Genomic DNA, 72089 nt, shown 5'->3' with positions numbered 1-72089 from the left:
CTTCTAGCTCATCGGAAACTTGATAATGTTCCTTATTAGAACAGTCTTCTTTTTGGGCATTAGAAGCTCTAAACCTGACAAAAACAAGATCTTGGGTGAAATAATTGATGGGGATTAAGGACCACACTTGTGATGAGCACTGGGTGATGTAAGGAAGTGTTGAATCACTAATATTGTACACCTGAAACTAATATTACCCTGTGTGTTAACTGTACTGGAATTTAAATAAAAACTTAAAAAATATGAAATGTAAAAAACCCCACCAAGATCTTAGGTAAAGGAAGCAATTTCTTCATGTGGATTATAAGGTGTAATAACGGGAGGGGGGCACGTTGCAGTTGAATCCTCACTCCATGTTTTGATTCACAGACCTGTACATTCTGTCTATGGCACCACCTGGTGTCACCAGTGTGCCTCCAGAAAGTCATTTCAGCACCCTGCCCAGCAGGTTGCTTATGGATAAATAAATTCTTCAGGCGTGAACTGATTACCAGACTTTCTTTTCTGCAAAATGTCAAATGCCAGGATGTGTAGAAAATCATGACAGCAAAGAAGACATTCTGTAACTTTGTGAATGGTGATGCTAGCAGAAGCATCGCAGGTAGAGAAGTCAAATCTACTCCTAAAATGTGTGATTATTCCTGTGAACACAAAGCACTATCCAGTGCATGATGGAAGATTCTTAAGTAATAAATCTGCCGTCAGGAGGTTGGCTGGTTTCCCTCTGAAATTGTGCTCTGCTTTGGTCTCTGCCTTTGACAGGTTGGGCATTTGGCAGAGGTTTTAGCAAAATCAGCCATGATGGGGGAGGACCTTATTATCTGAACTGATAACTTCCATCCTTACTATCCCTGATCATTTTACAGGTGCCCATTTAATAAGGTCCAGGATGTCTGAGGAAAGAGGCTGACTGACATCCACAGGATAGGTCACTTTGTCCACCCAGTTATTGATAAATACACCAAAAGTTGAAGACTCTTGGTGAAAAATGTGTAGCAGGAAAATAATAGGAATTTTTAGCCAAAATTGTGCTGTGCAAGTATCGAATGTAATTATCATTAAGTCACTACTAAACTCAAAAGGCTGATTTTTGCACCTCCAGCTCGGCTGTCCACCTTCTACAGCTCATTCTCTGCCCTGGAAGATTGGCCTGGGGAGACAAACTGGCCGCGTGGCTTCCACATACTGACTTAGGGGCAGGAAAGCAGAGGAATGAGATAGGAGTCAGGCTAAGGGGCCCCGGCCCCCTTCGTGAGAGCAGGACTGGTCATGTTCCAGGCAGGGGTGCCCGCTCTACTCAGCTCTTTCCTCAGTCTTCTGCCCCCTCACCAGTGAAGTCTTCTGGTGGAAAGCTTTCGGTTTCTGTTCTCCATTTGCTACAATGACCAAAGATTTGGGATTTAAGTGTCAAACTTTTAAACTTTATCTCAACTTATAAAATTAGTATTTCCGGAATTATATTACTCTTTTGAGACTGGCCTTGAGGGAACTTTTTAGTGTGATAAGAAAGTGCCAAAACTGGATTTGGGTGGTGGTTGCACACATCTGTATATTTGCTAAAAATCAGCTAATCACGTACTTACAATGAGTGAATTTTATGGTATATAAAGTAGACCTCAATTAAAGCTGAGGAAAAAATCGGAAATTTCTGGTCTGCCTCGTGAATATTGGGCATTCTCTTCAAATACCAGAAAAAGTAATTGAAAATATGGTTTCTTTCTCAAGTTCTCCCCACTCCCTGATTTTTTTTAAAGATGTCTTTAGAATGCCAAAAATTGCCACTGTTTATACTATTAAATTATTAGCATGACTTGTAATCAATGTTGTTGTAGGATCAGGAAATTTAACTGTTAGGTAATTACAAGTTATTATATTAAATCAAATATCACTATATTAAGAAGTGTAATTGAAAATTCACATATTTTGGCTAAACCAAAAACACCTATGTATCATGTAACTCAACTCTAAAAGGAGTACAATTTCCATTTCCCTGACTTTATGGGTTAATCAGGAAACATTTTTTAAAGAACCACATATGATATTAAATTCAATATGTCGTGGACAGTTGAGAAATCATGTGTTATCTAGGTCATGAGAAATAAACTTAAAAAAAAAAAGAAAACATTTCCTCTGAGGTTTTCACCAATAGATGAAACTCTGCACCCTTGTTTGTACCCTGAGCGGACAATTTGAGGACTAGTTCTGATTAACAGCAGACTTATTATTTTTCGTATTACGTATCATACTTAAAAAAACAAAACGTACATATATACACACATATATTCACCCACATTGAAGATGCAAGATGAAGAAAGATACATGACATTGAATTTACAATTGAAAAAAAGGAGTTCTAGCCAAACATCCCAACTTAAATTTAAAGGTATGGAATTCAGTTTTTTTTTTAATTGGCGTGGGTTAATAGGGGTATGGATTTAATATTAATATTAATACGAACATGAATGTGGACAGTAATTTCTAATATTCTGTTCTTTACTGTTCCTGGACTATTTTATTTGCTTTTCTCTCTCTGTCTCTGTCTCATCTTCCTGTCTCTCTGTTCGTCTGTCTCTCTATTATTTATCAAAGCGAGGGCTAACAATTATTTGCTTATTTTATTTTTTAAAGATTTTATTTATTTATTTGATGGAGAGAGAGAGAGCACAAGCAGGGGGAGTGGGAGAGGGAGAAGCAGGCTTCCCACTGAGCAAGGAGCCCGATGTGGGGCTTGATCCCATGACCCTGGGATCATGACCTGAGCCAAAGGCAGACGCCCAGCGACTGAGCCATCCAGGTGCCCCAAATTGTTTGCTTGTAAAGTAACATTTGGTGTCATATAATTTCCTAAGGACATTCTCAGGAAAAATACACAATCAGTTAAAATTAATAAAATTAAAATGCAGATTTAGTGCCAGTCATCAACCTCCTTATCATTCATAAAAATGGCATCTTTAGTACTAGTTTTTAATTCAGCATGTCAACAACGTTAAAATATGTTTCTCACTAGGTGGAAAATTTTGTTTTGGAAAGTAGAGATACTAACCTGAAAGACCACAAAATGTAATGGCTCTTCTGTGTAAACTTTTTTTCACACTCAGTTTGTAGATGCCACTCTGAAACCAAAATGTGTTTTGGTTCAGGAAAGGATCTCAGGAGGCTGCAAATAATAAATGTGCAACCCCAGCTATTTAAGTGGCATATTAATATTCATCCTTTACCAATGTATCCTCTGCTAATAGTAAAATTTGCTACTATTTAGTAAAGCTTGCGGTATGATACACATTCGAATCTAATTGACAATTTAAGCCCTGTCATTATACACAGGGCTTTTACTTAACTCTGTGATTATATATTTGTATATTTTTTCTCATGTCTTGGTGCTAATGAAAATAAGAAAGTACATTTTTTGCCACTATCTAAAGCTTCAGTATTCAGGTATAGTATTACTAATAATATAACTACTTAAAGCAGATTGAAATGTTTTTGCAGGGGTTTTTTGTCCTTAGTATATATTCCATCAGGCAAGCACAGTCAAATTATGCTTTAAAATTGCTTGGGGGTGCCTGGGTGGCTCAGTCAGTTAAGCATCTGCCTTCAGCTCAGGTCATTATCTCAGGGTCCTGGGATTGAGCCGCGCCACCCTCCTCATTAGGGGATCTGCTTCTCCCTCTCCCTTCGCCTCTCCCCACCTGCTTGTGCATGCACGCAAACTCTCTCTCTCACAAATAGATAAAATCTTTTAAAAAAATTAAAAATAAAAAAATAAAATTGCTTGAAAGACTTCCTCTCTATGGGTTAGGACCCTTTCTTTACTTCATATTCCATTTTATTTTTAGGGATCGCTTTTTTTTTTCATTTTGACTTACTTATTTTATAATTATGTATAAGTATACATCTTATGCAATCGTAACAATATACACAATGCCTATTATATATTAGAATCATTTTATAATTATTTAAAACATTTATATATTTTCAAAGTCAAACCTATATAGCAAGGTACTTCCAGAGATCTCCAGCTCCCAAAGATCCAGCTTCTGTCTTGTTTTCACCCTGCTCTCTCCTTCCCACACATTTTAATCCTGTATACAGTGTAATATTTCTCTATTAAGTGGATGTACCATAGTTCATTCAACTAGTTTCATTACTGGACACAAGATGTTTGCATTCTTTTTCTATTATATCCCTATTGTAAATAACATTGCAATGCTTGCACGTACGTCTTTTCCTATATTGCCAATATGTCACTGGGATGTATTCCTAGAAGAAAGATTGCTGGCTCCAATGTACATGCTTATATAATTTTGCTAGTTTTCCCCCAAATATCCCTCCACAGGATTGTACCATTCTATGCCACGATGAACATGAGCGCAAGCATCTTTTTGAAATACTGATTTCAATTATTTTGGATATACCCAGAAATGCAATTGCTGGATCATATGGTAGCTCTATTTTTTAATTCTTTGAGGGACTGCCATACTGTTTCCCATAGTGACTGCAACATCTTACATTTTCACCAACAGTATGCAAGGGTTGAATGTTCTCCGCACCCTCATCAAAACCAGTTATCTGTTTTTGATAGTAGCCATTCTGTCAGACGTGAAGTGATATCTCATTATGGTTTTGTTTGCATTTCCCCGATGATTAGTGCTGTGAAGTAACTTTTCAGATACTTGGCCATTTGTAGGTCTTCTTTGGAAAACTGTCTATTCAAATCCCCTGCCCATTTTAAAATAAGACTGCTTGTTTTTCTAATTGAGTTGTGTAAGTTGTAAGAGTTCTTTATATATTTTGGATGTTGACCCTTTAGCAGAGAGTTATATAATTTTCAAATATTTTCTCCCTCTAGTTTGCCCTTTTTTCTAGTTCCTTGAGGTTTAAATTTAGATGGTTTATTTGAGATCTTTCTTTTTTTTTAAATAAAGCTTTTTTTTAAGATTTTATTTATTTATTTGACAGAAAGAGAGAGAGAGCACAAGCAGGGGGAGTGGCAGGCAGAGGGAGAGGGAGAAGCAGGCTCCCCGCGGAGCAGGGAGCCAGATGCGGGGCTTGATCCCAGGACCCTGGGATCATGACCCGAGGTGAAGGCAGACACTTAACCGACTGAGCCACCCAGGCGCCCCTGAGATCTTTCTTTTAATGTAAATGTAGTTATTTATGGCTATAAAGTTCTCTCTTACAAGTGCTTTTGTTGCATACTTTAAGTTTTATGTTGTATTTTCGTGGTTGTTTCAAGATTTTTTTAAATTTCCATTTTGGTTTCTTCTTTGACTTGTTAGTTTTTCGGGACTCTGTTGCTTTATTTGACATATTTGTAAATTCTCCAGTTATCCTGCTGTCTTGATTTGTAGTGTCATACCCTTGTCATTGGAAAAAAAATCCTTGGCATGATCTCAGTCTTCTTAAATTTGCCATGACTTGTTTTGTAACTTATCATATGATCTATACTGGAGAATGTTCTGAGAAGGATGTGTATTCTGCCGTTGTTGGATGGAATGTTCTCTGTATATCTGGTAGGTCCGTTTGGTTTAAAGTAATAGTTCAAATCCCAGATTTTTGTAGTGATTTTTTGTTTGGATGATCTATCGTTACTGAATGTGAGGTATTGAAGTCCCCTGTTATTAGTGCATTGCTATTTCTCCCTTTCACATCTGTTAATATTTGTTTAATGTATTTAGCTACTTTGGTGTTGGGTGCATATATATTTATGATTATTATATCCTCTTGATAAATTGACCCCTTTATCATTATATAATAACCTTCTTTGTCTCTTGTTACAGTTTTTGACTTAAACTCTACATTGTCTTATGTAAGTATAGCCACCTCTGCTTTTTTTTAATTTCCATTTGCATGGAATATCTTTTTCTATGCCTTCTCTTTAAGCCTACCTGTATCCTTAAAGATGAAGTGGGTCTCTTGTATACAGCATGTAGTTGTGTCCTGTTTTGTTTTTTTAATCTCTCCAGCCACTCGGTGTCTTTTGATTAGAGTATTGAATCCATTTAGAATTAGAATAATTCTTCATACAAAAAAACTTACTAATGCCATCTTATTACCTGTTATTTGGCTGTTTTGTAATTCCCGTATTCCTTTCTCCTTCTCTTTCTGTTTTCCTTTGTGAATTGATTTTTCATAGTGGTATGCTTTGATTCCCTTTTCTTTTAATGTGTGCATCTGCTGTAGGTTTTTCTTTGTGGTTACCATGAGGCTTATATAAAACATCTTATAGAGATGAGTCTATTTTACACTGATAACAACTTAACTTCAATTGCATACAAAAACTCTACTTTTTTAATGCCTGCCTTCTATGTTTTTGATGTCACGATTTACCTCTTTTTATATTGTGTATTCATTAGCAAATTATTGTATCTATAGTTACTTTTAAGAATATTTTCTTTTAACCTTTATACTAGAGTTAATTAATTTTTTCCCAAACTTTTGTGGAAAACTTCCAGCATTTCTCAATTAACTTAATTAGACAAAAAAAAACTGTTGTGCATATTAAACAAGTACCCATCAATTCCTGCTTTATTTTCTAACATAAAGTTGTTGGATTTTATCAATTGCACTTTCTACATCTATTGGGATGATGATACATTTCTCTCTAGCTCTATTAATAAGATAAAATGAATTTCTTACTATTGAACAACCCGTATATTCCTAGAATAAACCCACCATGGTCAAGGTATGTTTTGGCTACTATTAGTATATTTAAGATTTTTGTATGGACATTTAGGAGCGACTGATTGTAGGGCTTTTTGTTTTTAAATTATTTTTATTTTTATTTTCTGATACTAAAAGATTGGTAAGTTAAATTCTGTACAGGAGAATTCTCTACAACTTCTCTACAGGAGAAAACACAGGGTAATGAAAATGTTATTTCCTCCAAAATTATAAGCCTTAATATGCCTCAAATTCATACTGTAAAGCTCAATTCATGATACCTGGGAGAAATAATTGAGTCTGAATTGAATCTGAAAAGGCTTCCACATCCTTTCTCCTAATGTTTTCTGATAATCATGTGTTTGATTTTTTTAAGTGAATAAATGGCATTTTTTACATGTGCTGAACACTTTGAATTTATTGATTATAAATTTAATATATTAAAATATTAGAAAATAATCTGGGAAATGCAGGGTATTCATTAATTGAATTATAATAAGTCATATTTTATGATCTTTGTCAATACTATAAGATAAAAACTGTGTACTAGTTCTCTGACATAGTGTTTTATATGATTTATTATGCTTTTTCTTGACAGAGTTTAGCATCTTCAAATGTGTTTTTTTTTTAATTCCTGCAGGTTTAAAGGGTATTTGGAACACAAATTTCAGTATTAATAACTCAATTTATTGACTGAACTCTAAGTTTAATCATAGTTATGGGGAGTGGCTCCATATTAATTATTGTGATGCATTTATAAAAATTATCTTTGATGACATAAACTATTATGCAAAATATAGATGTTCATTTACTCAGTATAAACTACTCATACAATTCCATAAGCTAAGTCCTTTTTATTTTTTATTTTTTTCTTTGTCCAATCTTTTTAATAACATGCACAACAAAAAATAAGTATCATTAGTGCCACTTAGCACTTGCATTAACAGTTATTTATCTTTAAGTTATAAAATCAATAGTTCATTCAAATTTAGTTTCCCTGTACTTTTTGCCCAATTCACATGAGAGCAATGTATTTTTTAAAAATCATAATGACATAAAATTTTATCCAAGGTTGCAGTCTTCCATGCCGTCTTCTTCACACATCACGTCTAGAAAATGAACTTCATATGCTTGATTCCATAAGTTTTGAAGAAAACCATTACAATGAGTGCCCACAATCCCAGAATAAAACCCCCAGGAGGATGTGAATCTTTCAGCTTTGGTTTCTGGTGAATTATCTGAGCTACAGGAAGTTGTTCAGCACATTTCAGTGGTTCCATGAGTTCCTCATCCATCCAGTCTTTCTTATATCTGCTTTCCATGATTTCTAAATCTGTTTGCAAACTAATAGTCTCTCTTATAATTTCCACTTTCTGTTTGCTTCCAAAAAAATCAGTTATCAGGACATTTTTAGGATCCTTCTGAAAAAGATCAATTCAATGTCCAGGGGTAGACACACAGAGACTTCTAGGACATACCTGAAAAAGGTCATTCATATTAGTTTGTCTAGCTGGATTAATTTCTTCCAAAAATTCCAAGACATAAAATGTGTATCTATCCATAAGGTGGACTCCAATTGCAGGATCAGGTTGATGCGAGAGTGAATCTTCTCCCACTTGGCTACTAGCTAAAGCCATTATGTTAGGAGAATAGAATCATTCATACATGGGTGCTCCTTGACACGTATCAATAATAAACAGTAACTCGTTGTAGCGTCTTTTTTGCCACATTTGCTCAAAAGCATCTGCAAGTTCTATGTTGGTAATTTCTTCAGAATCTTGAAATTTCAAGAAACCATTTCCACCATGTCCTGTCATATAAATAAGAATATCGCTTCTATCATCAGAAAGAAGACGTTTTGACTGAGGAGTACTAGGTGGGATCCTGCCAGTTAATATCCGTAAAAAATTCTCCACAGTTACCTCATAACTTCTATAACTCACTTCCACATCATCTCACACACATTTAGTTCCATATTCTTGTGACTAAACACCGTAGCTGGTTTGGGACTTCTAGGGTTGTATGCCATGTTGTCTGCAAGCATCATAACAATATGACTGTCAGGAACATCCCGCCTCTTGACACTTCTGTAAACGGAGAGAGTATTTGCAACATGCTGATAATTAAACCAGAACCGGGATGTACATACCAAAACAGCCCAGTTGTTTGTATGGCCAATTCTAAAGAACTGTTCTGCTTGATCTTCGATCTGACTAGCGGCCAGGGTGCCGAAGGACAAAAGCAACAACCCTGCCAAGGTAGTGAAACCCTTGTTGAGGAAGCAGGCGGCCACCATGTTTCCTGGCTTCAGCTTCCCTAAGCTAAGTTCTTTTTAATGAGGTTGAGAAAAATAGCAACATATATACTTGAAGCCTTGGGTGAGACTATTTACTTTCTCTATTATGATATCCATTTGTTCATTAATAGCCATCACTGAATGCACATTTTATCTCTAACATAGCAGTGTGGGCATATGAAAAATAAAACAGTCATCACTCTTAAAGAGTTCACCATCTAATGAGAAGCTGGAACATCATTATTGCATTGGTTAGAAAAGATTTTAGGATTTTTTTAGGTTAAAAGAACAAGTATCAGGAGTCATATTTAGTTCTGATTTGTATTACATCCTTAGTAAATGAAATAGGTTGAATGACTTGTGAATATTACCTTAAAGCAAATTATTAATTAGAAAGTATATAGTTATGTGAATATATACGTGTGTATCTGTAAGTGCACATGAGCATGTGTATGTGCATGCGCATGCATGCTTGGGGAATTATTAGGTGTGTACATTAAAATTCTTTATCCACTAGGTCAATTATGTCAAATATTAGCAATTTCCTAAGATTCAATATAACATGCATCATAACTGCTCTCCATCTGCAGTATTACCATTACCAAGTAAAATAGGTAATTTAGGTTTTATGCTTTTGATTGCCTACTACCCTTTAAATTTCAAAACCAATATTATATGCAATCTTATTATTACAGTTGCTTTTACTTCTTGGAAATGTACTTTTCTGAGCTAATTCATGTGATTAATCTCTCAGATTGTTCTGTGATGTTGCACTGGTATAAAATCTTATTGGGGATATCTGGAACAGTAAATGGTATTCTGGTTTTGACTTTGATCTCCCTGTCTTTACTGGGTAAGTTAAAAGATCTTAAATAAAAATATAGATAATGTTTACTATTTTCTTGTGACTCTTTTCATATTCATTCATTCATTTGTTCATTTTTTGTTAACAAAGCTTTAATAAGAAGCTACTATGTATAAAGCCGTATACTCTACTCCATAGCAATGTATTTAATATGTAGTCAAATCAGGTATCTTGTTCTCAAATGGCATACAGTCTGAAAGGAAGAAAATTGTGTGTGTGTGTGTGTGTGTGTGTGTGTGGTGTATTGGGAAACCATATTTTTGGATTTCTTGGAAACCTGTGAATAGAATTCCATGATTTTTCTTAAAAATGTTTACATGTTGTATCTAAGATTGTATTTAGTTTATACTTTATACTACTATACCCCAAGCATTACTACAAATTTCTGAAATCAAAAAAAGCCCTCAAAACCAAAAAAGCAAAAAAGGAATAATCATGGTGATAAATCTCTAGTGAAAGAAATAGATTTTAAATAAGTAATTATGGTAGAATGGGCTAAGCATAGTGTCGGTTTCAGCAAAATCATGACATGAAGAAGGCATGGAAAGAGCATGTATACTCCCTAGAGTAGAAATTTTGCTTCATTTACTACTGTATCACCAGTTCTTAGCATGATGCCTGGCACAGAATATGTGCCATATTCTGAGGCACATATATGTGCCTCAACAAATATGATTCTATAAGTGAATTAATTATGTAATATTTGAAATTATTTTTCATTAAATAAAATGAAAATAAGAAAGAAACTTTCTAGTTATCCCTTCAGTTGCTTCTTGTTCCCATCATCAGAATCATTCCAAATTATTTGTGTCTGGAGCACTGCACAGGGAGAAGATATTTACCCAATGTTAAAATAATTATGTTTTTAAGTTTCTCAGGGAATATTGCTAAAATGCCAAGAAGCAAAGAATTCAAATATCACCCAACATGATGATATTGGAAACCTGAAAATGAACAGTGGCACAAGAGGAAATATAACTAATAAGGACACAAGCCACTGTGGTTCAAAAGCTACAGACCATTCAGGTATCTCTCAAGACTTTGGCCTATAATGGTTTTCATTCTTTTGGCTTTCTAAGTTTGAAAAAGCCTATTTACCAGTTATGCAGATTACATTAACAAATAAAGATTTGATATCAACCTACTTTTCATTCAAAACTTCATATATACATATAATTTATGACTCTTTTTGTGGTAGGAGGATAGTATCAGTGAGAAGAACATAACAAAGAGGCTCGTCCCTTCAGGAATTTAAAGTCAAATTGAAACACACAAACACGGAAAGTTAATTGTGACTATAAGGCAGTATGTAACTAACTATTTTTTTTCTCTCATTTATTCAGCTTTGAAGTACAAAATGAATAAAAGTAATTATACATAATGAATGATTCATTATGATTTTATGCTTATAACTTCCAATTATGCAGAATTTTAGAAAACTGTCCCTTCTACTTCCAATTTTGTTTTAGTTTCACTTCAAAGTGCTTAACTTTTGGGGCCTTCAACAATTTGTTTTACAGTATATGGGAGAAATGTGCAGCTTAATTTATTTTATAATTATTTTTCAAAGGCTTTTCTCTAGGGGCACCTGGGTGGCTCGGTCGTTTAGGCATCGGACTCTTGCTTTCAGCTCAGGTCATGATGTTGGGATCCTGGGATAAAGCCCGAAGTAGGTTTCGGCGCTCAGTGGGGAGTCTGCTGGAGTTTCTCTCTCTCCCTCTCTCTTTGTTCTTCCCCCGACTCTAAATAAATAAACAAACAAGATCTTTTAAAAAAAGGATTTTCTCTAATACACTAGTTTATGTGGTTTTCTTTATCACATATAAAAATGTCATATATATTATCGTTTACTTACTGATACTCTTTTCTTTTGGATTATCTATCTGTTTTACAAGTCCCAAACTAATTGAAATACTGTAATTTTAACACATATTTTAGACTCAGACTAGCTAATTCATCATTATGTTGGGTATTATAATGGAACTTTTTCAGAGGTAAGAAAGCTTTGGTAGGTAAACATGGAATCATATAGACACCATTAAATTTTTATTAAAATGTCTAAATACTGTATATCAGGCTGTAAGATATTAATTTCCTATTACTTTTTTCTTCTTTTTTAATTGAGGAAATATCCACAAACATGAAGTTAACCGTTTAAAATAAAACAATTCAATGGCATTAGGACATATGAATGTGCAACGACGCTATCTATCTAGTTCCAAAACATTTTCATCACCGAAAAAGAAATCCTATTCCCAGTAAGCAATTCCCCATTCCCTCCCCCCCAGCCTTTAGCAACCACTAATCTGCTTTCTGTTTCTGTGGACTTACCTATTTTGTACGTTCATATAATGGAATCATACAGTATTTCACTTTTTGTGTCTTGCTTCTTTCACTTAGCATAATGTTTTCAAGGTTCATCCATGTTCTATCATATATCAGCATTTTATTTCCTTTTCTGACTGAAGAGCATTCCTCTGTTTGTATAGATCCACAATTCATTTAAGATGGCAATATTAATCAAAGTGCTCTGCAGATTCAAAGAAATTCCTATCAAAATTCCAATGGCCTTTTTTTGTGGAAAGGGACAAGGTGATCCTAAAATTCATGTGAAATTGAAAGAAATCCTGAATAGCAAAAACAATCTTGAAAAAGAATTAATTTGGAAGATTTACATTTTGCAATGTTAAAACCTAATGGGATGGGGAGAATGAATAATGGCTGCTTAATATTTACAGGGTTTCATTTTGGGGTGATGAAAATATTTTGGAATTAGATAGTAGTTATGTTTGCACATTGTGGATGTAATAAAATCCATGGCATTTGCACCTTAAAGTGATTAAAATGGTAAATTTATGTCACATGAATTTTACTCCAATAAAGAAGGGAGATTTTTCAGGGCGCCTGGGTGGCTCAATCATTAAATGTCTGCCTTCGGCTCAAGTCATGATCCCAGGGTCCTGAGATGGAGCCCTGCATCGGGCTCACTGCTCAGCTGGAAGCCTGCTTCTCCTTCTCCACTCCCCCTGCTTGTGTTCCCTCTCTTGTTGTGTCTCTCTCTGTCAAATAAATAAATAAAATCTTTAAAAAAAAAAGAAGGGAGATTTTAATGGCCATAAGTTTGAATAGTTATTCTGACTTGAACTCATATTTGTTCATACAATTCACTTTCTCTCGTTATGCCAAAGTCTCAGATATTTTCAATTGAAGACCTCAGTTTAATTTAATTTAAGAAAATCAAAGAACTTGAACTTGTAATTATATAGGGGCTGAAAAACTATTATTTTCAATATTATTTAATATCAAAAAGGAGTTATTAAGGAAAGATTTATGCACATAAAACAAGGAGAGAAATCTTAAAGCTTTATAGGATTAAATTCTAAGAGAATGGTATAAATATATTTAATCTCACAAGTAGCATTAATGCAATTTACAGCTTAAATGGTTCATGTTATTTTAGTAATTACATCAGAACTGGGCATGAAAAAGAAATCCCCTTTTGTCTAAGTTTTGCTTCATCTTATGAAATTAATTTCTTAATTCCCGTGAATTATCATTTGTAATTTGGACATCTTTTAAATCTGAACACTTTGTTAGAGTGATTTTATAGTACAGTTCCACTCTTATTTATGCAACACAGAAGTATTCAATTTTCTTTTCTTTTGTTTTTTCAAAGATTTTATTTATTTATTTGACAGAGATAGACACAGTGAGAGAGGGAACACAAGCAGGGGGAGAGGGAGAGGCAGAGGCAGAAGCAAGCCTCCCGCCGAATGGGGAGCCCGATGTGGGGCTTGATGCCAGGACCCTGGGATCATGACCTGGGCCGAAGGCAGACGCTTAACTGCTGAGCCACCCAGGCACCCCAGAAGTATTCAATTTTCACTGAATACACATGTAACTTAATTTTCTTTGTTTCCTCCATTTCCCTATAGGGTTGTGCCCATCTGAATGGCTCAAATATCAAAAAAAGTGTTATTGGTTCTCTAATGAGATGAAAAGTTGGAATGACAGTTACAGGTATTGTTTGGGAAGAAAATCTCATCTACCAATCATTCAGGACCAACTTGAAATGGTAAGTAGTTTAGTGTCAGGGTTATGACATTAATCTCTGTGCAGTTAGAAATGGTACTCCTCAAGACGATTATCATATGATCTCACTCATATGTGGAATTTAAGAAACAAAACAGAGGATCATGGCGAAGGGAGGGGAAAAATAAAACAAGACAAAATCAGAGAGGAAGACAAACCACAAGAGACTCTTAATCATAGGGAACAAACTGAGGGTTGCTGGAGGGGAAAGGGGTTGGGGGTCGAGTAGCTGGGTGATGTAGCTTAAGGGGGGCACGTGATGTAATGAGCACAGGGTGTTATATGCAACCAATGAATCACTAAACTCTACCTCTGAAACTAATAATACACTATATGTTAATTACTTGAATTAAAAAAAATTATGCTAAATGAATGAAAAAAAATGGCTTTCCTCAAGGGTGCCTGGGTGACTCAGGGAGTTAAGCATTTGACTCTTGATTTTAGCTCAAGTCATGATCTCAGGGTCATGAAATCAAGGTCCTGACACCAAGCCCCCCATCATCTCCACACTCAGCACAGAGTGTGCCTGGGATTCCCTTTTTCCTTCACCCTCTGCCCCTCCCCTCTCTCACACACACTCTCTCTTTCTCTCAAGCTCTCTAAAATCAATCAATCAATAAATGAAATCTTTTTTAAAAAATGGCTTTTCTCAAATTTCTTCCCACCCTTCCTTTATTTTTATTTTTATTTTTAAAAATTTTTTATTGTTATGTTAATCACCATACATTACATCATTAGTTTTTGATGTAGTGTTCCATGATTCATTGTTTGTGCATAACACCCAGTGCTCCACGCAGAATGTGCCCTCTTTAATACCCATTACCAGGCTAAACCATCCACCCACCCCCCTCCCCTCTAGAACCCTCAGATTGTTTTTCAGAGTCCATCATCTCTCATGGTTCGTCTCCCCCTCCGACTTACTCCCCTTCATTCTTCCCCTCCTGCTATCTTCTTCTTCTTCTTTTTTCTTAACATATATGGCATTATTTGTTTCAGAGGTACAGATCTGTAATTCAACAGTCTTGCACAATTCACAGCACTCACCATAGCACATACCCTACCCAATGTCTATCACCCAGCCACCCGATCTCTCCCACCCCCACCACTCCAGCAGCCCTCAGTTTGATTCCTGAGATTAAGAATTCCTCATATCAGTGAGGTCATATGGGACATGTCTTTCTCTGATTGACTTACTTCCCCCAGCATAACCCCCTCCAGTTCCATCCACGTCATTCCAAATGGCAAGATCTCATTCCTTTTGATGGCTGCAAAATATTCTGTTGCATATATATACCACTTCTTCTTTGGAACAATGTCTGTTCATGTCTTCTGCCCATTTCTTGATTGGATTCTTTGTTCTTTAGGTGTTGAGTTTGATAAGTTCTTTATAGATTTTGGATACTAGCCCTTTATCTGATATGTCATTTGCAAATATTTTCTCCCATTCTGTCGGTTGTCTTTTGGTTTTGTGGACTGTTTCTTTTGCTGTGCATAAGCTTTTTATCTTGATGAAATCCCAGGAGTTCATTTTTGCCCTGGCTTCCCTCGCCTTTGGCGATATTTCTAGGAAGAAGTTGCTGTGGCTGAGGTTGAAGAGGTTGCTGCCTGTGTCCTCCTTTAGGATGTTGATGGACTCCTGTCTCACGTTAGGTCTTTCAACCATTTGGAGTCTATTTTGTGGTGTAAGGAAATGGTCCAGTTTCATTCTTCTGCATGTGGCTGTCCAATTTTCCCAACACCATTTGTTGAAGAGACTGTCTTTTTTCCATTGGACATTCTTTCCTGCTTGGTCAAAGATGAGTTGACCATAGAGTTGAGGGTCCATTTCTGGGCTGTCTATCTGTTCCATAGCTCTATGTGTCTGTTTTTGTGCCAGTACCATATTGTCTTGTTGAAAGCTTTGTAATAAAGCTGGAAGTCCGGAATTGTGATGCCGCCAGCCTTGCTTTTCTTTTTCAATATTCCTCTGGCTATTCGGGGTCTCTTCTGGTTCCATACACACTTTAGGTTTATTTGTTCCATTTCTTTGAAAAAAGTGGATGGTATTTTGATGGGGATTGCATTGAATGTGTAGATTGCTCTAGGTAGCATTGACATCTTCACAATGTTTGTTCTTCCAATCCCTGAGCATGGAACATTTTTCCGTTTCTTTATGTCTTCCTCAATTTCTTTCATGAGTATTTTATAGTTTTCTGAGTACAGATCCTTTGCCTCTTTGGTTAAATTTATTCCTAGGTATCTTCTGGTTTTGGGTGCAATTGTAAATGGGATCGACTCCTTGATTTGTCTCTCTTCTGTCTTGTTGTTGGTGTATAGGAATGCCACTGATTTCTGTGCATTGATCTTATATCCTGCCACTTGACTGAATTCCTGTATGAGTTCTAGCAGTTTTGGGGTGGAGTCTGTTGGGTTTTCCACATACAGTATCATATCATCTGTAAAGAGTGAGAGTTTGACTTCCTCTTTGCTGATTTGGATGCCTTTGATTTCTTTTTGTTGTCTGATTGCTGTGGCTAGGACTTCTAATACTATGTTGAATAGCAGTGGTGAGAGTGGACATCCCTGCCGCGTTCCTGACCTTAGGGGAAAAGCTCTTAGCTTTTCCCCATTGAGAATGATATTCGTTGTAGGTTTTTCATAGATGGCTTTTATGATATTGAGGTATGTACCCTCTATCTCAATACTCTGAAGAGTTTTGATCAAGAAAGAATGCTGTACTTTGTCAAATGCTTTTTCTGCATCTATGGAGAGGATCATATGATTCTTGTTCTTTCTTTTGTTAATGTGTTGTATCACATTGATTGATTTGCGGATGTTGAACCAACCTTGCAGCCCAGGGATATATCCCATTTGGTCATGGTGAATAATCCTTTTAATGTACTGTTGGATCCTATTGGCTGGTATTGTGGTGAGAATTTTTGCATCCATGTTCATCAAGGATATTGGTCTGTAATTCTCCCTTTTGATGGGGTCTTTGTCTGGTTTTGGGATCAAGGTAATGCTGGCCTCATAAAATGAGTTTGGAAGTTTTCCTTCCATTTCTATTTTTTGGAACAGTTTCAGGAGAATAGGTATTAATTCTTGAAATGTTTGGTAGAATTCCCCTGGGAAGCCATCTGGCCCTGGGCTTTTGTTTGTTGGGAGATTTTTGATGACTGCTTCAATTTCCTTAGTGGTTATAGGTCTGTTCAGGTTTTCTATTTCTTCCTGGTTCAATTTTGGTAGTTGATACATCTCTAGTCATGCATCCATTTCTTCCAGGTTATCTAATTTGCTGGCATAGAGTTGCTCATAATATGTTCTTATAATTGTTTGTATTTCCTTGGTGTTGGTTGTGATCTCTCCTCTTTCATTCATGATTTTGTTGATTTGGGTCCTTTCTCTCTTCTTTTTGATCAGTCTGGCCGGGGCTTTATCAACCTTGTTAATTCTTTCAAAGAACCAGCTCCTAGTTTCGTTGATCTGTTCTACTGTTCTTTTGGTTTCTGTTTCATTGATTTCTCCTCTGATATTTATTATTTCTCTTCTGCTGATTTTAGGCTTTATTTGCTGTTTTTTCTCTAGCTCCTTTAGGTGTAGGGTTAGGTTGTGTATTTGAGACCTTTCTTGTTTCTTGAGAAAGGCTTTTATTGCTATATACATTCCTCTTAGGACTGCCTTTGTGTATCCCAAAGATTTTGAACAGTTGTGTTTTTATTTTCATTGGTTTCCATGAATTTTTTTAATTCTTCTTTAATTTCCTGGTTGACCCATTCATTCTTTAGTAGGATGCTCTTTAGCCTCCATGTATTTGAATTCTTTCCAGCTTTCCTCTTGTGATTGAGTTCTAGTTTCAAAGCATTGTGGTCTGAAAATATGCAGGGAATGATCCCAATCTTTTGGTAGCGGTTGAGACCTGATTTGTGACCGAGGATGAGATCAATGCTGGAGAATGTTCCATGGGCACCAGAGAAGAATGTGTATTCCGTTGCTTTGGGATGGAATGTTCTGAATATGTCTGTGAAGTCCATTTGGTCCAGTGTGTCATTTAAAGTCTTTATTTCCTTGTTGATCTTTTGCTTAGAGGATCTGTCCATTTCAGCGAGGGGGGTGTTAAAGTCCCCCACTGTTATTGTATTGTTGTCAATGTGTTTCTTTGCTTTTGTTATTAATTGCCTTATATAATTGACTGCTCCCATGTTAGGGGCATAGATATTTACAATTGTTAGATCTTGTTGGATAGACCCTTCAAGTAGGATATAGTGTCCTTCTTCATCTCTTATTACAGTCTTTGTTTTAAAATCTAATTTGTCTGATATAAGGATTGCCACCCCAGCTTTCTTTTGGTGTCCATTGGCATGGTAAATGGTTTTCCACCCCCTCATTTTCAATCTGGGGGTGTCTTTGGGTCTAAAATGAGTCTCTTGCAGACAGCATATTGATGGGTTTTGTTTTTTAATCCAATCTGATAGCCTGTGTCTTCTGATTGGGACATTTAGCCCATTTACATTCAGGGTAACTATTGAAAGATAGGAATTTAGTGCCATTGCATTGCCTGTAAGGGGACTGTCACTGTATATTGTCTGTGTTCCTTTCTGATCTATGCTACTTTTAGGCTCTCTCTTTGCTTAGAGGACCCCTTTCAATATTTCTTGGAGGGCTGGTTTCGTGTTTGCAAATTCCTTTAGTTTTTGTTTGTCCTGGAAGCTTTTTATCTCTCCTTCAATTTTCAATGGCAGCCTAGCTGGATATAGTATTCTGGGCTGCATATTTTTCTCGTTTAGTTCTCTGAAGATATCATGCCAGTCCTTTCTCGCCTGCCAGGTCTCTGTGGATAGGTCTGTTGCCAATGTAATATTTCTACCATTGTAGGTTACATATCTCTTCTCCTGAGCTGCTCTCAGGATTTTCTCTTTGTCTCTGAGACTCATAAGTTTTACTATTAGATGTTGGGGTGTTGACCTATTTTTATTGATTTTGAGAGGGGTTCTCTGTGCCTCCTGGATTTTGATGCCTGTTTCCTTCCTCACATTAGGGAAGTTCTCTGCTATAATTTGCTCCAAGATACCTTCTGCCCCTCTCTCTCTTTCTTCTTCTTCTGGGATCCCAATTATTCTAACATTGTTTCATCTTATCGTATCACTTATCTCTCGAATTCTGCCCTTGTGATCCTGTAGTTGTTTATCTCTCTTTTTCTCAGCCTCTTTATTTTCCATCATTTGGCCTTCTATATCGCTGATTTTCTCTTCTGCCTCATTTATCCTAGCAGTTAGTGCCCCCATTTTTTATTGCACCTCAGTAATAGCCTTTTTGACTTTGACTTGGTTAGATTTTAGTTCTTTTAATTTTCCAGAAAGCGTTTCTCTAATAACTTCCATGCCTTTTTCAAGCCCAGCTAGTATCTTTAAAATCATGATTCTGAACTCTAGGTCCGACATCGTACTAATGTCCGTATTGAGTAGGTCCCTGGCTGACGGTACTACCTCTTGTTCTTTTTGCTGAGGTGATTTCTTTCGTCTTGTCATTTTGTCCAGAGGAGACTAGATGAATGAGAGAACAAAATGCTAACAGGTTAACAACGTCCCCAGCAACTATACTCTATACAAATCAGAAAAGACCTGAAACCAGGGGAAAAGAAAGGGAAAGAAAGAAAAAAGAAAGAGGAAAAAAAAAAGAAAAAGAAAAAGAAAAAGATAAAAACAAACAAAAACACAACAAAACAAAACAAAAAACAGAATATGATCAAATATGATCAGGCTAGTGCATAGATCAGTGCCACACACTAGATTTTGGGTGTATTTTGGACTGTTAGAAGAAAGTGCCTCCTAAAATTTTAAAGGAAGAAAGACTTATATCTGTACAAAATAAGGGTTGATACAATGAAGGGATGGAAGGTGACTGTAAAGATGAAAATTCTAAAAGATTTTATAAAAGGAATTGATAAGAAGTTGTTTGAAAAAAGGAAGTAGATTTAAAAAAAAAAAGAAAAAAAAGGGGGAGAATGTGATCAGGCAGGAGACTAGAACAAAGCCATACACTAGTGATTTAGGGTATATTTTGATCTGTTAGAAGAAACTGTATCTCAAAATTTTAAAGAGAGAACAACTTATATATATATATGCCAAAAATGAGGGTAACACTATGAAGGGATAAAATATGACCCTAAAAATGAAAAATGAAAAATGTTTTTTTAAAAAAGGGATTGATAAGATGTTGGTTGAAAAAGGGAAAAAGAAAAATTCAAAAAAAGAAAAAAACAGTTAAAAAATTAACTGAAAAACTAATGAATCATGGTATAAAAGCCATGAATTCTATGTGCAGTACTCCCCTAGCGCTGGCGTTCTCCCGTTCTCCTTGATCGGTAAACTTGGTCTTGGCTTGCTGGCTATTCGGGCTGATCTTCTGGGGGAGGGGCCTGTTGCCGTGGTTCCCAAATGTCTTTGCCGGAGGCGGAATTGCCCCTAAGCAAGCTGCTCGGGTTTGGTCTCAGGAGCTTTTATTTCCTGCAAGCTCTCGGTATAGCTTTGGAGGACGAGAGTGAAAATGGTGGCCTCCCAATCTCTGCCTGGAGGAGCTGAGAACTTGGGGCCCCACTCCTCAGTGCACCCCCAGAGAAAAGCAGTCACTCCCGTCTCCCCGGTCTCTGGCCGCACTCCGTGCTCACCGGGCCTGTGACCGAGCGTTTCTATCTCTGGCACCTGACCCCGTGTGGAGTCTCCAAACCCAGCAGATCCCTGCGGTGCGCTCCCGCGCCACTCCTCCTGGGGGAGGAAGGGGAGTCTCCCCGGCTCTGCCGCTTGTTGGGTCCCTGCTGGAGGTTCAGTGGCCCGACTGGGCCGCGGATCACAGTTTATGGCAACCCCGAGCTGAGAGCCCGCGCCTCGGCTCCGTCTCTGCAGCCGGCTTCCCCGCTCCGATACCTGGGAGCTCTGGCGCACTCAGGCACCCCCGGTCTTTCTGTGACCCCGAGGGTCCTGAGACCACACTGTCCTGCTAGGGTTCCACACCACCCCCCCAGCCACTGGAGCAATGTCCCTCAGCAGAGCTGACTTCTAAAAGTTCCAGTTTTGTGCTCCGCGCTCTATCACTTGCCAGAAGCGGCCGGCGGAGGTCCCCGTCCCCCGCCGTCTGTCCTCCTGAATATCGCCTGGGATTCAGTTCTCCGCACGCCCTACCTTCCAGTAAGTGGTCGCTTCTCTGTTCAGAGAGTTGTTGCTACTCTCTTCTTCGATCTCCTGTTGAGTTGGTAGGTGTTCAGAATGGTTTGATCCCTATTCAGCTGAATTCCTGAGACCAGACGAAATCCAGGTCTCCTACTCCTCCGCCATCTTGCTCCGCCCCCCCACCCTTCCTTTAAATCATCATTTATCTCAGTCACCGAGTTTTTGGCACCCTCCTAGTTTTTGTGCTCAATGCCAGTGCTTCACTTGACTCATACTAGTCCTTGGCTGAATATTTGTATTCAATTTACAAGTGATACATATGTATGTGTATGTATGTAATAAATATATAGTGTGTGTAATTAAGTTATGAATTGATTAGTATAAGAATGTTCATGTAGGATGCTAATTGTCCAATAAAATTCTAAATCTTAATTAGTATGTCTACATTATTAAAATATTCTGTTCACTTAGTTACTCATTACTCACTTTTTAGGCTTTTATACAGAAAAACCTAAAACAAACAAACTATGTGTGGATTGGGCTTAACTTTACATCTCTGAAGAGGACATGGACCTGGGTGGATGGTTCTCTGTTAGACTCAAAGACGTGAGTCCAAAACCACTGTCTGATTTACTGTCTATTGTAGAACTTATCTTCATAAAGCACCTCTAAGTCCACCAAAATCAACTCTGAAATAATTGTCGATACTAAGGAATTTGGAAGGATGAAAATTGATTTAATTTTCACTGGAATAATGATGGATATTTTGGTTTTGTTTTCAAAGCAAAAAGATTTGAAAACAGTAATCATTGTGCATTTATTGTTTAAAGACTACACCAGATAAAAAAATGGAAAGAAGACTAGAACAGAGATATGGACACAGATTTACTCTTAGCTCTGTCATTTCTAACAGACTCTCTGGGAACTCTGTGCAAATTACAGAGAATAAGATTAAGTTACAGAGATATTGTAACTTTTAGTGAATCAAGGGATTTGGAAATGCCCTAAAATCTGAATGGCCTTTCAATTAAGGGAGGGTATTAGTTGAAAACACAAATGGATGTCTTTGGCAACAATGATTAACAATGAATTTATCCCTTCTTCTACAGATTTTTCATAAAAGGACCAGCTAAAGAAAATAGCTGTGCAGCCACCAAGGAAAACAAAATTTATTCTGAAACCTGCAGCAGTGTTTTCAAATGGATTTGTCAATCAATCAATAATCAATGATCAAAGTTTTTTTGCCAACTAGGTTCTAATATTAATCTTAAGGAGTAAGAATTTAAAACTACAATTAAAAAATAGAACTACAATTAAACAACAAAATGTCTTCTCCATTTTCCCTCCATCATCTACCTTGGTTCTAACCTTAGAGTACACCATGTAAACAATCTAAAATAGTCCCTTTCAATGTTTTATGTGGTAATATAATCCACTGTGAGTCCATGCCTTCATACTCAGGATTTTTATTCATTTTTCATTTTACAGCAAATGTGATCAAATTATACCTGCTTTTCTGTATTGTGCTTGTTTAATTTGTAACAATATCCTATGCAAATTTCATATAATTCTGAGTTGCACTTTAGTATGGATTCATACATTTTTTTACTGCTTTGTTGATGAACATTAACTTTGTTCTCAAGTTTTTTCTACTGTAAACTATGCTGCAGTAAACGTTCTGAATATCTTTTTAAAAAGTAATACCTGTTATTTCTTTGATATAAATCTTAAAACTGGATTTTATGACTCAAAAGCATTAAATATGTTGTTTTCTTTAGATTTCATACAATTTTAATCTAAATTTAGAAACTATCATAAATTTATAAGATTACAGGTACAGGGCAAAAGCACTTTCCTTCTTCCTGAACCTCTTGAGAATTACTTGTCAGACTGATACATTTTATTATAAAATTTCAAGTATCATTGGATACTTTTGTGTATATTTTCTACAAAAAAATCCCTTACTTAATCACAATTAAATGATCAAAATTAACAAACTAGCATTGACACAGTGCTACCATTCTCAGACTCTCTTTAAGGTTTGCCAATTGTCTCTAGAGTAAAAGATCCAGCTCAGAATCATCTCCTGCATTTAGTTATTATGTCTCTTTAATCTCCTTAAATCTAAAAGAGTTCTTTAGCCTTCCTTGCTATTCACAACTTGACACTTCTGAATACTACAACCCGGTTATTCTGCAAAATGTTCTTCAGTTTGAATCTGTCTGATTATTTCTCATGGTTATATTCAACTGCTCCTTGGCAGAAACAGTGAGAAGTTCTCACTGCATCCTTTCCGATGGCACACACATTTATTTGTTCCATTGTTGATGCTATTGACTTTGTTCACATGCTTAATCTGATGTCTATCAGACTTCACTATAAAGTTTCTCTTTTCCCTTTGTAATTAATTAATATTTTGTGGACAGTGACCAAGATGGTTTTAACATTCCCTTCAGCTTAACTAAATTTTAGAAAAGCTTTGTTCTTCCTATCTATGAGCCCCTGACCTCATTTTTAGACCATTTACTTGAGGAAACTTGTAATTGGAAATTCTGTCTCCGCTTCTTTGAGATGCAAATCTTTCAAAAAGTTTTTTAAAGGCTTTTCAACCCAGAAATGTCTCTCTTAAGGACCAGAGAGGTATTCCTTTGAAATGTAATCAAGAAAAGTAGCACCTCTATTCCTTAGTTTCTGTGGGAAGGTAGGAGGCTAACTTCAGTGGGCATCTAGATCCAAGTTGTTAAACTCTTTCCTATCATGAGGGGAAGAATGAAGGGGAGTAAGTCTGACGGGGAGATGAACCATGAGAGACGATGGACTCTGAAAAACAAACTGAGGGCTCTAGAGGGGAGGGGGTAGAGGGATGGGTTAGCCTGGTGATGGGTATTAGAGAGGGCACATTCTGCATGGTGCACTGGGTGTTATGCACAAACAATGAATCATGGAACACTACATCAAAAACTAATGATGTAATATATGGTGATTAACATAACAATAAAAAACCCCTCTCTCCTATCATGAAGACCTGAAAAAGTTTAATTTTCCTCTGGGTACAGCTGTTTAGCAGACACAGATGGTGTATGATCTCCTCCCTCGCCCCAGCTCTGCAAAACCTTGTGGTCCTCTGTTTCAGCAGATTTTAGTTCAGACCGAGTTCTCGCCTATGTCCCTATTGTCATAACATTGAATGAAGTCTTTTCCTGTGTAAGGAAATTTTGGTGGAATTTTTGCTTTGACAGAAGGTACTTTTAGACTTTGTAAAATCCCATTCTTCATCAGAATCTCAATGTATTCATTTTTGTATTTGTATCTTTGTGGACTCTCATTTTCATATTTTGTTCAATTTGTATACTCTACTTGGACTCTCAAATTGTTCCAGACCTAGTCGTAAAAGTTACCCTTTGAGGTGACATTGGTATCCTTGATCTCCATGATCCTTTGCCGGTGTGTGGTGTTGTTTATTTGTTTTGTGGTAATAACCTTAGCAGAATGCCAGTAACCATTTTCGCCAATGTTTGAACTGGTCTTTATGTTCTAGTCTGATTCATAAATACTAATAAAATAATTAACCAGACAAATAATAAAATACATTTTTCTCGGTCCAAATAATTTGCTTTTCTTTGCACCTCTTAAAATGTTGTATTTTATTTTCTGTCTCCTCATCAATAATTTAAGCTCCCTGTTCAAGTGTTTTTCCCTGTTTGAATATTTAAAGCAATGTCTGACACATCACAGATGCTCAATAAATATTGCTTGAATAAAATTTGATAGGTGCTGTGGAGAAAAGTTGTATGTTACTTATGAGACTATCAAGTAGGGGGATCTGATACCATCCCTTAATTCAGCTATGAATCTTCAAATATACAACACATAAGCTGAGAGATGTAAAGTGAGTAGAATTCGGTAGAAGGGGGATTCTTTCAGGAAGTCCTAGATAAAACCCTAATAGGTGAAATAAAAAACCTTTTGGATTTGTGAGCATGCTATGCTTTAAAAAAAAAATGTGAAGACAGTGCTACCGGAGGCCAAAAAAAGGATAAACTGGGTGCCAAAATAGGCTGGAAAATAAGGTGTCTTAAACATCACGTATTTCCACTTTCACTTCAACAGCAGTTGAAAGCCAATAAAAGGCTCAAGTTAGCAGAGTAACCTGGTGAATTTTGAGTTTTGGAACCATTACCCTGGAAACATACCCAGTATGGGAAGAGGAAGATGAAGTATTTGAGTTATGAGCTAATTTAGGGACTATTAGGCAACAGATGATGGGCTAGTATTCAAGCTTCAGAGATAAAGTGAATTAAAATATAAGCATGAATAGGGTTTATTATGATAGTAACAATCAGACTTTCTCAAAATAGAGGTGTAATATATTAAATTGTGTTTCAGTTTTGAGAATGTATTTCTTCCTTTTACTCCTTCAACCATCACTTTATTCCAAGGTTTTTCATCTCTTAGGTTCACACCTTTCCTTGCTCTCTAGATTCCTAAGCTCAAATATGTTGGCTGCAATATAGACCCAGCATACAGTTCTGCCAGTGAGTTACCTGCTGAATATTTCTATTTATTCCTGCTAAATTGACTAAAAATGGTAGATGAAGAACAAAGCCAATATTAAGGACAATACCAGGCTTCTGGGGTTTTTTGTTGTTGTTGTCGTTTGTTTGTTTGTTTGTTTTGAGATTTTATTTATTTATGGGATGCCTGGATAGCTCAGTCAGTTAAATATCTGCCTTTGGCTCAGGTCGTGATCCCAGGGTCCTGGGATCGAGTCCCGCATCGGGTTCCTTGCTCAGTGGGGAGCCTGCTTCTCTCTCTGCCTGCCTCTCCCCTTGCTTGTGCTCTCTCTCTCTGAAAAATGAATAAATTTTTAAAAAATCTTTAAAAAAACATTTTATTTATTTATTTGACAGAGAGAGAGAGAGGGTGCACAAGCAGGGGGAGAGGCAGAGGGAAAGGGAGAGAGAAAAGCAGACTCCCTGCTCAGCAGGGAGCCCAATGCAGAGCTCTGTCCCAGGACCCCAAGATCATGACCTGAGCTGAAGGCAGCCGCTTAACCTACTGTGCCATCCAAGTGCCCCCAGGTTTCTGTTTTTATGCACTTTGTTGGATGGTGGTTCCATTTAGTGTGCTGAGAAGGGACATATTTTGAGGGAAAGATTATAAGTTGTAGACATATTCAGAGGCAAACCACAAGAGACTCTTAACTATAGAGAACAAATAGGGTTGATGAGGGAGGGAGGTAGGGGATGGGCTAAATTGGGGGATGGGTATTAAGGAGGGCATTGTTATGATGAGCACTGAGTGTTATATATAAGTGATGAATCACTAAGTCCTACTCCTGAAGCCGATATTACACTATATATTAACTAACTAGAATTTAAATAAAAATTTGGAAGAAAAAAAAGTATAATTGAGATGTTGAAGTGGAGTAGATAGTTAGGTAATCTGGAATTTAGAGACAGTATCACTGTTGAATGTGTAAATTTAAGATCCTTTAGAGGATGTTGATCCTAAATGTGTAAAGGAGGGGATGGGAAGAGGAAAGAGAAAAGGCCTAAAACTATAGAAAGACTAACGAATATGGCAGTAACAGAGAGCGTGTACTGAAATCAGAAAAAGCAGAGAAGTCAGGAAGCAAGGAGGAATCTCAGGGGAATATGGTGTCATAGAATTCTTGGAAGACAGTATTTAAAGAAGGGAGGAATGGAAAAGAAATGTTAAATTCTGCTTGAGATGACCTGAGAGATGTTAAGTGAAGCATGTTCACTGGGTATGGACATACAGACTGGCATGATTTGGTGAGAGTTGCTTTTGTGTATTTTGCAGAGTGGTAGATAAAATGAGATGTGACTAGACTGAAATTCTGGGAGGACCAATTTTTTTTCATTTAAGTAAGTGCCCTGAAACAAGGAAGGGACACTCTAGCTCAGGCTGCTATCTGAGAAAGTTGAAACATAGAAACGGAAATAAGCTGATCTTGATAATACAACGTATTGGACTGCTATGGCCGCCATAACAAAAGATCACAAACTGAGTGGCTTAAAACAACGGAATTTTATTGTCTCACAGTTCTCGAGACTAGAAGTCCAAGATCAAGATGTCTGCTGGGTCATGCTCTCTCAGAGTGCTCTAGAGGAGAATCCTCTCTTGCGCCTTCTGGCTTCTCATCAGAACTGGTAATCCTTGGCGTTCCTTGGCTTATAGATACATCACTTCAATCACATGGCTGCTTTTTCTCTGTGTCTTCACATAGTCTTCCCTTTGTGAGCATTTGTCACTAAATCCAAATTTTACCATCTTATAAGGACACCAGTCTTAAAGACATTTCGACCCATCCTAAAGATTTCATTGTATCTATTACATTTATCTATTACATCTGTTACATGACTCTATTTCTAAATAAGGTCACATTCTGAGGTGCTGAGGGTTAGGACTTGGGGACATAATTAAACCCATAACAGAGAAGAGGAGGAATTTTATTAAACCTACTACAAATGACTAAAGTTTATATTGCTACTACCATATGGAACAGAATTTATTGTTTTTCATATTAAATATGCATAAATAACTTAAATAACTGAACAAAATTATTATTATCTTCAACTAAAATGAACCTATGTAATTAATTATTGACTGATAAATACTTGGTCTTTTTTTTTTTTAAAGATTTTATTTATTTATTTGAGAGAGAGAGAATGAGAGATGGAGAGCACAAGAGGGAAGAGGGTCAGAGGGAGAGGCAGACTCCCCGCCGAGCAGGGAGCCTGATGCGGGACTCGATCCCGGGACTCCAGGATCATGGCCTGAGCCGAAGGCAGTCGCTCAACCGACTGAGCCACCCAGGCGCCCAAATATTTGGTCTTATAAAGGCCTGCCACTAGGTCTGACAGATCCTGGGAAACATTTTTTTTTTTTTTTTGGCAGAACTTCTGTTTAAACAAACAGTTTGATTAAAATGTATTACAAAATTCATGAGCCCATGGAGATGTTATGATTTATCTGTAAAATTTCAGAATTGTGGATAGAAGAGATTGAGTATGCATTTGCTTATTGTCCAGTGAGTGTGTAAGCAGGTTTTTCATAGTGTCCTCACATCACTTCTTCCTCCTCAGGTCCAAGGACCATCTCTGCCTTGTTTATTGGTAAGTGTGTCTTTCCTGGCTAGTTTCATTTCTGGAGAGTGAAAAAAAAATTCTTTTAAAAAGAAGGGAGGGGTGCCTGGGTGGCTCAGTCAGTTAAGCGTCTGCCTTCAGCTCAGATCATGATCCCAAGGTCATGCGATCGATCCCCACATCTGGCTCCCTACCCAGCAGAGAATCTACTTCTTTCACCTTCTGCTCTTCCCCACATTCATACGCGCCTGTGAGCTGTCTCCCTCCATCTCTCTCTCAAAAAAAAAAAAAAAACTTAAAAAAAAGAAGAAAAAGGTAGCAATGCTGTTATTACTCTCACTATCATGGTTCTTAGAAATTTGTTTTTACTGAAACAACATGGATCTCCTTGAGTTTACATTTGCTTAGCACCTTTTACTTCATTCTGATTACATCCTTATACTATACTCCATAAATACACTTTTCCCGTGACTCTCAAAGGTTGGTGCTGGGGTGCACTGATGATCACAAATCTAAATCTAATCTAAAATATGCACAAAATATGAACAATAATTAATTTTTTAGACACATTAAACTTACCATTCACAATTTTATACTATAAATGTAAAACAACACATCTTCCAACCATGTCTTCATTGAATTATTGAAACAATAATCCCAATAATCCCCGCAGAGAATATTTTAGGGCAATCACATTCATGAATTTAGGCATAGGAATATTAAAAAATAAATATCAGAATAAATCAACTTAGAATAAATATGATAGCCAAGTTGAATTTGATCTAGGAATTCAAAATAGTTATTTAATATTAGAAAACTTGTGTCATTTACCACACTGAAAGATGAAGGAAGAACATCCAAATAGATGAAGGAAACAAAAACATATAAGAAAATTCAAATTCCCTTTCTACTGAAAAATTTTTTTTAGGAAACAGGAACAGAAAAGAACTGCCTTAACTTAAAAAAAGTGCATAAAAATGAAATAAAAGACTGATAATGTTGAAATATTAGGCACCAGGAGTGCCTGGGTGGCTCAGTCAGTTGGACATCTGCCTTTGGCTCAGGTCATAATCCCAGCATCCTGGGATCGAGCCCCACGTCAAGCTCCCTGCTCAGTGGGGAGCGTCCTCCTCCCTCTCTCCTTATTGTTGTCTCTCTCTCTCTCAAATAAATAAATAAAATCTTTTTTTATAGTGATAGATTTCTTTTTTTAAGATTTTATTTATTTATTTGAGAGAGAGAATGAGAGACAGAGAGCATGAGACGGAGGAGGGTCAGAGGGAGAAGCAGACTCCCCACTGAGCAGGGAGCCTGATGTGGGACTGGATCCCGGGACTCCAGGATCATGACCTGAGCCGAAGGCAGTCGCTTAACCAACTGAGCCACCCAGGTGCCCTAAATAAATAAAATCTTTTAAAAAAGAAAATGTTAGAAGTATTTTCTTTAGAATGTGAAACAAATTAATAATGTTTACTGCCAATAGTGTCTTGGCAGTTCTACACATTTTAATTAGACAAAAATTAAGTAATAGTTCTAAGAAAAAATAAACCTTATTATTAGGTGCTATGTTTTACAATATTTAAAAGAATCCACAAATTATTAGAATTATGAGCTTTCAGAATGTATGTTGAAGAGGAGAAGAATAACACAAAGAATTACATTTCCATATATAAAAATAACTATTATAAAAAATAATAAAATTACATCATTGCAACAGCATAAACATCAGATACATTTAATAAGGACACATATAATAAATAACATGCAGTGACTGGTTAGAAAAACTATAAATTATACAAGAAGACAAACACCAACATAAGATATATATTATAAATGAATAAGAAATATTATAAATACAACACTTTCCAAACTGATTTATAGATCCTGTGAAATTAATTACAGGAGTCTTCTAACATTGATATAAAAAAGATCCAGGCCTTGAAAAGTAGAAAAATAAGTTGAAGGAAATTATTTTGACAATTATCAAGATGTATTATCAGACTAGAACATTAAAGCAGTGAAGTGTTGAAAATTAACTTATACAGAGGGAAAGAAAAAAAGAATTACAGAAATCATGGTATGTATGTTGCAATTCCACTATAGAAACATTAAGTTAGTGCATTTTCCTCCTGCAAATCCATTTTCTTTCTGTGTAGCATCTAGCTGTTGCTGCACCATCATCATCTAGGTAAGCACATTTTTCATTTCCTCTCACAGAAAACCTACGATAAAGGGATTAAACACCATGTACCAAAAAAATCCTGTGATTTCTCATTTGCCCAATGACCCCATTTTAAAAAATATCTGTCCAGAGTCCTGAAAAAGTGTGCTGTGGCACAGTCCTCTCTTGCTAAGGGGAAGATATCTACCAAATTAGACCATAAAAGTTCCTCTTCCAAGAATTTATACCTATTACACTGACATTAAGATAGTTATGTTTAATCAGTGGAAATATCAGTTTATATAAACCAATAGTTCTTAACACAACACGATTTTGCTTTGTGTTCCCCACCCCACCCCCCAACACACACTTGGCAACACCTGGAGACATTTTGGGTTGTCGTAAGTGGAGGTGGGGGGGAGGACTGCCTAATAGGTAGAAGCCAGAGATGCTGCTAACATCCTAAAATGCACAAGACAGCACCCCTTCCCCACAACAAAGAATTATTCAGCCCAAAATGTCAGTTGTGTTGCTGTTGAGAAATTCTATTATAAACTAAGTGGCAAAGTGGCTGGCAATCACCATTTAGGGTGGTTATTTGGAGGTCATCTGTGCAGTAAATGTTGCAAAGTGGAAGATATGAAGGCCAGATAAAATCAGGTTAAAATGAACAAGTTTAACTTGAACTGTAAAAGATGTAAACAAACAGGTAGCATGAAGTTTGAAGAATAGATATAAGTTGGAAAATATAGGTTAAAATCAGGCAAATGTTTTTTGGATTTTTTTTTTTTTTTGGTCTGTGTTTATGAATCACCGGTCTTTATTTTCAAAATAACCAACTAAGATCTTCCCTCTTCTATCTTGATTTCCAACCTCCCTGGTTGATTCTTGGAACTAATCTCAGTACATGATACTGTTTTCTCTATCTCATTTTTCCAACACACACCCAAACCTTGGGCTCTAGAGAAATGCAGCTAATGCCAAGGTTCTGGAGAAGGCTGTGCTATCTAAATTTAAATAATCCCCCAAAGAAAGAAACTCACCATTTGTTAAATATGGTTCCATTTACCCATCGTCCTGCTTGATTTTCTGTCATCTCCAGCCCAATCCAATGATCAGAAGTGCATTTGTATCGCTTAAGAAATGCCTTTAGAGATGAAATAAATTTTATATATTTTTTAGTTTTTACTAGAACCTATTGTGTCCCCCTTGCTTTGCAGGTTGTGAGGAGCAAGGCAACAAATGCTCAACTCCTGCTTCACCAGAAAATAGCAACGGGGTTTTGAAAAAGCATTTTACCCTCTGACAATTAGTTTTCTTACTTGTAAACAAAGATGTGAGATAAGTTTTCTTTAAGATACTTTTTGATTCCAAATTGATAGATATTCTATATGCAAATCTATTCCTCCAGGATTTTAATACTGTAAACTCCCGGAAAGCCAGAGTTTTCAAATGACTTATTACACAGCCTTTCTAATCATTAGATACTTATTATAATGTTTTTCCACTTCCCAGTAAATACTAGTATGCTGATTTTAATGTTATATTTTACTTCAAATTCTCTCCCAAAAGGATCACATGGGCACGCACACAGACACACACCCTCCATATATCCAATTCCTTTAGAATTTAATTCTCAAATTTTATTTTTCTGCCCCCAAATTTCTACTTCTAAAGAGATCATTCAGGGGAAAAATATAATTTTATCTTCCTATTTCTCCTTCTCTCTTTATTCATTCAGTGTTGAAATTTCTTGCTGCCTTGGAGCCTTTTTAAGTATACAATTATATACAGAAAGTCATTGAGTCTATTATGCTACTAAATATCTGGGAAACCACAAACTTGACATTCTATCACTCCATGTTTCAATTTTATGATAAATATGAGGAATATAGTTCACAACATTATGGTCCATTCCTGTCTATAACAGTGACACTAATAATAACTTTGACATTTTAATGTACCATTTTCTGCAGCATTTCATAAATTTATTTGGAAAAAAATTTAACTCATCGAGCTAAGCTTCGGGTTTATAAAAGAAAAGATTAATCAAACACTGTCCCTGGATTCATAGGGTTTCATTTATAGTGAAGAAACTTATGTAAACATAGAGTTAGAAAATATCCTCCTGGATAAGGAGAAGAATGTGACTGTAATAAATCCAAAGTGAAATTTTAGTTTACAAGACAGAAGTATCTGAATCGTTATAAGGCACTTGCATATAGGATGTGCTCTAAGAGGTGTATCTGGAGGGGAAGAATAGAATATTCCATAATAAATACAGATGACAAGAAAGAAGAGGACAATTCATATTCTAGGCCTAGGAAAGAGCTTGCTTGAAGGCAGAAAAAAATGTGAGAAAGGATAAATGTATTGGCGACCAACAGTATATATGTTATTGGATAACTGGGAAAATTGGATGAGTTTCAGTAGTTGTGGTCTTAGTGACAGGGAACAGGGACATAAGTTTCCTAAAGCCTGTCCTAAGAAAAATGTTAATTATTATTTGCTCACTAAAAGAATACCCATGTGGCTTCTTGTTAAAGATGCAAAATAACTCTACATAAGTGGAAATAAATATGAAAACTATTTCATGAAACAAGCTATATCTCATTTTAACTAAGGAAAACATTTTGTAATTTAAGTAAACATATATAACACTTTAATTAAGCTGTTTTAAGTAAACAGTCCTTTAAAATTCTTCTATATATTATTTTTATCACTCCTTCACAGATAGCTTTACCTCATTTTGCTTGTCACTTAAATTTTGCCCAGATTATGTAGTAAATATAGGCATCTATGACTTCCAAAATATATCAGGAAATTGTAGGATCAAAGTCTCTTTTCTTGATTCAAAGAGTACAATCATTCTTAGCTGATATGTTTAATGACTTCTTTTAAGTTCAAAACTAATTATTTTGGTATGCTTTGATCTTTGTGTTCTATGATATTCACTATTTTTGTCAGCCTTTGCTGACAAGATTCCTATAAGTGAAGATTTTTAAAATATTTTGCCTTGTTAATTCTTTATCTCTCAAAAATTTTACTAGCACTCATTATTTTTCCATCTTGTTGCAAATTTAGACATTTTCCCCACAAGAGGAACTATAAAAGACAATTTAAGAATTTCTCAGAATGTTCACTGCAAAAGTCTTGCAAAATTTAGCAGTGAAACTACTGACTACATACAAATCTTCCTATTAACTCGAGTCTGCATCTTCCTTGTTGATTTGCTGTGTCTACTGTTCACATACCTAGTTTTTTGTTTTATTTGGATTTCTATACCTTTTGTTGCAACCAAAATTGTTGAGTTTTCTTGCACTATAAATTTTCCCTGTCCGGTTCACATCCATTTAAATTTGAGTCAATCTTCACGCAGATTACATAAATGTATTTTATTGACCACAGAATTAAGAGAATTCTCTTTTAACAATTTTAAATGCTGTGCTGTGCTGCTTAACATTTTAAACACTTAACTGCAAATTATTCAAGTTATCTTACCTCTTATATTGACCCCTTACCTAATTTTTTTATTTGAGTACAGATGATGTACAATATTACATTAGTTTCAGGTATACAACATAGTGATTCAACAAACTTATGCATTATGGTATACTCATCACGAGTGTAGTTACCATCTGTCACTATACAAAGCTATTATAATATCATTGACTGTATTCCCTATGCTGTGCCTTTTATTCCTGTGGCTTATTCTTTCCATAACTGGAAGCCTGTACCTCCCACACCCCTTCACCCATTTTGCCCATCCCATCACCGCTTTCCCTCTGGCAACCATCAGTTTGTTCTCTGTATTTCTAGGTCTAATTCTGCTTTTTGTTTGTTTATTCATTTGGTTTTTTTAGAGTCCACATATGAGTGAAATCATATCTTGACCCTTAACTTTTAAAGAGACTAAACAAGAGTAAAAATGTACGCTTATCACATAAGTGGTTCAGGGAAAGAACAGATTTCACAAGTGCAGAGGTATGTAGTTTCACAATCCTTTGTTAAAGTTCTAGGAGATTTCCTTTACTCATATAAGATTTTTGCCATGTAAATCAATATTTATTTTAAAAAGGGCCATTAAGCTTTTAATTTGTACCTGCCTTTATGGTATAGCAAATGTGGCAACTTCAAATAAATCATAGTGTGTCTTCAGTGGAAACTCATGCTTCAGTCTAAGACTTTCAGTAACATACCTATTCAATTACTGGTAGTGAGTGCTCTGATGGAGGCTCTTACGGGGACTCAGAGAGAGCAAAGCAGGGCTAAGTCAGAAGAAGTTTCCTCAAAGGGGGTAGATTGGAGAATCCCATCCTTCCTAAAACAGTTGTCTTTATGGAGTACTGACTTTTAAAAGGATTCCAAATATTATAAAGTTCCTCTATTTATACTCCTTAAAATACAAAGATAGCTGTCAAGTCTACTACTTGATATAAGTCTTACACTATTCAAACCAAACATCACCAAGTTTTTCAACTGCATCTCACATGGCATGTTCTAAAAATCTTCTGCATAGACAGATGTGTGAAAAATTTTTAAAAATCATATTACCATTTGAATATTCCCAATGCCCCTACTTAAGAAATTGCATAAGAATTGCATATCAAATTACCATTTCTTCCTCAGTGTCAATCATAGTTAGGTCAGCACGTTGAGTGACACAGTTGTGTCTACTTGAATTCCAATCCCCCTCTTCTTTAGAGAAATAATAGCATTTGTTTTGGAAACTAATCCAATCATCTGGGCAGGAATCCTGAGTACTCCTAAATGCTAAATGTGGAAATGAGACAAACACAATATATTAATGGCCAGATGAAATAATATGCCTCTGTATTTTGAGATCAATGGGGAAAGACAAGATTGTGATGTAAGATTTTGATCATAACCAGAATTGCATATCTATTATGCAACAAGTTGAAAGACAAATTGCATGTTAGGTTAAATGACAGCAGTTCAGGATTTGACAGGTTACTGATATTCCTTTCAACTCCAGCCTATGATACATCATCCTTCATAGGGCTACCAGTGTGATTTTACTTGTGTTAAGTCACCTGTATCACTTTTGGGTAAGTGAAATATAACAAAATCCTATCATTATCTGGGGGTAATAAAAATGCTAATTTATATTAGACTGTTATAATCTAGGACACATGTTTTAATTTCTAAGGAAGCAATTAAAAGAATAAAACAGAATATATAATTAACAATATGTGTGTTTGATTGCTTATTGTTAACTAGGTACCACTATCACTGTATGGCTCTGAGTTAGATGCTGAAAAGAACCCACATGAGATTTTGAAGGTAGAAGTAAAGCAGAAACGTTTATCCTGGGAGACCGAGGGCATAGGAACTTCACAGGCCTTTTAATGAGTTTGCCTTTGGTAGTCTTGGCAGCTAGATGTATTTTTAGACTTTCCTTTAATCTTTGGTTCTACAAACTCATTAGTGCTTTAAGCCAAAATCATTAGTGACTATTTCTCCTCCAGCTACACAGCTTTCCAGACCATCACTCCTCAACTACTTCCACAATGATGTTATTCCTAATTCCCATATTAAAATCCTATTCTTGTAACATTTTTCAGTGTCCATTTTCCTGAAGGCACCCAGAGTGAATCAGTTTTGGGTACCAAAAGTGGGTCTAAAGGAACAAAACTTTAAGGGTGAGATACGGTATTTATTGTCTACATGATTCACTTTAAAGGCATTGATTCAAACACCAGTCATAAATGGGATGCTGGTGATCTCTGGTATGTGAAGATAAAACAAATTATCACCTACAGTCATTTGATGCCAAGTACCTATAGAAGGTAAAACCTTTAACACCTTTTTCTTTTTTTTCAATTTTAATTCCAATTAGTTAACATACATTGTTATATAAGTTCAGGTGTACAATATAGTGATTCAACACTTCCATGTATCCCCCCATGCTTATCACAAGTGCACTTCTTAATCCTCATCACTTATTTAACCCATCCCCCACCTCCCTCCCCTCTGATAATCATCAGTTTGTTCTCTATAATCAAGAGTATGTTTCTTGATTTCTCTCTCTCTCTCTTTTTTCCCCTTTGCTTGTTTGTTGTTTCTTAAATTCCACATATGAGTGAAATCATATGGTATTTGTCTTTCTCTGACTGATTTCACTTAACATTATACTCTCTAGCTCCTACCTGAGATCATGTCCTGAGCCGAAACCAAGAGTTGGTTGCTCAGCTGACTGAGCCAGCCAAGTGCCCCTACAAGTAACCATTCTTAATGGAAAAATATTTAAAAACTTTCTCATGGATTTAAGAAAGAGATAAGGTTGCAACACTAACTACTTCTCTTCAACCTTGTACTGGAATTTCAATCCAGTAAAATAAGGCAATACACTGAAAGTTATAAAGATTTCAACAGAATAAATAAAAGCATTTCTATTTGCAGATAATCTGAATGCTTACATAAACTTCCAAATGAAGATTGGCAAGTTATTTAAATTAATAATTAACATAAAACTCACATTAACAAATTTAGAAGAAAAGAAATCATATGATGTCTGCTTTCAGATCACAATGGAATTAAACCAGAAGTCAATAACAGAAGATAGATGAAAGATTTCCCAAAACATGTAGATAAAACAACAAAGGTCTAAATAGCACATGGACCAAAGAAGAAATCTCAAGAGAAATTTTAAAATGTTTTGAACTGAAGAAAAATAAAAACACAATTTATCAAAACTTGTGGGATGTGGCAAAAGCAAAGTTTACAGGAAAATATATAGTATTGAAAGCATACTTTAGAAAAGAAAAAGATCTAAAATCAATCATCTAAGTTTTCATCTTAAAAACTAATAAGAGAAAACTAAACCTAACTAAACAGAGGAAAATAAATAATAAGGATTACAGCAAAAATAAATGAAATTGAAAGTATGAAATTAACAAAGAAAATCAACAAAATCAAAAGCTTGTTTTTTGATGAACAATCAAATCAGCTAGCTTCTACCCAGGTTAACTATGAAAAAAAAGAAAAGACTCAAATTAATAATATCAGAAATGAAAAAGAGGACATCACTACAGATCTTACAGAAATCAAAAGGATAATAAAGGAATACTATGAATAACTCAGTGACCGAAAATTTGATAAACTAGATGAAATGGACCAATTCTTTGAATAACACAATCTTCCAAAACTCAAATGAGAAGAAACAGACAATATGAATAGGGCTGTAGCTATTAAAGAAATTGAATGAATAATTAGTACTATCCCAAAACAGAAAGCACCAGGCCCAGATGGGTTCACTGGTGATTTCTACCAAACATTTAAGGAAGAAATTATACCAATTCTCTACAATCTTTTTCAGAGGAGAGAAGCAGATGGGATACTTCCTAACTCAATCTATGAGGCAAGCATTACCCTAATACCAAAACCAGACAAAGATATAAGAAAAGGAAACCACAGATCAGTATCTTTCATGAACATAGATATAAAAATCCTCAACAAAATATTAGCAAATTGAATCCAACAATATATAAAAAGAGTTATATACCATGACAAAGTGGGATTTATCTCATATCTGCAAGACTGGTTCAGCATTTGAAAATCAATTAATGTAATCTATTACATCAACAGGCTAAAAAGGAAAAATCACATGATTCATGATCCTATGAATTAAACACTTGACAAAAACCTAACATTCGTGACACAAACTCCCAGTAATCTAGGAATAGGGGGGAACTTCCCCAACTTGATAAAGACTATTTACAAAAATACCCTACAGTTAATATAATAATGGTGAGAAACTGGAGGCTTTCCCACTAGAATGAGCTTTCCCTTCTCACCATTACTTTTCATTATCAAATTAAAAGTTCTGTGTAATGCAATAATGCAAGAAAAGGAAGTCATAGGCATACATATTGGAAAGGGGAGATGTTCAGAGATGACATGATTGTTCTATAGAAAATCTGAAAAAAACTAAAACAAAACAAAACAAAACAATTCCTTTGTTCAGAGATGACATGATTGTTCTGTAGAAAATCTGAAAGAAGTAAAAAAAACCCAATTCCTTGAACTAATAAATAATCATGGCAAGGTTGGAGGATACAGGTTAACATGCAAAAGTCAATTGTTTTCCCATGTACCAGAAATAAAGAAGTGTAATTTGAAATTAAAAATAAAATATGATTTACATTAGAACCCCTCAAAATTGAATACTTATGTATAAATCTAATAAAATATATACTATATTATGTATATGAGGAAAAGTACAAAACTCTGATGAACAAAATCAAAGAAGAACTAGTTTTTAGAGAGACATTCTATGTTCATAATTAGGAAGACACAATACTGTCAACATGTTAGTTCCTTCCGGACTTGAGCTACAGATTTGATGAAATCCCAATCAAAATCTAGGCAGGTTATTTATAAATACCAATAAACTAATTCTAAGGTTTATATTGAGAAGGAAAAAGTACAGAATAGCCAACTTAATTTGGGAGAAGATAAAATTGGAGGACTGATACCACCCAACATCAAGACTTGCTATAAAGCTACAGTGATCTCTAAGACAGTGTAGTATCAATGAAAGAATAGACAAATAAATCGGTATAATAGAGAAGAAAGATCAGAAATAAACTCACATAAATGTAGTCACCTGAACTTGGGCAAAAGAGCAAAAATAATATAATGGAGCTAAGACAGTCTTTTCAACTAATGGTGCTAGAACAACTGGATATTCACATGCAAAAAAATGAATCCAAACACAGACTTTACATCCTTCACAAAAATTAACTCAAAACATATCAAAGATCTAAATGTGAACACAAAACTAAAAAATTTCTAGATTTCATAGAGGCAAACCTTAATGACCATGGATATGGTGACGACTTTTTAGATACAACACCAAAGTCACAACCCATGAAAGTAATAATTGATAAGCTGTACTTCATTAAAATTAACCACTTTTGCTCTGTGAAAAACAATGTCAAGCGAATGAGAAGACAAACCACACACTGGGAGAAAGTATTTACAAAAGACTCATCTGATGAAGGACTATTATTTAAACATATAAAGAACACTTAAAACTCAACAATGAGAAAAGAAACAACCTAATTAATAAATGAATAAATGGTCAAAAAGCCTGAACAGACACCTCAGCAATGAAGATATATAGATGGCAAATAAATATAGGAAAATATGCTCCACATCACAGGTCATCAGGAAAACGCCAATGTAAACAACAATGGGATACCACACACCTATTAGAATGGTCAAAATCCAGGACACTGACAATACCGAATGCTGGCGAGGATGTGGAGTAACAGGAACTTCCATTCATTGTCAGTGGGAATGCAAAACAGTACAGGCACTTTGAAATACAGTTTGGAGGTTTCTCACAAAACTAAACACATTCTTATCATACAATCCAGCAATTGTACTCCTTGGTATTTACCCAAAGGAGTTGAAAACTTCTGTCCACACAAAAACCTACATATGGTTGTTAATGCAGCTTTATTCATGATTGCCAAAACTTGGAAGCAATCAAGATGCTCTTCAGTAAGTGAATAGATAAATAAACTGTGATACATCAGACAATGGAATATTATTCAGTGCAAACAAACAAAAACCTCTCAAACCATAAGACACAAGGGACCCTTAGATATATATTACTAAGTGAAAAAAGCCAGTCTGAAAAGACTACATACTATATGATTCCAACTGTATGACATTCTGGAAAAGTCAAAACAAAGGAGGCAGTAAAAAGATTAGTGATTGCCAGTGGAGTTTGAGGAGAAATGAATACATGGGGCACAGAAGTCTTTTGGGACAGTGAAGATGCTCTGTAGGATAACATAATGAAGGGTACATGTCATTATACATTTTTCCAAATTCAGGATGCACAACACCAGGAATGAACTGTAAAGTAAACTGTGGACTTTTCAATAAATTGTTTCAGATCAGAAGACTATATGAATGAAGAAAAATACATTTGACATTATACCCAAACACTTACAACAATCAATTTCAAAAGCGTTATAGTTCTGGATGTGAAATTAGTAAAAATATAATAAGTGTTACAATGGAAACTCTAGAGTAATATCTTCATGCATGTGGAGTACAGTAAATTTCTTAAACAGGATGTAAAACATAGTAAAAATAGAGAAAAAAATTAAAAAAATTAAAACTACCTAAAAATTAAGAACTTCCCTTTATTGAAAGACATCATACAAAAAATAAATGTAAGCTTCATAAAAATTTTTTACTATACTTATATTTACATAGTAGAAGATATTTACAATAGAAATACAAAACAAAAAACAAAGAGCTAACTCAATAAAAATATGGACCAAGTATTTGAATATACCCATCACAAAATACTGTGACTAAACTACAAATACAACAAGGAGCTTAACAGTATTGGTCATCAGGAAAATGTCAACTAAAGTCACAATAAGGTATTAACACACACTCATCAGAATAGCTAAAATAGGTAAAACTGACAACAAAGTGTTGACCAGTATGTCATAAACTTTGGGCTGGATTATCTACAATCTACGGAATTATTTACTAACGCTGACCTATACATACTCCATGGTTTACTAATTCTTCTCATAAGTATATTGCAAACAATACCCACTATTCGCTAAAAGTCTAAAAGTATGAGGATGTTCAAATCAGCATAATCTGCAGTAGTCAAAATGTGTCCAAATGTCCATCAAAAGTAGAGTGTTTAATAAATTAATATATAGCATGAGATACTCTATAGCGAGGATCTGAAAACTACAACCTGAGGCCAAAAATCAGAGCTAAAAATATTTTTACATTTTAAAAATAATCGACACAATAATAAATAATAGAAAATCAAAACAATTAAGAGAGGAGTAATATTTTGTGACACATGAAAATTATACAATATTCAAATTTCCATGTTTAATTTTAGTGAAACACAGCAAGGTCAATTGTTTATATACCATGTGTGGCTCTATTTTCACTACAAATGCAGAGTGGGGTACTTGCAACACAGATTGTATGGCTGACAAAGCCAAATTTATTTACTATCTGGCTCTTTGCCTGAAGCTTTTCCAACTCCCTTCAACAATGAGTCAATGAACTTTTGCTACATGCTATGATGTGGAAGAATCATACAAACATGATATGGAACAAAGAAAACAAGATGCAAAGAATACATAAAATTGTATGATCTTACTTATGGAAAAAATTTTTAAATGGGCAAAACTAACCTATGTAACAGAAATCAAAGAAGTGATTGCCACTGGTATGGGAATGTTGAGTGGAATGGGAAATTATCAGGGTGAATGATTTTTTCTTAATCATTTTTGCATCTCCCAATGCTTTACATAGGTCATGTAATTCATTATAAACCATTCATTGATACTCATTAAATCACGAATAATGGGAAAAGAGTAAGAATAATGAGAAAAAATCATGATTGAGGCAGAAAAGAAAATGATCATTTAAAAGAGAAAAAATAAGTAAAGAAATAAAAAATGTAATTTACTCACCTAATAAAATAATTAGAATAATATTAATAATTAAAGATGCAAATGTAACACACCCGCAAGTTGTCATCTTACACTTGTCCTTTACACCTGAAAAAAAATTAAATTTAGAAACAGGTAAAAGACTAAATTTGCATTCATAACCATAACTAACAAACTTCTTTTGGCAATTTATTCCGATATTTCATAAGATAACACAAACATATTATTTGTTTGATATATGGAAAATATACCAACCCCTATTTTTTTTGAAATCTCTCAGTTCATCTTTACATTCAATCAAGTGTTACCATTGATTTTACTGTCATAGTCCAAGGAATCAAATATATATAATTCTTTAGGGTAGAATTTCTTAAGACCTGGAGCTACCCCCCAGGCCTTCAGTATCCTTTTTCTATGGTACAATATCAGTACATCCTAACACTCCTTGAATATTTTTAAGAAAATCTACTTTCTAACTAATGAAAAGTTTATTTTAAAGGATAGATAGTATAGCATATTTAAAAGTTCATAAGTAATCAGTCCAAAGATTTGGAATTGAGATTTTTTGCTACAAACGAGCAAAGGAATTTGAACAAGACACTTTTTTTTTTTTCCTGGTCTGGAATTATTAGTGTCCATGTGGGGAAAAAAAATGGTACATAAGTTTTTTTGAAATAAAACTTTTTTGTTATTTTATGTGATTATAAACATCCTTAATGTAAAATTTTATGAAATTTTAAATGTTATAGGAGGTACTTTAAGATAGATGATAAACTTATTGAGGGCATTTACCATTCCTATCTTCTTCCTAGTGAAGAGCTATTCTTTTGTTGAATAAACATTTTTCTTTTGTGGATGTATGAAAGATATTAAATTTAAAACACATCTAAGGGGCACCTGGGTGGCTCAGTCATTAAACAGCTGCATTTGGCTCAGGTCATGATCCCAGGGTGGCTCCCTGCTCAGTGTGGAGCCTGCTTCTCCTTCTGACTCTTCCTGCTGCTTCCCCTGCCTGTGCTCTCTCTCTCTCCATCAAATAAATAAATAAAATCTTAAAAAAATAAAACACATCTAAATTTCTACTACTTAGACATAACCAGCATTAGCATGTGGGTTAACATCCTTCCATCCATATATCTCTCTAATCCTATTTTCACACATATAACCTCCACCACAAATACACATGATTTTAAATGAGTACAATCATCATGGACCCACTGTTTTATATTCTTATGTTTTCAGTTAACAGTTTGTTCTTGTGTGTGGTTGACTGTTAAGAATGGCCCCCAATGAAACCCTCCTTCACTGTTGGTGGGAATGCAAGCTAGTGCAACCACTTTGGAAAACAGTATGGAGGTTCCTCAAACAGTTGAAAATAGAGCCACCATACGATCCAGCAATTGCACTACTGGGTATTTACCCCAAAGATACAAATGTAGGGACCCGAAGGGGTACGTGCACCCAATGTTTATAGCAGCAATGTCCACAATAGCCAAACTGTGGAAAGAGCCAAGATGGCCATCGACAGATGAACGGATAAAGAAGATGTGGTATATATACACAATGGAATATTATGCAGCCATCAAAAGGAATGAGATCTTGCCATTTGCAATGACGTGGGTGGAACTGGAGGGTGTTATGCTCAGTGAAGTAAGTCAATCAGAGAAAGACATGTATCCTATGACCTCACTGATATGAGGAATTCTTAATCTCAGGAAACAAATTGAGTGTTGCTGGAGTGGTGGGGGGTGGGAGGGATGGGGTGGCTGGGTGATAGACATTGGGGAAGGTATGTGCTATGGTGAGCGCTGTGAATTGTGCAAGACTGTTGAATCACGGATCTGTACTTCTGAAACAAATAATGCAACATATGTTAAGAAAAAAGAAGAAGAAGAAGATAGCAGGAGGGGAAGAATGAAGGGGAGTAAGTCGGAGGGGGAGACGAACCATGAGAGACGATGGACTCTGAAAAACAAACTGAGGGTTCTAGAGGGGAGGAGCGTAGGGGGATGGGTTAGCCTGGTGATGGATATTAAAGAGGGCACATTCTGCGTGGAGCACTGGGTGTTATGCCCAAACAATGAATCATGGAACACTACATCAAAAACTAATGATGTAATGTATGGTGATTAACATAACAATAAAAAAGAATGGCCCCCAATGAATCACGCCCCCCTGTGTCCAGCACCCCTTTGGCACATGATCCTGCTTCTCCTTCCATCAAGAGATCTACTGTATTCCCCACCACCTGAATATGAATCACCTTGTGCCTTGCTTTAAGCAATAGACTGGTAAAAGTGACCTGGGTGGCTCAGTCATTAAGCGTCTGCCTTCAGCTCAGGTCATGATCCCAGGGTCCTGGGATAGAGCCCCACATCGGGCTCCCTGCTCCGCGGGAAGCCTGCTTCTCCTTCTCCCACTCTCTCTGCTTGTGTTCCCTCTCTCGCTATGTCTCTTTCTGTTGGGTAAATAAATAAAATCTTAAAAAAAAAAAGTGACACTGAAACTTTAGAGCCCAAGTCTTAAGAGACCTTGTAATTCCTACTTTCACTGTTCTGGAGCCCAACATAACAGAGGAGACAAGAGCCATTCCTCCTGAATCTGTCCTTATCCCTAAACCTTAGAACCACAAGCAATACGATTGTTGTTTTAAGCCACTAAAAGTTGGAGGTGCAACACCTGGATTTATACATCATGTTAAAGAATAATTTGACAATATAAATTTAATGACTGATAATACTTTTATGTAGCTATACTGTTTTAAAAAAATCCTTTTCTGATGGGCATTTAGGCTCTCTCACCCTTTTTAGTTTTAACCAGAATTAGAACTATAGTTTAAATGTCTTGCACGCTTGTCTAATTATCCTGTTAAGAAAAAATTTTCAAAGATAAATAAATTGGCATATACTGATTAGGTGTTCTTCCAAAAGTATGGAGCTATCTACACTATCATGCATAACATATGAAAATATTGGTACTTATAAAAATTCATAATAAAGTAATTTTTAAGAAGTACCATAAGGAGGGAGAGGGAATGCAGCAAAGAGAAAACTAGCATTGCTTTTGAGCCACCAGACTGTTATTATTTCAACTATGTGAGAAATATAATTAGGAATTATGTCTAACCTGTCTGTTTCTGCCAAATTTCTGAAAAGTCCTGTCATTAGTTGTGCATTTCTTCTGACCACCTGGAATTTCAAAGCTACATAATAAGCATCAACTGCAATGCTTCACTTGTGTACCAGCGTTGTTTCTTTGTTCATTCTTTGACAAATATTTACTGATCACCTACTATGTGGTAGTTTCCATAAATATAATAATAAACAAAATGACATAATCTATGCTCTCCTAGAATTTGGATTTGGTGGAAAAGACATAGTCAACTGAAAAAAAAATTAAAAATTACAGATTGCAACAAGAGCTGGAAGGCAATAAGCAGGGTGATAGGTAAAGGGAAAATGACCAGAAAAGATAGTGTGTGGGGGAGGGTAGAATTCTGTGGAAGCGACATTAAAACCAAAACATAAAATATGAGCAGTGGCCATTTATGTGAAATAAACCAGAGAAAGCATTTTAAGCAAAGAGAACAGCAAGTTCAAGTGCCTTAAATCAGGAAAGAATTGAAAAGAATGTGGCCCAAGTAGAACAAGTTTGATAAGGTCCGAAGTAGCATGGAATAGTGACTAGTTAGGAGCAAAATGATGCTAAGCTTTGAAGGCCCTGGGAAAGAACTTGACATTCTTCAAAGTATAATGGAAGCCACTGAATTGTTTTAGGTGGATGTTTGGCACTGCTACATTTATGCTTTTAAAAGTTCCCTGTGATTGGGGCACCTGGGTGGCTCAGTTGTTAAGCTTCTGCCTTCAGCTCAGGTCATGGTCCCAGGGTCCTGGGATCGAACCCCGCATCGGGCTCCCTGCTCGGCGGGAAGCCTGCTTCTCCCTCTCCCACTTCCCCTGCTTGTGTTGCCTCTCTCGCTGTGTCTCTCGCTGTCAAATAAATAAATAAAATCTTCAAAAAAAAAAAAAGTTCCCTGTGACTAGTGAGTGGAGAGACTATTTAGGGAGTTATAACTCTAATCAATCGAATTATGGGGATCTCGTAAACAAGGGTGGTAGCAGTGGAGGTAGAAAAATCAAATGGAGCACTTGGAGGCCACTGATATCCTTGATAGAATGGTTTCAGAGTCAGACAGAATAAGGGCATATTGCTGGAAGTAAGGAAGTAAAATCAGCATGTAGACTCAGAGAACGTGTGCTGTGTGTATGAGAGCAAGAAAAGAAGTAGTTAGTTAGAATGAAATGGGTGATTATTATAGGGTTTTTTTTTTAAGATATAACACACAATGTTTCTTTTATGAATTTGGGGATGATTTAATATGGAAGGGATAGATTGCTAATGCAGGCAAGAAAGGGAGGGAATAATTAAATTAAGAAGACGAATTCTTGCACAGGCTACAGGGGTTGTGGTCTGAAGTACAAATGGAGGGGGTATTCCTAGGTAAGAGAAATGACCCTCCCTCAAATGTACCAAAGACATAAAGAGGAGAAACAAAACATACACCTGTGTTTTCAACCTTTTATTTCTGTATATGCCTCAGTTCCAAACTGTAGTCCAGGCTCTGTCTAATGGGGTTTTAATCACCTTTCAAGTGTCACCTTCTTAATTTCTCTAATTCCCTATTAGTTTTCTTCAAATATCAGGCATCAAGAAAACAAGTATTTTCCTCCTTTTTCTATATCATCAGTCAAGGCAATGTGTCAATACATGCATAGAGCACCAGACTCAATAGGATGCCTGTGCCATGACTGTGGCGAAGAAACAGCATGGCTTTTGTTGTACGTGTAGCACAGAAATAGCGGGACTAGAACCAAAAGGCTAATTCATGTTGGGGCATATCTTTTCACAAATAATCAGAGAAAAGAGATGACTGAAGACTCTCTCGATGCTTCGATGCCACAATAAGGCTAGGAAACGTCATATAACCCAGAAGAATCCTCCGCCCCCACACTCTCAATACCACCAAACAGCATAGATTAAATGTCCTGTCAGTTCAGTGGGATGGGGCTTCGAGGGACTTTTAGTTTGATATAGGACACTATTGAATCGGACATTTACTGCACTTCTGATATGCAGATACATATTTAAGCACGCTACATGTTCATTCTCTAATCTGTCCTGAGCCCTAAAATCTACTTTTCTACATTCAATATAAATGGCTTTCATTTTATAAGTTCCTTCTCTTTATCCTTATACTAAATGATCAATACCTGTACCTGCACAAATTATCGAAAAAACAAAAAGAACAGGAAATGTTGGTTTCCCACTGTGAATTTAGTAGTGACAGATGAACTTCAAAGAAGTTGCTCAGCCCTTATAATGTGTTCAACAAAGGAAAGTAAAAACAGATAATATCCCCGGGCAGCTCAATAAAAACCTATTAATAATGTAACTAAAATAGTTCTAAACTCACTCCAATCATAATCTACACAGTTAAGGATTCCAATTACTTTCCCCATAGAGCTGACTCAAGTAATTTCTCTCCGTTTCTGGAGCTGATCTCCTCCGTGCTCGATTCCACAGCATATATTCTAAAATTGACAATGATCTCCAAGTAGAGATAAGAAGAAAAATCCAGGGTGACCAGTGAATTTAAAACTAAATAAAATACACTTTTTCTTAGCTGACAGCTATGGGAAAAAATTAACAAATTACTAATAAGAGAGAATAATATAAAAGAAAATATTAAAAGATAAATTATATCATGCACTAAATTAACTATTACAATGGTGTTTATAAGTTCAAATTACATATCTATGTATGCTATATCTAATATACATATACATAATATTACTTAGTAAATTACAGACTATATTTGTAATATATATCATTTATTCATACATAAAATATATAAATTCATATTGATGATTGATATTTAGGGTAGAAATTAACATTGATTTTATGAGTGGCTAGAAAGCATTCTTAAAATTTTTGGTTCTGATATTTTCATATTATCACCTAATATTTGATCCCATTGTCCCCAACCCTCTTTGATCTAACCTTAGACAGAATTATCAAAAAAAATGAGGAATAAGTATTTATGCATTCTAATATGAACTGCAGTAACAATAACTTTTGACATTTGCATGCACTAGTAGACTGAAAAGAAATTAAATGGCAAATACTTAAAACCAACCAGAGTCCCTAAATTGATTATTGTATTTAATGGATTTTAGCCTCTCTTATTTACCATATTTTGACTATGAAGACCCCTGCTGAAATACCTTTGAAAGATTTTTCTGCTAGATTTCAAGTTTGGATCTTACATATTCTGAACTTGCTAGTTAGTATGTCCAAAGCTACCGAGTTATTTTCTAGTTTCTCGTTTTAGTTTTAAAGTGAATTTTCTTTTCTTATCTTTCTTAAGGTTGCCAGAGACATCTTCAAGGACATCAGAGTACTAGTGATTGTTTAGATTAGAGGAGGAGAGGGAGATAATCTTTCTGTTATTAAGTACCCAAAAGTCTGGCTTATTGTGACTCCACTCACTGTCCACAAACAATCTTTTAAGACATTAGAAATATTGGCCAAATTTTTCATATTGTGGCTGTATTCTGGGCCTTGAAGGAGTATGCAGATCAAATTTAACATTTTCTCCAGTATTTAGTTTTATTAAATACTTAGTAAAAATGAAATTAAATCTCGAATAATTTTAAACTGTGGTTAATCCCTCCCCACTATCAGTTAAAATAATCTCCATTCATAAGACAAAATAGCCAATTACAAATCTGAATTTTCATTGTCACAATTTTCATTTTATGGAGATGTTAACTCAAAGAAGGATTTTTCTGCCTTGATGAAAAAAACAACAAAACCCATCCCATACCTTAGAAGGCTTTTAACATAATGGCATAATTTCTATCTATAACTTTCATTCTGAACAACTGTGAATGTCCTTACCTTGTTTCTTTTCATTGGTTCCTTGATTCCTGTGATCAGTCTGGGTGGCTATCTGGGGGCTTTGTGTCATCTCTTCCAAAACCTCTCTTCAAAATTTTAAATTGAATGTAAAAATGTTATTAGGATCTTCAATAGAAGCTCCAAACTAGAATTATTCTACTTTAGAAAAGCAAGGCAATGTTAAGCAGTATTTCTCAAAATGAAAGTAACAGTGTTTCTGATAGAGTCAAATATTGTCTAAACACAATTTCTTCCTGTAAAACGAAAGAAAAAACCACCATTTGCTGAAGAAAGAGGAAGTTCACTAAAATGTAAAAAAGTAACAAGTTCATAGATTCCTATTTTCTCGATAGAGGATACCCATCGAACAAAAAAAATATTCAAGAGGCTATTTTTTCTATTGTTTCAAGAATATTACATAACTGGTGTCCTTCCAGGGTCATAGAAGATAAGAATATTAATTAATTAAAAGACATGATTTAAGATATGTGTTTAGACATGTGCCCAGGCACAACAATCTTATGTTTAGAAAGACAAACTTAAAGGTGATGAAATCAAAGATTAGAAAGCTATGTTTCAAGCTGGCTACTGAAGCAAGAACAAAAACAATTTTCTCTCTTTCTTGGACGCTATCATGGCCCTATGCACACCTACACACCCCTAACAAACAGAAAGCAGAAAGAGGAAAAGGAAAATAAAGTTAAAAGGTACTCAGAATATTATCATCAATATTCAAGATGGTAATGCTTTTAGGCTAGAGTTAGATTATTAGGAAGCAATTTTCTTTTCAAATCTGTACTCATCAGAATTTGCAAATGATTTCATATTCTCTTTCAATAAATACATTAAAAATCTAGAGAGGCAGCTGACGTCCTACAAGCTGCTTCAGGATTAACACCATATTTGTTCTGACAGGGACACTGTGAAGGGAAAAAGAAATGAGAATGGAGAGGAAAGTAGAAGACAAAGAAATGAAAAGAAAAAAAATGTGAAGAGAATAATCCCATTTAATATAGGATTAAACTCTCCTAGATGGCCTTGAATATATAGCTCTGGTCACTACTATCATCACTCAAAACAAAATTATGCAAGATAAAATGCAGATAACAAAATCGTTCCTTCCATTTTGGGACAGAAAGAAGACTAAAAGTTTGGGGAGAAATGAACATTTCTACCTATGTTATCACCAAAATATTCTATCCATAGAACTATTAGAAATGCATATATAGGAGAATATAGGGATTGCGCTATCATAGTTGAGAGAAATTTAGTTTTGTTCCTAAGGAGACGCAATTAAGATATGCAATTTCACTCAAAATATACAACATTTCCTTCAGTTCAAAGTGTTTGCTGATGTACCTTTGCAGTTCATCCCAGGAACCAGGCAGCCACTAATCTACTATCAACAGAGATGAGTTTTGGTGGTTTTAGAATTTTCTATAAATGGAGTCATGCACCCTTGTGAGTCTGGATCTTTTGCACAGTAAAATGTTTTGGAGTTTCATCCAGATTGTGGCATAGACCAGCAGTTCATTCCTTTTCATTGCCAAGCAGAATCTTATTCTGTGAATATATAATAATTTGCTTATCCATTACCCCATTTGGTTGTTAACACTTGTTGACTATCAGAAATAAAATCACATCAATATTTCTGTTAGTCTTTCTGTGGGACAATTATTTTCTAATCTTTTGAGGAAAGGCCTAGTAGTGGAATTGCTAGGTCATATAGAAAATATGTTTGTATTTTTTTGTGATAAGAACACTCAACATGTGATCTGGGAGGTGATGGATATGTCTATTATCTCGATTGTGGTAATGGTACCGTGGGTGTTTGCATATGTCCAAACTCATCAAACTGTACACATTAAATACGTTCAGTTTTTTTGTATATCAATTATACCTCAATAAAGCTGTTTTTTTAAAAAGAAAATGTATGTTTAATTTTATAAACATAAAATATCTTCCAAGGAGGTTGTACCATTCCCTCTATTAAAAAGTAGGACAGTTGCAGTTCCTCCACATCAACAGCAGCATCTGATATGGTCAGTCTTTTTAATTTTCACCATTCCAGTAGGTATGTGGGGGTATCTAAATGTAGTTTTAATTTCTGATAATCTGTTGAGCATTTTCTCATGTGCTTATGGCAATTAATATATATATATTTTTTTAAAGATTTTATTTATTTGAGAGAGAAAGGTAAAGCATGAGGGGGGGAGGGGGAGCGGGAGAAGCAGACTCCCTGCTGAGCAGGGAGCCCGATGCGGGACTCCATCCTGGGACTCCGGGATTATGACCTGAGCCAAAGGCAGTCGCTTAGCGGACTGAGCCACCTGGGTGCCCTATATCTTTTTTGCTAAAGATTTTATTTATTTATTTGTCAGAGAGAGAGAGCACACAAGCAGGGAGAGCGGCAGGCAGAGGGAGAAGTAAGCTCCCCCCCACCACCATTGAGCAGGAAGCCAGCTGCAGGACTGGATCCCAGGACCCTGGGATCATGACCTGAGCCAAAGGCAGACACTTAACTCACTGAACCACCCAGGCATCCCAAAATATTTTTTTTGGTGAACTCTCTATTCAGATATTTTGCCAATCTTTATAGGATGATTTGTCTTCTTTTTAATGGGTTGTAAGATATGTGTATGTGTATATATATATATATATATATATACACATACACATATTTATTATAAGATATGTTGTTATGTTTATGTGTGTCTTGCAAATTAAAAAGAAGGCAAATCATCCTATAAAAACATATGTAATGAGTTGTAAACTAATATATAAACAATATGGAAACAATTCCTTTGTCAGATACCTGTATTACAAATACTTTCCACCATTTGTAGAGTGTCTTTTCATAAAAGCTTTCTCAAAAACCTCAAAAATCTAGAACTGTCTAAATGTTGAGCTATCTAAACCTTTGAAAGTAGCATATTCTCCATTGTTAAAGTCTAAAGTTTATCCTTGCTTAAAGATGATGCTGAATCCTCTGCCATCAAAGAAATTACACACTCTCCTTATGATTATCCCTTCCTTCCCCTCCTGATCATAAAGCCAATAACTAAGATGAGCTGTTAACCTTGACACTCAGGAGAAATTCAGACCTGACCAATATTTAATGGCAACCTAGAGAGTACACAATGTGATTAGATTCCAGAGGCGTTAGATCAAGAGAGAAACACAAAGCTGGATAAGGGAGATTTTATCAACACTGGAGTACTCTCTTAAAGCATAAAATTTAATAACTTGGCAAGATGTTGTGAGAGGGTGTTGATAAACTGCTAAAACAACTCCAAGAAGATTGAAGAAAGTAATAGCCCATGTTAAACAGAGTACAATGCCAGAATTGCTGTGGGAGATTGTTAAAGAGAAGATAAAAATACAAAAATACAGCAGTTGGCATTCTGCAGTGGGTATACTCTATATGGACAGAAAATCCACCAAGCGTTCTATGGGATGGTATGACAGGCACGCGTTATATGCAAACAATGAATCATGGAACACTACATCAAAAACTAATACCGTACTGTAGGGTGACTAACATAATAATGAAAAAATAAAGCAATAAAGTATACACTGGCAGAAGAACATAAGTATCACTGAGAAGCTTACTGCAGATTTCCTCTCTAGACCAAGGGTTACAATAGGAGATGTCTTCACAGAATTGGATTTACAGATAACATTGAGACTGATAGGATCTTGGAGTAGTAGAAGTCAAATGGCACAGCTCAACTCTGAAACAAGGTTGACAAATATTGTAATGAAGGTTGAGTTTGGAGTAGCATCTAGATTCCTGACAAAGAGAAAGTTATAAAAATGTTAAATGTCTCTGAGGGTAAGACAGATAGATAGCTAAGAGGGTATTTTTACTTATGCATTAGTCTTTAACCTGGTGCTACAGAGAAAAAAAAATAACAACCCAAACCCTAGTTTGCATAATTGCTGATTCCTGTGATGTAATTACTCCCACCATAGCTGATTTCAAGCTACCAATGTGATATCACTAAATGCCAGAGTTGAAAAGAGATGTGTAGTAGTGTATGGTTATATAGTAGTAGTGCATGGTTATATAGTATTTCTATTATTCAGATATAGTGGATGTAAAAAAACTTCACGTGTAGATAATGGTAAAATATAGTAAAAAATAACCAGAAACTGACTTATGCTAAGTATTTATTACTTTTGTTTTTAATATAATTTATTTAATTTTAGGTTTAAATAATAGTAATTTTTATAATAATTATATTCAATGATTGGCTCACGAAGTCCTGAAAATTTAATAGATTTTTGCATGCATACCACTGGGTTTTTCTCAAAAGCTACAATAGAAATAAATCAAAAATGGATGATCAGTAAGCTAAGGAAAACCATCCCCCCAAAGTTATAAATTATTACCTCATCTTACTTCCACCTGAGCCAGTTTTCTGACTCAGGACCCAATTATTAAAGAGAAAAGCAAGTCCTCAGAAAGAAGACCACATGGCTAGCATAAATCAAAGTGATTCCTTCAATCCAATCCCAAAGGCACATATATTAGTCTTCTCAGGCTGCCATTTCAAAATAGCACTGGCTGGGTGACTTAAATAGTAGAAATTAATTTTCTCACGGTTTTGGAGTCTGGAGGTGCAAGAAAGTTCCAGACAACTGATGCCTGGTGAAACCTCTCTTTCTCACTTGTAGATGGCTGTCTTTTCACTGTTTCCTCGTATTACTTTTTGTCTGGATGCATGGACTGACAGAGAACTCACTGGTGTCTCATCCCTTCTTACAAGGACATCAGTCATATCAGATTAAGCCTCAACCCTTATGTCCTCATTTACCCTAATTATTTCCTTAAAGGCCCTAACTCCAAATACAGGACAATGGGGGTTAGAGCTTCAATAGATGAATCTGGAAAGCCAAAATTTAGTTCATAATATTCCATCCTCTGGCCCTTCAAATAGCATATCCTTCTTGCATGTTAAATATATTCACCCCATCCCAGTAGCCTCAAGTCTTAACCTATCCAGCATCAATTCCAACTCCAAAGTCTTATCGAAATTATGTCTGGTGAACCTTCAAGTATGATTCACCTTGAGGCAAAATTCATCTCTAGCTGTGAAACTGAAACCAGACAAATTATGTACTTACAAGATACAATGGTGGGATCAGCTCAGATAGACATTCTTATTCCAAAAGGGAGAAATCAGAAAGAATAAAGGAATGATAGGCTCCAAGCCAGTCCAAAACTTAGGAAAATTCCACTACTCTTAGGGCTCAAGAGTAATCTTTTTTTGCCTGAATGCTCACTCTGTGGGCCCACTGATAAGTAATGTCATCCCCAGGGACCCAGGTTTCTCAGCTCTGAGCGGCAGCCTTGCCCCTGAGGCCCTGAGTAGGAGCTTTCTGAAACTGAGGAGGTTGCCCCACACTCTGAAACTGAGGAGAAAACAGCCTTGTCCCTCCCTATTCCCCACTTCCTCCTCTTGTCATATGTTCTGGGCTTGTGGTAGGAGTGGCAGTCCTGATGATCCCCAGTAGTCTTTAGGGTTATCTTCTTGAAGGATAAAGCATGTTCATAGAAGCCCAACAGTCTGAAAACCTTTTATTTCATCCTGCCTCATCCATCTTCAGTTCAAATTTGCAGTGTCTTTGCTGGTGCATTCTTATCTCTATTTCTGGCTTCTAATGACATGGCTGATGAAAATTATGGGTAATATCTTTATGGAGTGATTGTCCAGTTTCACTTTTGGTGTTTTCCCCAGAGCAGATGTTCTCACTTTTCTGCTATATTGATAGGCTGAGAATTTTCCAAATCTTCAAGTTCTAGATACTTTGCTTAATAATTTCTTCTTTAGTGACCTAACACTTTTCCTTCAAAGCGCTTATCATATTTTAGTTTTATATTCATGGACTCACTGATTCTATCTACTATTCTACTCTTACTCATTCTACACCAGTCACAGTGGCTTCACGGTCTCATGAACTTTGAGTTTCCTGTTGCTTCTGCCTAGAAATATCTTTCCTCAAATACCCAAAATGTTATTACATCATTTTTTTCAAGTATTTGCTTAATGTCAACTTCTCAGTAAAGTTTGTGATAATTCTATTTAAATAGCAAACTACCCCCACTTGCTACTCACAAAGAAAAGTCTTAATTCCAAGAACATATACACATATATATATGGTATGAATATATATTTACTTACTTATTTTGCTTACCCGTTGCCACTGAAGAGAGACATTTTCCTGTATGTGCGTGCATGCACAATGCACAAATGTGGTAAAGGTAGTGCCATGTAGAGCAAGCTTTTTACCAATGTAAGGACTAGAGTAATTGGTAGGTTTTTGTCCCTTGTTCTACTTTCTGCTCTTCAGACAAAGTAATCTAAATGACTTTTCTAAAGATGATTGTGTGAAATAAAAAATCCTCCTTGATATTGAGTAACACTCAACTTACATTTACTCTTTCTTTTTTCCTATCTCATTCCCTTCTCACTCATTCCTGTCTCCCTGTGTTGCATTTCTGCAAAAAGCATTAGATGCCTTTCACTCAGGCTTGTTTTCTAGGAACCACACTTTCTAGAAAAACTGGTAACTGAGCTGCTTCGAGAAGTAGATTTTCTGAATGGGATTTTGTCAGTTAGACTGAGGACAATGGGGACTCCATTACTAGAAGCAGATAGAGCAGTAATGACCCTGGGTATGTGGGTTATCAGAATATTAAGATATTCATTTGTGATCAATTTCTATGAGTGCAATAGAAGGTAAAGAGTATATGATGGTGTGGTCCTTGGTTAGTATGGAAGTAATCACAGGTATTGTGGTGAGGGCTGGCTAATAGAAAAAGAAAACAAAAGATTCTGGTCACTAACTGAAAACTGAAGGAATTATATGAAATTTGGAATGTTTCTAAGGCAGTTTTGATGAAAATTTACATGTTCTGGATCTTCAAGGTAGACTGTGATAAGAATCTGGCCTAAAATCCAATTATAAAAGTCATGTACATCTGTAAGTAAAAATTAACCTTGACTAGAAAAAATAAATAACATGTTCTAGAGACCTGACTTAGGAATATTTGGTCAGATGAGTCTGGAAATCTTAGATTCCAAAATTCCTCTCTACCCTCAGAAACTATAACTTTTCTTTATCCTTTGCCAGATAATAATAGTTTTCCTATTACTGGAAACCATTTAATGATCTTACCTTAAGCAGATACCTCCTAGGATGAGTCTTCCCCTTATTGTCTTTGCGTTGAGCCAAGAATACTATAACCAGCTAGGCTGTCATTGAAAATAGAAGGAGAGATAAAAAGCTTCCAGGACAAACAAAACTAAAGGAATTTGCAAATACGAAACCAGCCCTACAAGAAATATTGAAAGGGGTCCTATAAGCAAAGAGAGAGCCTAAAAGTAACATAGACCAGAAAGGAAAACAGACAATACACAGTAACAGTCCCCTTACAGGCAATACAGTGGCACTAAATTCATATCTTTCAATAGTTACCCTGAAGGTAAATGGGCTAAATGCCCCCCAAAAAACAGAAGCTACCAGATTGGATAAAAAAACAAGACCCATCTATATGCTGTCTGCAGGAGACTCATTTTAGACCCAAAGACACCCCCAGATTGAAAGTGAGGGGGTGGAAAGCCATTTACCATGCTAATGGACACCAAAGAAAGCTGGGGTGGCAATCCTTATAACAGACAAATTAGATTTTAAACCAAAGACTGTAATAAGAGATGAGGAAGAACACTATATCCTACTTAAAATGTCTATCCAGCAAGAAGATCTAACACTTGTAAATATCCATACCCCTAATATGAGAGCAGCCATTTATATTTATATAAGGCAATTAATAACAAAAGCAAAGAAACACATTGACAACAATACAATAACAGTGGGGGATTTTGACAGCCCCCTCACTGAAATGGACAGATCATCTAAGCAAAAGATCAACAAGGAAATAGACTTTCAATGACACACTGGACCAAATGGACTTCACAGATATATTCAGAACATTCCATTCCAAAAAGACAGAATACACATTCTTTAGTGCCCATGGAACATTCTCCAGAATAAATCACATCCTAGGTCACAAATCAGGTCTCAACCAGTACCAAAAGATTGGGATCATTCCCTGCATATTTTCAGACTACAATGATTTGAAACTTGAACTCAATCACAAAAGGGAAGTCGGAAAGAACTCAAATACATGGAGGCCAAAGAGCATCCTACTAAAGAATGAATGGGTCAACCAGGAAATTAGAGAAGAATTTAAAAAATTCATGGAAACCAATGAAAATGAAAACACAACCTTTCAAAATCTTTGGGATGCAGCAAAGGCAGTCCTGAGAGGAAAGTATATAACAATACAAGCCTTTCTCAAGAAACAAGAAAGGTCTCAAATACACAACCTAACCCTAACCTAAAGGAGCTGGAGAAAGAACAGTAAAGAAAGCCTAAACCCAGCAGGAGAAGAGAAATAATAAAGATCAGAGCAGAAATCAATGAACTAGAAACCAAAAGAACAGTAGAACAGTTCAACGAAACTAGGAGCTGGTTCTTTGAAAGAATTAATAAGATTGATAAGCCCCTGGCCAGATTTATCAAAAAGAAAAGAGATATGACCCAAATAAATAAAATCATGAATGAAAGAGGAGAGATCACCTTTAATACCAAAGATATACAAACAATTATAAAAACATATTATGAGCAACTCTATGCCAGCATATTAGATAATCTGGAAGAAATGGATGCATTCCTAGAGATGTTTCAACTACCAAAATTGAACCAGAAAGAAATAGAAAACCTGAACAGATCTATAACCACTAAGGAAATTGAAGCAGTCATCAAAAATCTCCCAACAAACAAAAGCCCAGGGCCAGATGGCTTCCCAGGGGAATTCTGCCAAACATTTAAAGAAGAAATAATACCTATTCTTCTGAAACTGTTCCAAAAAATAGAAATGGAAGGAAAACTTCCAAACTCATTTTATGAAGCCACCATTACCTTGATTCCCAAACCAGACAAAGACTCCATCAAAAAGGAGAATTACAGACCAACATCACTGATGAACATGGTTGCAAAAATTCTCACCAAAATACTAGCCAATAGGATCCAACAGTACAAAAGGATTATTCACCACGACCAAGCGGGATTTATCCTGGGCTGCAAAGGTTGGTTCAACATCCACAAATCAATCAATATGATACAATACATTAATAAAAGAAAGAACAAGAACCATATAATCCTCTCAATAGATGCAGAAAAAGCATTTGAGAAAGTACAGCATCCTTTCTTGATCAAAACTCTTCAGAGTATAGGGATAGAGGGTACATACCTCAATATCGTAAAAGCCATCTAGAAAAACCCACAGCAAATATCATTTTCCATGGGGAAAAAACTGAGAGCTTTCCCCCTAAGGTCAGGAAAACGGCAGGGATGTCCACTATCACCAGTGCTATTCAACATAGTATTAGAAGTCCTAACCACAGCAATCAGACAACAAAAAGAAATAAAAGGCATCTGAATCAGCAAAGAAAAGTCAAACTCTGACTCTTTGCAGATGATATGATACTTTATGTGGAAAACCCAAAAGACTCCACCCCAAGACTGCTAGAACTCATACAGGAATTCAGTAAAATGGCAGGATATAAAATCAATGCACAGAAATCAGTGGCAATCCTATACACCAACAACAAGACAGAAGAAAGAAAATTAAGGAGTCAATCCCATTTATAATCACACCCAAAACCATAAGCTACCTAGGAATAAATCTAACCAAAGAGGCAATGAATCTGTACTCAGAAAAGTATAAAATACTCATGAAAGAAATTGAGGAAGACACAAAGAAATGGAAAAACGTTCCATGCTCATGGATCGGAAGAACAAACATTGTGAAGATGTCAATGCTACCTAGAGCAATCTACACATTCATTGCAATCCCCATCAAAATACCATCCACTTTTTCAAAGAAATAGAACAAATAATCCTAAAATTTGTATGGAACCAGAAGAGACCCCGAATAGCCAGAGGAATCTTGAAAAAGAAAAGCAAAGCTGGCGGCGTCCCAATTCCGGACTTCCAGCTCTATGACAAAGCTGTCATCATCAAGACAGTATGGTACTGGCACAAAAACAGACACATAGATCAATGAAACAGAATAGAGAGCCCAGAAATGGACCCTCAACTCTGCAGTCAGCTAATCTTTGACAAAGCAGGACAGAATGCCCAATGGAAAAAAGACAGTCTCTTCAACAAATGGTGTTGGGAAAATTGGACAGCCACATGCAGAAGAATGAAACTGGACCATTTCCTTACACCACACACAAAAATAGACTCCAAATGGTTGAAAGACCTCAATGTGAGACAGGAGTCCATCAAAGTCCTAAAGGAGAACACAGGCAGCAACCTCTTTGACCTCAGCTGCAGGAGCTTCTTCCTAGAAACATCACCTAAGGCAAGGGAAGCAAGGGAAAAAATGATGTATTTGGACTTCATCAAGATAAAAAGCTTTTGCACAGCAAAAGAAACAGTCAGCAAAACCAAAAGACAACCAACAGCATGGGAGAAGATATTTGCAAATGACATATCAGATAAAGGACTAGTATCCAAATCTATAAAGAACTTCTTAAACTCAACACCCAAAGAACAAATGATCCAGTCACAAAATGGGCAGAAGACATGAACAGAGAGTTTTCCAAAGAAGACATCCAAATGACCAACAGACACATGAAAAAGTGCTCAACATTGCTCGGCATCAGGGAAATCCAAATCAAAACCTCAATGAGATACCACCTCACACCAGTCAGAATGGCTAAAATTAACAAGTCAGGAAATGACAGAGGTTGGCAAGGTTGTGGAGAAAGGGGAACCCTCCTACACTGTTGGTGGGAATGCAAGCTGGTGCAACCACTCTGGAAAACAGTATGGAGGTTCCTCAAACAGTTGAAAATAGAGCTACCATATGACCCAGCAATTGCACTACTGGGTATTTACCCTAAAGATCCAAATGTAGGGATCCAAAGGGGTACATGCTGCCCGATGTTTATAGCAGCAATGTCCACAATAGCCAAACTGTGGAAAGAGCCAAGATGTCCATCAACAGATGAATGGATAAAGAAGAAGTGGTATATATATATACAATGGAATATTTTGCAGCCATCAAAAGGAATGAAATCTTGCCATATGCAACAATGTGGATGGAACTGGAGGGTATTAATCTGAGCGAAACAAGTCAATCAGAGAAAGACATGTATCATATGACCTCACTGATATGAGGAATGCTTAATCTCAGGAAACAACCTGAGTGTTGCTGGAGTGGTGGGGGGTGGGAGGGATGGGGACCCTGCGTGATAGACATTGAGGAGGGCATGGGCTATGGTGAGCGCTGTGAATTGTGTAAGACTGTTGAATCACAGATTCATACCTCTGAAACAAATAATACATTATATGTTAAAAAAAAAAAAAGAAGAAGAAGAAGAAGATGATGATAGCAGGACAGGAAAAAGGAAGGGCGGGATTGGAGGAGGAGAGGAACCATGAGAGAGTATGGACTCTGAAAAAGAAACTGAAGGTTCTAGAGGGGAGGGGGTTGGGGGGATGGGTTAGCCTCGTGATGGGTATTAAGGAGGACATGTTCTGCATGGAGCACTGGATGTTATACACAAACAATGAATCATGGAGGACTACATCAAAAACTAAGGATGTAATGTATGGTGATTAACATAACATAATAATTAAAAAAAAGAAAAAAAAAGAACTAGAATTCAGAATAACCATAATAAAGATACTTACTTGGCTTTAAAAAGCATAAGGATACTGGAGAACCACTTTCTGGAGAAATAAAAGAACTAAAATCTATCCAAGTCAAATAAAAAAGGCTATTAATGAAATGCAATAAAAAATGGAGGCTCTAACTGCTAAGATAAATGAGGCAGAAGAGAGAATTAGTAATATAGAAGACAAAATGATGGAGAAGAAGCTGAGAAAAAGAGAGATAAACAACTACTGGATCATGAGGGGAGACTTTGAGAGATAAGTGATACCATTAAGCAAAACAATATTAGAATAATTGGATCCCAGAAGAAGAAAGAGAAAGAGTGAATGGGGCAGAAGATATATTGGAGCATATTAGAGTGGAGAACTTCCCAAATTGGGGAAGGAAATAGGCATTCAAGTTAAGGAAGAAGAAAGAGCCCTGGCTCAAAATCAATAAAAATAGGTCAACACCCCGACATCTAATAGTAAAGATAAAAATCTCAAAGACAAAGGGAAAATCCTGAAAGCAGCTTAGGTCAAGAGGTCCGTAACCTACAAGGGTAGAAAGATTAGACTGGCAGCCGACTTAACCACAGAGACCTGACAGGCAAGAAGGGACTGGTATGGTATATTCAGAGCACTAAATGAGAAAAATATGCAACCAAGAATACTTTATCCAGCTAGGATGTCATTCAAAATGGAGAGATAAAAAGCTTCCAGGACAAACAGAAACTAAAAGAACTGGTGATCACTAAAGCAGCCCTGCAAGAAATATTAAAGGGGATCCTCTAAGTGAAGAGAGAGCCCAAAAGTATCATAGACCAGAAAGGAACAGAGACAATATACAGAAACTGTGACCTTACAGGTAACAAAATGGCACTAAATGCATATCTTTCAATAGTTACTTTGAATGTAAATGGACTAAATTCCCCAATCAAAAGACACAGGGTATTAGATTGGATAAAAAAAACAAGACCCATCAACATGATGTCTGCAAGAGACTCATTTTAGACCCAAAGACACTTCCAGATTGAAAATGAGGGGGTGGAAAACCATTTATCATGCTAATGGACATCAAAAGAAAGCTGGGATAGCAATCATTATATCAGATAAATTAGATTTCAACCAAAGACTGTAATAAGAGAGGAGGAAGGACACTATATCATAGTTAAATGGTCTATCCAACAAGAAGATCTAACAATCGTAAATATTTATGCCCCTAACATGGGAGCAGCCAATTATATAAGCCAATTAATAACAAAATTAAAGAAACATATTGATAATAATACAATAATAGTAGGGGATTTTAACACACCCCCCACACACTGCAATGGACAGATCATTTAAGCAGACATCAACAGGGAAACAAAGGCTTTGAATGACACACTAGACCAGGTGGACTTCACAGATATATTTAGAGCATTCCACTGTAAAGCAACAGAATACAGATTCTTCTCAAGTGCACATGGAACATTCTCCAGAATAGATCACATACTGGATCACAAATCAGGTCTCAATGGGTACCAAAAGATTGGGATCATTCCTTGCATATTTTCAGACCACAGTGCTTTGAAACTTGAACTCAATCACAAGAGGAAATTTGGAAAGAACTCAAATACATGGAGGCTAAAGAGCATCCTACTAAAGAATGAATGGGTCAACCAGGAAAAGAACAATTTAAACAATTCATGGAAACAAATGAAAATGAAAACACAAAACATAGCTGTTCAGAACCTTTGGGGTGGGTGCCTGGGTTGCTCAGTCAGTTAAGCATGTGCCTTTGGCTCAGGTCATGATGTCAGGGTCCTGGGATCGAACCCGGCATAGGGATCCCTGCTCTGCTGGGAGTCTGCTTCTCTCTCTCACTCACCCTCTGTCTCTCAAATAAATAAATGAAATCTTAAAAACAAAGCAAAACAAAACAAAACAAAAAAAACATTCGGGATATACAAAGGCAGTCATAAGAGGAAAGTATATAGCAATACAAGCCTTTCTCAAGAAACAAGAAAGGTCTCAAATACACAACCTAACCCTACACCTAAAGGAGCTGGAGAAAGAACAGCAAATAAAGCCTTAACCCATCAGGAGAAGAGAATTAATAAAGATTAGAACAGAGTCAATGAAATAGAAACCAAAAGAACAGTAGAACAGATCAACGGAACTAGGAGCTGTTTCTTTGAAAGAAATAATAAGATTGATAAACCCCTGGCCAGACTGTCAAAAAGAAAAGAGAAAGAATCCAAATTAATAAAATCATGAATGAAAGAGGAGAGATCACAACCAACACCAAAGAAATACAAATAGTTATAAGAACATTATGAGCAACTATATGCCAACAGATTAGGAAGTCTGGAAGAAATGGATGCATTCCTAGAAACATATAAGCTACCAAAACTGAAACAGGAAGAAATAGAAAACCTGAACAGACCCATAACCAGCAAGGAAATTGAAGCAGTAATCAAATATCTCCCAACAAACAAGAGTCCAGGGCTGGATGGCTTCCCAGGGATAGTCTACCAAACATTTAAAGAAGAACTAATAACTATTCTTCTGAAATTGTTCCATAAAATAGAAATGGAGGGAAAACATCCAAACTCTTTCTATGAAGCCAGCATTATCTTGATCCCAAAACCAAACCAAGACTTCACCATTCACCATAAAGGACATGATGAACATGATTGCAAAATATTCCTGATGAACATGGTTGCAAAAATTCTCACCACAATACTAGCCAATAGGATCCAACAGTACATTAAAAGGATTATTCACCACGACCAAGTGGGATTTATTCCTGGGCTGCAAGGGTAGTTCAACATTCACAAATCAATCATTGCGATACACTACATAAATAAAAGAAAGGACAAGAACCATATGATCGTCTCAATAGACACAGAAAAAGTGTTTGACAAAGTACAGCATCATTTCTTGATTAAAACTCTTCACAGTGTAGGGATAGAGGGAACATACCTCAGTGTCAGCAGAGCCATTTAGGAAAGGTGAAAGTGAATATCATTCTCAATGGGGAAAAACTGAGAGCTTTTCTCCTAAGGTCAGGAACACGACACGATGTCCATTATCATCACTGTTGTTCAACATAGTACTAGAAGTCCCAGCCTCAGCAATCAGACAACAAAAAGAAATAAAAAGCATTTGAATTGGCAAAGAAGAAGTCAAACTCTCACTCTTCGCAGATGACATGATAATCTATGTGGAAAACCCAAAAGTCTCCACCCCAAAATTGTTAGCACTCATACAGGAATTCAGCAAAGTTGCAGACTATAATGTCAATGCACAAAAAGCAGTTACACTTCTATACACCAACAACGAGACAGAAGAAAGAGAAATTAAGGAGTCAATCCCATCTACAATTGCACCAAAACCCCTAAGACAGCTAGGAATAAATCTAGCCAAAGAGGAAAAGGATCTATACTCAGAAAACTATAGAACACTCATGAAAGAAATTGAGGAAGATACAAAGAAATGGAAAAACGTTCCACGCTCATGGATTGGAAGCACAAATGTTGTTAAAATGTCTATGCTACCTAGAGCAATATATACATTCAATGCAATCCCTATCAAAATACCATCAACTTTTTTCACAGAGCTGGAACAAATAACCCTAAAATTTGTATGGATCCAGAAAAGACCCTGAAGAGTGAAAGGAATGTTAAAAAAGAAAACCAAAACAATTCCAGACTTAAAGCTCTATTACAAAGCTGTAATCTCCAAGACAGTATGGTACTGGCACAAAAACAGAAACATAGATCAGTGGAACAGAATAGAGAACCCAAAAATGGACCCTCAACTCTATGGTCAACTAATCTTTGACAAAGCAGGGAAGAATGTCCAATGGAAAAAAGACAGTCTCTTCAACAAATGGTGTTGGGAAAATTGGACAGCCACATGCAGAAGAATGAAACTGGACCATTTCCTTACACCACACACAAAAATAGACTCAAAATGGGTGAAAGACCTAAATGTGAGAGAGGAATCCATCAAAATCCTAAAGAAGAACACAGGCAGCAACCTCTTTGACCTTGGCTGTAGCAACTTGTTGCTAGATACATCTCCAGTGGCAAGGGAAACAAAGGCAAAAATGAACTATTGGGACTTCATCAAGATCAAAAGCTTTTGCACAGCAAAGGAAACAGTCAACAAAACCAAAAGACCACCAGTAGAATGGGAGAAGATATTTTTTCAGATAAAGGTCTAGTATCTAAAATCTATAAAGAACTTATCACACTCAACACCCAAAGAACAAAAAATCCAATCAAGAAATGTGCAAAAGACATGAACAGACATTTCTCCAAAGAAGACATCCAAAATGGCCAACAAACACATGGAAAAATGCTCCACATCACTCGGCATTAGGGAAATACAAATCAAAACCACAATGAGATACCACCTCACACCAGTCAGAATGACAAAATTAACAAGTCATGAAACAACAGATGTTGGTGAGGATGTGGAGAAAGAGGAACCCTCTTACATTGTTGGTAGGGATGCAAGCTGGTGTAGCCACTCTGGAAAACAGTATGGACGTTCTTCAAAAGTTGAAAATACAGCTACTCTACGACCCAGCAAATGCACTACTAAGTATCTACCCCAAAGATACAGATGTAGTGATCTGAAGGGGCATCTGCACCCCAATGTTTATAGCAGCAATGTCCATAATAGCCAAACTATGGAAAGAGCCCAGATGTCCATTGACAGATGAATGGATAAAGAAGAGGACACACACAATGGAACACTACTCATCCATCAAAAAAAATGAAATCTTGCCATTTGCAAAGACGTGGATGGAACTAGAGGGTATTATGCTAGGAGAAATAAGTCAAACAGAGAAAGACAATTATCATGTGATTCACTCATATGTGGAATTTAAGAAACAAAACAGAGGATCGTAGGTGTAGGGAAGGAAAAGTAAAACAAGACAAAATCAGAGAGGGAGATGAACCATAAGAGGCTCTTAATCATAGGGAAAAAACTGAGGATTTCTGGAGGGGAAGAGGGTTGGGAATGGAGTAACTGGGTGATGGAAATTAAGGAGGGCACGTGATGTAATGAGCACTGGGTATGATGAAGTACCTTCATACCCTTCACTGGGTATGAAGACTGATGAATCCCTGAACTCTACCTCTGAAACTAATAAGACACCGTATGTTAATTAATTGAATTTAAATTAAAAAAATAAATAAAAATAATTTTAAAATAAAAATAAATAAATAAATAAAATGAATTGAAACCAAAAAAAGAAAAGTTGTGACTTTGTTTTTATGATTCAGGTTGGACTTACGTTCACTTAAACTAGAACATTTCTGCTTATACAGAACAAACAAAAATTTAATAAACTTCTTATCTATTTCATTTCTAAGAACACCATAATCAACTAATCATCACCATGGGTCTGTGAGGATCAGACTTTTCTGGTTGCTGTTTTGACTCCACTGTCCATTACAGTAACCACACCCACTTTGCCTTTTGTGATTGCTGCCACTTGGCCCTTGCGATCCAGGGATCAAAGTATTCCCATTGCATTTAAATTTCTCAATTCAGTGACGTCAGTTCCCCATGTAAAGTCTTGCCTACAGAAAAGATCAATTACAGAGCTCTTTAAGAGGGATGGGGATTGCTTCACAAATTTCATTTGGTGAACTTTTTCACAGTATTGGTGAAAGATATTTCTTCTGGGCCTTCCCAGGAAAGGTGGGTAGATCTTAAATGACAAGGCCAAGCTGACATTCCAATCTCCCTAAGCCTTCACATTCCTTCCTCTACACAATCCAAGGCAGGTCCATCATTTTCAATGTACACCAAGACCCACCTTTTGGTCCATGTTTTAGTCAACCTACCAAACAGTTAGATTCTTTTCTAACTCCTCAAGCTGAAGCATTTAATGAATAATCTCTGCTTAATAAACCCATATCAATAAATGTGGCCTGATCTAACTTTATGTTCCTTCTACTATTATCCCATATCCCTAGTTTCCACACATGTTCCCAAGATTTCTGCCTGTGTAAATTAGAAAACTCAAGTAGTTCTTTTGGAGTGCAATGCATCTCCTCATGGGCCATACTTTGTACTTCACCTTTAGGACTCTGCTGGGACTTGTGTCTAGTTATAGGTCTAGAAGCAAAAAAAGGTGGTGGGGGGGTGGGTCTTGAGGATAATCATCTTTGTTGCGCACGCCAGCTTCCCCATCAAAGGTTATTACCACTTCCTCAGGCAATGCAAGGTTAATCCCCTCAGACAGGGGTGGAAAGGTCTATACCTTTATTAGTGGTAAGGCTGATACCATTGGGGGTAGGGAAACCACTTCCACTGTGTTGTAGAGGCTACTGCAATGAGGGTAGGGAAATCTCTTCAACTGGCAAGGAAGACTCAACAGAGTTTAGGGGCTCAATGTGCCCAGATTTATCAAGGTCTTCCCACATGTCCCCATTTCAGCTAACAGGATCCCATTCTTTCCCAGTCAATGCCATCATTTTAGCAGTAGACACTCTGCAAGGCTGGAAGTTCAACTTGTGCTACAACTCAGCCAGTCACAGTAGGATTTTTTGTATTTGATTTTCAGCAATTTCAGCTCTGTGGCTCCAGAAGATATGGGTCATTCATGTGGAACTTGAGCTGAGAATTTGAATCCCTGAGCTCATCCTTTCCTTTCACCACTTTGTCTAGCAACATTAGTAGCAACTGGGCAATTTCATTATATTTGTTACTTTTCTAAAAATGTTTGTATCATAGCATCAGTGAAAGTATCATATATACAAACACAGAACTCCTTTCTAATAAAGAGTTGAGTAGGAGTATCCATGGAGATATTTTGCATATCTCTATTGTCAGATCATTCCATAGATTATCAGTACTTTGTTTACTACTACTGGAAATAGAGTCATTGGTGTCTCATTCTAATCATGTAAAAGAACAAATCCCAGAAACTCCATTGGCTCATGCAATTATGGAAGCTGTGAAGCCCCACAATCTGCAGTTGGTAAGCTGAAGACTCAGGGGAGATGAGGGTAAATCTAAAGACCTAAGAACTAGGAGAGCTGTTGATGTAAGTTCTAGCCCAAGGGAAGGAGAAAACTGATATCACAGCTCAAAAACAACTGGACGTGGAGAGAGTAAATTCCAAACTTCCTCAACCTTTTTAAACTTTTTAATCCTTCAACAAATTTGATTAGCCTCACCCACTTTGGGGAGGGAAATCTACTTTACTCATTCTACCAATTCAAATGCTAATTTCTTACAGAAACACCCTCACAGATACACCCAGAAATAAAGTTTGACCAAATATCTGGGCACCACATGGCCCAGTAAAGATGACACACAAAATTTATAATCATAGTTATTGAGCCTGGGACTGCGAGTCTTTTCTTAACATACCATCTTTTTCTCAAAGAAATAAGATCTATTTATTCTATAACTCACTAACCAAATTTCCTCTTATATATTTTTCCAAAAATTTTAGCTACTTTTTATGTTATTGTGGTTGTGTTCATGGAGGATGAGCATAAAAGATCTGGATAATTTTAGACTCCACAAAATGACCATTGGAAGAGCCCACGCCATGCATGAGACAGGCTTGAGATAGTAACATCTGTTGTGACTCAGAGTGGTGTTAATGGAAACAAGAGAGGCTTGGGTCTAGATCCTTTTTCTGTAACTTAGAATTTGTATGTGTGTTTGTGTGTGTATGTATATAAAACTACTTAAATTCTCTGAACAACTATTGATTCATCTACAAAATATAGTCAATAGTATCAATAGTTTATAACATATAAAGACCTTATTCTTGGGTTTCACCACCCTTAAGTGAGTTATATAACAAAGCACATATATCTGTTTTCTCAAGGGAGATTTACATAAGTTTTACAGGTGATAACTTTGATTTTGTTGCTGGTAATTAATAGCACTGTCAAAAATTACTTATTTAGGGGCAATAAAGGGAAAAAAGATAACAGTAAGAAAAGACAGATAATTGGGACTGAAGGCAAACATTTCTAATTAATAATATTTGGAAAAATAGTGGGTAAAAGTAATGTAAAATAGGTGAAGTTTTCATTAGAGAAAAAATTGAAAAAAATGCTAGTGAAAGTGAAACTATGTTACAATTTAACAGCACTTTAAAAATACAGAAGTGTGGGGCACCTAGATGGTGGAGTTGGTTAAGCCTCTGACTCTTGGTTTCAGCTCAGGTCTGATCTCAGCATCATAAAATCAAGCCCCACATCTGGCTCCACACTCAGTGTGGTTTGCTTAGGTTTCATTCTTCCTCTCCTTCTGCCTCTTTCAAATAAATAAATCTTTTTAAAAATAATAACATCAAAATAAAAATATAATAGTGAATAAATATTAAGTTTTGTCTGCATTTTTCAGACCTTCATGAATTTAATGCAAAGTCTGATGTCAAAAGTCTGAAAATAATGGACATAATTACTTGTGTGTTTAGTATTAAATGTCTTGAAATGGCGGTACCTGGATCTGGTCAGGGGCAGCCAATCTTGGAGAGAAGATGAATCACATGAACAGGATAGAGGGTGGTCCTTATCCAGGGGAGAAGAGAGCAGGGTCTTAACATGAAACCACTGTTGAAAACTACAGTGCTTATAAGTCATGCTATGCGGTTTGTATTCATTAAAAGAACTGATAAAAAACCAAAAGAAGCTGAATAAGTTTACTAAAGATTTGTCTGGGTGAAGAAAGGAAAATAGATAAGGGGACCCCTGAATACTCAGATGGAGGTCATTGAAATATTAGAGGTTTGACATGAGGGTACCTTGTTAATTGATAATTGATAAGTCTACTGAGGTGGAGAGAAGCAAATGGATTTGAGAGACATTTCAGGAGCAAAATCTATGGTACTTGGTGCTTACTTGAAGAAAGGATGAAGGACAGGGGAACAACAAGACTGTTTTTCATAATTGATTGGATAGTGGTGAAATACAGTGCAGTAGGAAACACTGAATGAATACCAGTTCGGGGAAGAAAATCATGCATTCAATTATAGAAATATTTGCTTTGAGCCATTGTGATACTATGATATCAGTTGGGTGTATTGTATGGAGCTCAAAGGAAGTTTTGGTTACAAGCTTTAGGGATTGCTGAAAAATGGGTACTAATTTAAGCCATGGTTATGAATAAGAGTTTCTTGAGAAGAGAGTGGAATAAAGAGAGGAAATTGTTTAGGAAATCTAACCTTAAATAGGTAGTGAAAGGAAGATAAATATGCTTGAAAGAAGAAGCCATCAGAAAGGATAAAGAAATATCAAAGGAATGTGGTATCACAAAATTGAGGTGAAGACTGTTTCAAAAAGAAGGGAAATTTTTTTTCAGAAGTTTAATAATTCTGAGTTTCCTATAAGCTGAACGCTGAAATATATGTACTGCAGTCAGCATCTGGAAAGTCATAGATTATTTAAATTAGTTATTTTTCTTTAAAATGATCCCAGCAGCGGGCGCCTGGGTGGCTCAGCCGTTTAGTGTCTGCCTTCCGCTCGGGTCATGATCCCAGGCTCCTGGGATCGAGCCCTGCATTGGGCTCCCTGCTCAGCGGGGAAGACTGCTTCTCCCTCTTCCACTCCCCTTGCTTGTGTTCCCTCTCTCGCTGTCTCTCTCTCTGTGTCAAAAAATAAATAAAAATCTTTAAAATAAATAAATAAATAAAATAAAATGACCCCAGCAGGTTAGTGTGGGCTGAGACTGGAGGAGGATGAAATTTGCTTCATTATAAGGCCCCTGAAACAAGGGTGACTCATGTCAAACTTGTACAGAGAAAAACAGGAGGGTAAATCAGCAGATCGGATGATCTTAGACAAGATCAGAGAATTTCAAAATATAGACTATTATTTTGGCCACTGCTATACAAAATGTTTTAATTCAAACTTAAAAAAATAATACCCCTAATATGTGGGATTCATTGTTATAACACATTAATTGAGCATACATCAAGTGTACTTAAAATTATTCACTAAGCACTGTTTTTTAAGTGCTATATGGTGCAAGTACATGGTTACATATCATTTCGTGATGATTCTTAAAGTGAAGATTACTGGACCATACTCCAAACCTACTGTGTAAGTCAGAGTTTTCTAGAGAAATGGAACTAATAAGATGATGATGATAGATAGATAGATGATAGATGATAGGTAGATATTGATAGATAGATGGTAGATGATAGATAGATAGAGAGATAGATAGAAAGATAGATAGATAGATAGATAGATAGATAGATAGATAGATAGATAGATAGATTTATTATAAGGAATTGGCTTATGAGATTATAGAGGCTAGCAAATCAAAAATCTGCAGGATGGACTGGCAGTTTTGATACCCTGGAAAGCTGATATTTCAGTTTGAGTTTATTTTTTTTAAGATTTTATTTATTTGAGAGAAAGGGAGTGAGCAAGAGAGAGAAAATACAAGGAGGGTAGAGGGGCAGGGGAAGAGAGAGAAGCAGACTCCCTGTTGAGCAGGACCTTGGGATCACAACCTGAGCCAAAGGCAGTTGCTTAACTGACTGAGCCACCCAGGTACCCCATCCGTTTGAGCTGAAAAGTCGTCTGCTGTAGAACCAGGAAAAGCCAATGTTGCAGATGAAGCAGGAAAACACAATGGACTGCTGGGGAATTTCTTGCTCAAAGGAGGCCAGTCTTTTTTATTTTTTTAATTTAAATTCAATTAACTAACATATAATGTATTATTAGTTTCAGAGGTAGAGTTCAGTGATTCATCAGTTGCATATAACACCCACGGGCCCTCCTTCTTAACGTGCATCACCCAGTTACCCCATCCCCCCCATCCCCCTCCTCTCCAGTAGCCCTCAGTTTGTTTCCTAGAATTAAGAGTCTTTTATGAAGCCAGTCTTTTTGTTCTAGTCAGGCCTTCAACTGATTGGATGAGTTCCACCTACATCACGGAGAGCGATCTATCTTCCTCAAAGTCTACTGCTTTAAATATGAACCTCATCCAAAACCATATTCACAAAAAACAGTCAAAATGTTTGACTAAATATTTGGGTACCCTGTAGCTCAGGCAAGTTGACACATAAAATTAACTACCACACTTACAAAAGGAAAAAAATCTCTGTGCCAGGATTTTTTCTGAAAAAACATTCTTGAAAACTTATTCTATTTGTAGTGACTCTTGTTCCCACCGATTTGAGACTTACTGATTTATTTTCCTGTTTTGCCTCATTCAAGCATTTTTCTCTAGACTCTATTAATCAGATATGCCCCCAAGTAGCAAAATGGGTAAACATTTTTTTTTAATTTAAAATTTTTATTCTTAACTAGCTAGACATTGTTCTCTCATTTGTTTGGTATTTGTTTGGTTTATTTCATTTTTTCTTTTACTAGAATGTAAAGGACATGAGAGTAGAAAGTATTTTTTATCTTTTTCACTATTATGTTCTTAATATACTGCAGACAACTGGCTGGTACATGGTAAATGCACAATGAATATCTGTTGAAAAATGGAATAATATAGCCACATTTACCTTGAGGATACAGAATTTTAACGAGAAATTAACATGGCTATCCATTTGTATTTTACCAACACATCCTGTATGGTTTTAACCA

At 36.1% G+C, this 72089-nt stretch overlaps 2 protein-coding genes and 1 pseudogene across 5 annotated transcripts in view; 1 reads left to right on the top strand and 2 right to left on the bottom strand.

Annotated features, from left to right (window-relative positions):
* KLRF1 (killer cell lectin like receptor F1) overlaps nt 1-23901 on the top strand; it is a 62349-nt gene extending 38448 nt beyond the window's left edge. Inside the window, exons 1-7 of one of the 3 annotated variants that reach the window (XM_025879740.2) lie at nt 2295-2383; nt 5781-5809; nt 9714-9812; nt 10695-10850; nt 13760-13899; nt 21552-21664; nt 22168-23901. In XM_025879740.2, coding sequence (XP_025735525.1) covers nt 9725-9812; nt 10695-10850; nt 13760-13899; nt 21552-21664; nt 22168-22288 — 618 coding nt within the window. In that variant the 5' untranslated portion in view covers nt 2295-2383; nt 5781-5809; nt 9714-9724 and the 3' untranslated portion in view covers nt 22289-23901. Of the gene's footprint in view, nt 1-2176; nt 2384-5780; nt 5810-9713; nt 9813-10694; nt 10851-13759; nt 13900-21551; nt 21665-22167 lie in introns of those variants that run through there. The other 2 variants (XM_025879738.2, XM_025879739.2) reach the window with 2 other exon arrangements.
* On the bottom strand, nt 7679-8959 carry LOC112830084 (GPI-anchor transamidase pseudogene; annotated as a pseudogene).
* Nucleotides 23902-27093: 3192 nt separating the features above from the next.
* CLEC2B (C-type lectin domain family 2 member B) lies at nt 27094-49010 on the bottom strand. Of its 2 annotated transcripts, none has more exons than XM_025879785.2 (5): nt 48769-49010; nt 41830-41916; nt 34947-35104; nt 31375-31478; nt 27094-30107 (listed from the first exon to the last, which is right to left on the bottom strand). In XM_025879785.2, the coding sequence occupies exons 1-5, from the start codon at nt 48836-48838 to the stop codon at nt 30080-30082; spliced, it is 447 nt and encodes a 148-aa protein (XP_025735570.1). In that variant the 5' UTR covers nt 48839-49010; the 3' UTR covers nt 27094-30079. The 2 variants fall into 2 exon arrangements, with proteins under 2 accessions (XP_025735570.1, XP_025735569.1); XM_025879784.2 differs by having other exon boundaries at nt 27094-30392; nt 48769-49008.
* Nucleotides 49011-72089: the final 23079 nt, after the last annotated feature.

Source organism: Callorhinus ursinus, unplaced genomic scaffold (assembly GCF_003265705.2).
Source record: "Callorhinus ursinus isolate GAN/ISIS: 27379988/994484 unplaced genomic scaffold, GSC_fseal_2.0 scaffold27, whole genome shotgun sequence".
NCBI classification, from domain to species: domain Eukaryota; kingdom Metazoa; phylum Chordata; class Mammalia; order Carnivora; family Otariidae; genus Callorhinus; species Callorhinus ursinus.
The sequence above is the reverse complement of the archived record's forward strand: the minus strand, read 5'-3'. Positions and strand labels throughout refer to the sequence as shown.

What these genes read in the sequence shown, in the direction of transcription:
- CLEC2B (XM_025879784.2), bottom strand. Translation starts at nt 48,838, where the DNA reads ATGACACAAAGCCCCCAGATAGCCACCCAGACTGATCACAGGAATCAA. An exon ending in TATTCTAATTATTTTATTAG is followed by an intron (nt 35,105 to 41,829) that starts GTGAGTAAATTA and finishes TTCCACATTTAG; the next exon opens with CATTTAGGAGTACTCAGGAT. An exon ending in TTGACACTGAGGAAGAAATG is followed by an intron (nt 31,479 to 34,946) that starts GTAATTTGATAT and finishes TCATCTCTAAAG; the next exon opens with GCATTTCTTAAGCGATACAA.